The sequence below is a fragment of the Akebia trifoliata genome, chromosome 4 (assembly GCF_017979445.1).
Source record: "Akebia trifoliata isolate Shusen 1 chromosome 4, ASM1797944v1, whole genome shotgun sequence".
NCBI lineage: Eukaryota > Viridiplantae > Streptophyta > Magnoliopsida > Ranunculales > Lardizabalaceae > Akebia > Akebia trifoliata.
Genome location: NC_141378.1, coordinates 17,123,792 through 17,195,880, shown reverse-complemented (window position 1 = coordinate 17,195,880; position 72,089 = coordinate 17,123,792). Strand labels below are relative to the sequence as shown.

The 72,089-nt window shown below is 33.5% G+C and overlaps 5 protein-coding genes and 2 non-coding genes across 11 annotated transcripts in view; 2 read left to right on the top strand and 5 right to left on the bottom strand.

Moving 5' to 3' along the window:
• Positions 1–2,819: 2,819 nt before the first annotated feature.
• Positions 2,820–18,167, bottom strand: RUG1 (Regulator of chromosome condensation (RCC1) family protein). 3 transcript variants are annotated; one of them, XM_086440068.1, is made up of 15 exons: positions 17,633–18,167; positions 15,365–15,441; positions 13,507–13,585; positions 10,377–10,439; positions 7,830–7,931; positions 7,636–7,729; positions 6,632–6,674; positions 6,486–6,531; positions 6,338–6,384; positions 6,121–6,223; positions 5,105–5,159; positions 4,907–4,973; positions 4,739–4,775; positions 4,080–4,159; positions 2,820–3,264 (listed from the first exon to the last, which is right to left on the bottom strand). In XM_086440068.1, the coding sequence occupies exons 1-15, from the start codon at positions 17,862–17,864 to the stop codon at positions 3,145–3,147; spliced, it is 1,245 nt and encodes a 414-aa protein (XP_086296194.1). In that variant the 5' UTR covers positions 17,865–18,167; the 3' UTR covers positions 2,820–3,144. The 3 variants fall into 3 exon arrangements, with proteins under 3 accessions (XP_086296194.1, XP_086296195.1, XP_086296196.1); XM_086440069.1 differs by having other exon boundaries at positions 10,380–10,439; positions 17,633–18,162; XM_086440070.1 differs by having other exon boundaries at positions 15,365–15,455; positions 17,633–17,856.
• Positions 18,168–31,208: 13,041 nt separating this feature from the next.
• Positions 31,209–33,260, top strand: ATL43 (RING/U-box superfamily protein). The gene has a single exon (XM_086440067.1). The coding sequence runs from the start codon at positions 31,536–31,538 to the stop codon at positions 32,877–32,879; it is 1,344 nt and encodes a 447-aa protein (XP_086296193.1). The 5' UTR covers positions 31,209–31,535; the 3' UTR covers positions 32,880–33,260.
• An 8,004-nt stretch (positions 33,261–41,264) lies between these two features.
• TRNAQ-UUG (transfer RNA glutamine (anticodon UUG)) lies at positions 41,265–41,336 on the bottom strand. The gene has a single exon. It is a non-coding gene; the product is annotated as a tRNA-Gln (tRNA).
• Positions 41,337–41,413: 77 nt separating this feature from the next.
• TRNAE-UUC (transfer RNA glutamic acid (anticodon UUC)) lies at positions 41,414–41,487 on the bottom strand. The gene has a single exon. It is a non-coding gene; the product is annotated as a tRNA-Glu (tRNA).
• A 1,586-nt stretch (positions 41,488–43,073) lies between these two features.
• Positions 43,074–47,937, bottom strand: RBL10 (RHOMBOID-like protein 10). The gene is made up of 9 exons (XM_086440066.1): positions 47,723–47,937; positions 46,520–46,779; positions 46,257–46,311; positions 46,093–46,173; positions 45,918–46,014; positions 45,745–45,812; positions 45,080–45,178; positions 44,206–44,247; positions 43,074–43,622 (listed from the first exon to the last, which is right to left on the bottom strand). Exons 1-9 carry the CDS (start codon positions 47,882–47,884, stop codon positions 43,476–43,478), a joined length of 1,011 nt encoding a protein of 336 aa, XP_086296192.1. The 5' UTR covers positions 47,885–47,937; the 3' UTR covers positions 43,074–43,475.
• Positions 47,938–49,567: 1,630 nt separating this feature from the next.
• On the bottom strand, positions 49,568–57,246 carry STIPL1 (GC-rich sequence DNA-binding factor-like protein with Tuftelin interacting domain-containing protein). Of its 3 annotated transcripts, XR_015177717.1 has the most exons (3): positions 54,527–57,246; positions 50,062–50,323; positions 49,568–49,876 (listed from the first exon to the last, which is right to left on the bottom strand). XR_015177717.1 is itself a non-coding variant. In XM_086440064.1 (2 exons), exon 1 carries the CDS (start codon positions 57,231–57,233, stop codon positions 54,552–54,554), a length of 2,682 nt encoding a protein of 893 aa, XP_086296190.1. In that variant the 5' UTR covers positions 57,234–57,246; the 3' UTR covers positions 49,568–49,876; positions 54,527–54,551. The 3 variants fall into 3 exon arrangements, 2 of the variants coding, with proteins under 2 accessions (XP_086296190.1, XP_086296191.1); XM_086440064.1 differs by lacking the exon at positions 50,062–50,323; XM_086440065.1 differs by lacking the exons at positions 49,568–49,876; positions 50,062–50,323 and adding an exon at positions 51,537–51,787.
• Positions 57,247–65,368: 8,122 nt separating this feature from the next.
• Positions 65,369–72,089, top strand: part of LOC147404205 (TOM1-like protein 3) — a 14,905-nt gene continuing 8,184 nt past the window's right edge. The window contains exons 1-5 of the mRNA XM_086440061.1: positions 65,369–65,522; positions 65,904–66,039; positions 69,354–69,432; positions 69,910–70,008; positions 70,113–70,226. Of these exons, the coding sequence (XP_086296187.1) occupies positions 65,930–66,039; positions 69,354–69,432; positions 69,910–70,008; positions 70,113–70,226 (402 nt within the window). The 5' untranslated portion in view covers positions 65,369–65,522; positions 65,904–65,929. The remainder of the gene's footprint in view (positions 65,523–65,903; positions 66,040–69,353; positions 69,433–69,909; positions 70,009–70,112; positions 70,227–72,089) is intronic.

Below are 72,089 nucleotides of genomic sequence, written 5' to 3'. Positions count from 1 at the left end.
ATAACAACAAAACAGCTACTAATAAAATCATTGAGGGGGTATATTAAATATTCTTCATTATTCAGGGTGAAGTAAAAAAAAAAAAACAATGAGTTTTATAATTATTTATGGTTATGAAATCTGCGAGAGTTAATGTGTTTGTTTGGTTTCTGAAAATGTCAAAAGAAACGTAAGAGGTGAATTTAATTAGTTTTGTTTGGTAGTGGGGATGGGTGCATTTAAGGCAGTGCAAGTTGTTGAGTGATTGAATAGATGCCATTGAGCATTAAATGAAAGTGAGATTTAGACGTACCCCTTCAATATTTGAAATACCCGTGTTTTCAAATTACTAATTACATCCAACTTTACCTCTCTCTCTCTCTCTCTCTCCTTTGAAAATAATTAAAATGCCTCATCTCCAACCTCTAACGAGGATTTTTTTTTAAGTTTTCTCTCTAAAACTAATCATCTACGATCCTTTAGATTTCGGGACGGAATCAGAATTTTGCCTATGTGAAGACAATTAAAAATAGATAATTTATCATAAAAACAATTAAAAGTTTAAAAAAAAGAAAAAAATTATGAGGACAATAATGATAATAGACTTTTTTATCTGACGTTAAAGTCTATCGTAATAGTCTATTAATCCATAAACTTTGAAAATTCTTGTGGGGGCAAGTGCCCCCATTATAAATTTGCTACTACTAACTGAATTGAAAGGGCTAACTCACTAATTTCATTAAAGTATGTGAGTGTTGATATTGTGACCTAAACAAATCACTAATCTATCTCGTTTGTCTAGCCAAAAAAATGGCACAATCTCTAAGTCCTAGATTTATTTTTTTATCATCTAAAATCTTTTAAGAAAAATAAATATGATTTTGGAAGATAAATTTTTGAATTTAAAAATAATATTCTATAGAAGTTGAAGAACTTGAAGATGAGTTATTTGAAAAGAAATATATAAGATTTTAACTAAACTAAACAAAGATGAGGGCATTTAAGTTATTTTTCTGTTAATCTCAAAGAAAAGATGAAGGTCATGGGAGGTATGTCATCTGTTTGAGTGTCTCAAATAATCACCAAAACTTAGCCTAAAATCTATATGACCTTTTTAGAGAGAGAGATATATGGGTGTCGGGATCCAGACTTCACAAATATAGGTTTTTAGTGAAAGAAAAAAAAAAACAAATTAAAGTGACGAAGATTTAAAGTTTCTTGGAAAATGAGAGAGCGACAACGAGTCGGAATCGTTTTAATGACAACTTTCTCATGTTCGAGAAGAAGAAACATGGAGGACTGACTACTACTCGTACATCTCTATTTATTATTATTATTATTATTATTATTAATTGTAAAAAAATAAAATGGTAGTGTTGGGAAAAGACGTAGCCGTACGATAAATATCCACCATTGGATTTCATGTTTAAACGAGAAATTTCATGTTTTATCAGTAGTCAACGTGTGCCAGCCTCTATGTATAAATGGATGTCCACAAGTACATGTTGACGTGTTGTCAGTAAAAAAATACGTTTTTTTTTTATTTTGTTTTATGTTTTAGAACAAAAATAAATATTATGTTAGCATTATGAAATAATAATCAGCAACCTTCGTAAACGCACAAAAAGGGATCAAAAGTAAAGATTATTTAAAATAATTAACATTGTCAAATACATAAATTAAAAAAAATATATATTTAAAAGTATGTAACATTGTCAAATTAAAAATGGATATTTATAAATAAATAAATAAAGTTTATATTAATTCAAGAAAGAAATGGTTATCAGCTTGAGTATATAATTCAAACAAATTGTTATGTATGGTAACATAATCTATTCAATAGAAGAAATTAATAAAAGTGTAAACACACTTTACATCGTGGGGGGATATTTCTGATGCGGATGTGTATAAGAATCATAGACGTTTTTCATTGAGATACAAGATTTGATGAAAGCATCTATGATACACATCCTAGTCAGAAAAGACTCCCCACGAGGTACGTTTGGATGTTACTCCAGCATTATCCTAAATATATACACCAAGAAATATAATTAAGATTATTTTACATATCAAACGAGAAATCCATATCCGTTATCCTTAAAACCCACAGCACCAAAATTGTTTATAGGGAAAATTACTAGAAGAGACTTAAATATTTTAATATCTACAAATCTTTTTTACCAAAAACAAATTAAGTTGATAACCCACAGCACCAAAATTGTTTATAGGGAAAATTACTAGAAGAGACTTAAATATTTTAATATCTACAAATCTTTTTTACCAAAAACAAATTAAGTTGTTGGACAGTCTAGCATTTTAGTAACTTGTTGGACTGTCCAACATTTTAAATAGGGATTAAATTGCTGGAATGTTAAAAATGTTGGATAGTATTTTGATCATTAGAAGGGCATTTTTGATAAAGTAATGTATAAAACACATTAAAATGTGACTGTCCAGCGACTTAATTCATTTTTGATAATTTTTGAAAAAACATATTAATTTTTTATAAATATTAAATCATTTAACCCTCTTTTAGTAATTTTCCCTTGTTTTAAAGTTTGGTTTCTTTAGACTCGCTCAGAGCTTAACCAATGCACAAAAACAATGGTGCCAAAATTAAAAGCCCTTACAACATCAAATAAAATTATGAACCAAAAAGGAAATACCAATGAGTTGCGAAACGTATAAGAGGCGACAGACCGTGTTCAGTCACTGAGTTCACAAGAATTTACTGATTTTCAGGGCTGATGGACAATTTATTAACTAAGTAAATAATCGACTGCGACAAACTCAATGCGTCAAGATAGAATTGAAGATATTCTCACAATAAACAGCCCTCATAAAACAAGTCCAATATATTATGCAGTTTGTACTTTTAAAAATGGATCTATGTTCATAGATGAATATACAGGAAATCTTTTTAAGTTAATTCTCCCTCATTAAGTACAGTACGTTTCATCCTAAAAGCTCAAGCCACAAGAAATGGTAAATCTTTATTTATTTGATGACACTTGATATATATATATATATATATATCTAAATGGGACTATCAAAGAATGAATATCAGAAACCGGATTGAAGAAAGAAGATAGATTGATCGAAACATTTCCTCATCATCAGAAACTACACTCAATGATTTGTTGCAGAATTTCTTCCCAATGCTTATTATGTGTACTCGAATATGGCACCTGTGTGATTGAACCCACATGACACTTGTAATGCTTTCACATTCTTGCCGAAGTTCACCATTATTGGCTCAGAGTAGTCTATATCGTCTCCATGTCCCTGTAAAACAAAAGGCATAAATGGTAATTACAATTGAAATACTTGATATATTCCACAGTGTACGTTGAAGGAAAATGAGAAAACAAAGAGAGAGAAGATGTGCCAACTATCTAAGATAGAAATAATGCAAAACAAAAGAAAAGGATTAGATCATATTTTTTACCAAATAGAGTTGCCGAAGCATCAAACCTCATATGAGCATAAAATCACACCCAAATATAAAGAAAAACCATACTGAATGTTTAACTCTCTCAAGGAAAAAATTCTCTCCCTCACCACTCTCACATATATATTAAGATCTCAAGGGAGTTCCGGGGTTGATTACAAACATTAAAATTACAAGAATGAAGCATCCGAACATATAGCAATCCAGGTAGTACAAATGAAAATGGTCCAAAGTTTTATACCGTTTCAGAATGTTTTAGTGGACATTCGGGTTTTATCTGAGATGAATGAAACACACGGATAATTTACATATGAAGTAATATAGGATGAGATAAAAATAACTGGAGGGGGAAAAAAATCCCAAAAAACAATTAAAAAATCCAAATCTTAGTACAGAAACATACAAAATTTACAGGCACCTCATAGCTACAAACTAGAACTTGATTCATTTCAGAAATGTATAGCCATCCAAGTATGATAGAGAAATAAAATTTGATATAGAACTGTGGAACACATGAATGCAATCCCCTTTGGTGTATCCAACTTAGTCTTAAAAATATTCATGATAGTCTACATGGTCATGGTTCTTTTGATCATAAGGAGCAAGTTATCTAACTTTAATAAAAGCTTAAAAAGAGGTTGAAGCAAACCAATTGTCCTCCTGAAGAATGGCCATCTACAGAAAATGTTCCATGTGATCCACCCCAGCCCCATGTGAAAACTTTTGCACCTATCATCCACATAGGTTTAAAAATGGAGGTCATACAGTCAAAGACTAATAGAAAAATAGTTCATATTAGTTCCAATAATAACTTCAATACACAATTTATTTCATTAACAAATCCTTGAGCTAGTTCATTTGAACAAAATAGTGGCTAAGTATCTAATTCAATAGAAAATGCAACCACTAAACTATGCTCCATTGATATGGGCAGGTGTCAGTCAGACATGGGTACGGAATGATGTGTACCCACTTCAGTTACACTCAATGCCCATAAGGAAATGATGAAGAAACATACATGTTTTTTTTTTTTTTTGGACACAAGCACATTTCAATAGGTGGCATTCATGTGAAAAACCACGAATACTTCAAGAAATTTCCCGAGAGGACTTGACACAAATAAAATTGCTCAAGAATTTTATTTTTTAGTTAAATAAAAGGGAAATTTAAATAAAACTACTAATTACTCTGCAAAAAAAAAAAAAATCCATGAGATAGGAAAAGAAGATATATCAATTAATGGAAACAGTATTGACGGAATCCAAAATTTATAATTAAGGTTTATAAATTCCATAAAAACATCTTTACCACAAATTGCAGCTGTATGCTTCCAACCACAAGATATCTGCACAACAAACATTTTTGAAACATATTAGAAGCACTAGAAGAAAGAGAAAAAAATATAGTTTGTGTAGATTTTCTATGGTGGCATCTAATATTCACATCCAGAAGTCAAGTGTAAGCTAAACGAATTACCTTACATACAGGAAATTTCAGGAATGGACCTTCAATTCTTTCTGGTAAATGGATGGCATCTGTGCAACTGAGATTAAAGAATATCTCAACTACTGAAAGAAAAAAAAAAATTCAAAGATTTGAAATTGGGGAATATTGGACGTCACAATAAGTCCCCGTGCTGTTGTTCTTGCTATAAACTTTACAGATTGCAAATACCCGATTCCGAGGCAGCCATTCTCATTTGAGCCCCAAGCATATAGTTCGCCCCCACCTGTACAGTAGATAACCATAAACATTAGAACAAAAGTTCTGATTCACAAGTCAATCATCAAGGGAATGCAAAGTTGAGGATATAAATTGGAATCACAATATAAAAATTGAAGGATGACATAAATAGTAGGCGAAAGAAATAAAAATTGTTACTTTTACACTTATTGCCAGTCCCAAGCCTAGGATAAAGGAGGGTTGTGTCAAAGTGGAAGTCGGTTTAAAAGTCAGTTACTTCTTAACATGAATCCTTAATTAAACATTTCATTCAGTTCATGCTAGGGCATTCCCCAGAAGTGACACGCTGTGTGGAGCAAAAAAATCAGGAGGTAACCAAAGTACTGAGGATGGATGTCAAAAATAGAGGACATAAATCTTCAAATTTTATAGTGATAAATAGAATCTATTAAATGAGTCAGAAAGGTGATTCCAAGATCTTTTTGTTTGCATAATGTTTAGTCACTACTCATTACTAGAGTTAGATTTAAGGTACTTCTGATGGTTGGTATTTGGCACTTAAGTGGTAGTGTATTTGTTATAACTCATGAAAATTATAAGGAAGACGAAGTTCACATTGCGTAACAAAATTTTCAATTAGGATTTTGGTTCTTTTAAGAAATTGTAGCTATTACAGTGAAATCCTTGTGGAATATTCTACTTTGTAACACCCCACCCCCCACCACAAAAAAGAAAAAAGAAAAAAGAAAAAAAAAGACTTCAGCTTTGACACTTAACAAACATTTGGCTGAATACGAGATGTAGACACTTAACAAACATTTGGCTGAATACGAGATGTAATTTTCACCTGTATCATCGGAGTGCAACTAATGCAATGGATGCACTTTTTATATAGAGGTATACCATATTCAAGCTCTTCGTACATTTGTAATTTATATTTTACCAATAAAATTTATTGTTAATTATAAAGAATTATATAAAGAAAAGGATGTCAGTTAAGGAGGTACTTGTTATGATACATGTGTGATAACCTCCACATGCAACTTCATGACAAAATGGAAGTTTGCTCATAATGGCTGGTGATGTAGCATTGTTTGCGTCTCCAAATCCCTGAAAATTTTCATTTAGAAAAGTTTCAATTATCACATCTACCAGAAAATCCAAGAAATACCTAACTTAAGCAAGAAACATTGGCCCGTCCAACATAGGTTTACCGCGACTTACCAATTTACCTAATGTCCTTTCGCCAAATATAAAAATGGATCCATTTTCTGCCAATATTAGGAAAGTAAAAAAGACAACATAAATTATTATAAAAAGAACAAGTAACCATTGCAGAAAGTGATATGAGCCACAAGACATCATCAATTACCATTGATGCAAGCTGAATGCAAGAATCCAGCAGAGACAGCTTTAATCTACATTAGAGTGACCAGATGGAGCAATTAGACTGTATGCCCTTTAGTGATACTAATATTATAAAGGAGAAAGGGAGTGTAATTTTTCAAAAGAAGATACCTTAACACCCTCAAGTTTTTTTATTAGTCTTGGCGTAAATTCACTGCATAAACAAATTGATCTTAATATACAGTAAGTCACAGACAAACAAAATAAAGTTCTAATGAATATTACCAAATAAACTGTATTAATAAGAATATGAAATGTTGATAATGATGACATAAACTATGACTGTTTCATGGCTAGTGTCTGAAAGTTCACTTCATAATGGGCATGGGATTATTACACACTGAATAGCTTATCACTTCATACATGGGTAGTGTATGAAAAGTTTATTCCATGCCCATTATGAAGTGAACTTTCAGTTTACATAAGATGGAAACTGAATAATCATTGAAAATTTTATAGTTAGCTTCCACACTACTAGAATCCTCATTTACATGCTTGCTGTTTCAAGGAATTTCCCTCTGAACCCTCTTATATGCTTTAAGGTGTCTTTATTAAAACTATTTTTTTTCAGTAATATTTGTGGTCAAAGGTTCAACAAAGTTCATGATCTTATGATGAAGCCAAAAGACATCCACTCAAAAACCCCAAGATAGACTATTCAATTAAGAATAGCCTTAGAAGGACAGATATTTTTCACCTCTTAATGATTATGAAAAAACATAAACATTAGATATTTCCATAAAATCCTAGTCAGAGAGGAAAGAACCCATACGTCGATTTCTCTCCTTTTATTCTATCATTTAATCACATTGCCAATCAATTTCATTTTTGTTTTTTTGTTTTTTTTTTTTTATAAGTAAAATTTCATTTTAGTTTGTACGCAAAATGTTGAATGAAATCTCTGATGGGAAAGATGAGCACTGAATTGCTCATAGTGGCTCCAAGGAGAAGAAAAGAAAAGCAGTTCATTCCATTTCCATGTAAAGCAGTATATCATGCAATAGGTTCAAAGAGAATTTGCTAAAACCTATACTGTGTGAATTAATTCTATATTTGCATTTAAGATTTATAGAACATTTAGATTGGTCGTGAAAGATTGTAAGACCTTGTCCAACCTGGTACTTCTTAGAAATCCTAGAAAGCTTGATTGATGGCCATGACCAAGTCTCCCAGACCCTCCTGCACCCCAGCTCAAGACCTCACCTTCATCTACAAAATACAACAAGGAAACAACTGTCAATCCTAACAAATGTTATTCCTTTAGTACCCTATAATTATATATTAAGCATTAAATGTAGAAACTTCATACCTGTGACAGCAATTGAGTGCTCGGCACCCAAAGCTATCATTTTAATTTGGATATCATTCAAGCAGTCAACTCTGCTTGGTGTAGGAACTATCTTTGCTGCCCCTGCAAAGTATTACAAAGCGACATTTACTGTTAGTTCCAATAGAATTTTTTTAATAACTTTAGTATTTAAAAACTTGAAAAAGTACAAACTGATCATGCAAACATTATCATACTACTTCCTAGAATTTGGATCATAAATAAAAGAGCTTGCAGGTTGAAAGTTGGCTATTTGTACATCCAAGGAATAGTTCAAAGTAGATAACAGAACATTATTTTAAAAACATCAGTGGAAGAATCACTCTTTTTACACATATGAACAAAAAATCCAACGTGAAAAATCAAATGCTAATCTTACCTATGGAAAAACTTGCTTTTTTTTTAATAAGCAATGGAAAAATTTGCATTGCTTCTAGTTCTTCATAGGTCTAACATTAGAGTCTTAAGGAATCTCAGGAAACCATATCAACACACCAATGAAAAAAGAAAATAAAAAATTCTTCAACATCACCAATAGAAATATGATCCGAATGAAGCAAAGAAAAGGAATTGGATAGTGTGACCTGCATCCCTGAAATTTAGGACGTAGGATTGATCGAAAAATGGCTGTTTTTAATCTGAATAAGGATTAAGTTTCAAATGGAAAAAGGTAAACAAGTGTCTGTTGGAGATTCATATTAGAAGTATATAAAATAAAAAATAAAAAAGAGTAGTGATAATCTGACTACCCCACGTGGCACACTCAATCAACTCTCCTAACGTGACAAGTTTGGAAGCCGCAGATCTGTATGCCTCGGAATAACACTTTTTTATGGGAAGTGTAGTTTTGTATCCTAAGGCATACAAATCTACGGCTCCAGAACTTGTCAAGTCAAGAGAGTCGATTGAGTGTGCCACATGGGGTAGTCAGATTATCATGATTCAATAAAAAATTATGTTTCCTTCTAGCCATAAGAGGTCATTTGTACTCCTTATATTGTTGTTAGAATGGACTCAAATCGTAAAAATGAAAGGAGAGGGGGTGGATCCAAATTGAGACTCAAATTTTTGGATTGTGATATTAAAAAAGATTCTCCTCATAAATTGAGAAATTAATGTGAATAATATCCAAAAATTCGGAATATGGCTAAATTTCTCAGGGAAGCTGAAGAACCCCCTAAGAATACACTTAGATATTCCCATTTCATCATAAAGAGACATTTTTTGTGTTTATTTAGTCAATATAGTATGTAGTGCACCATTAAACATTGACAAGTATACCAAAGACCTTTTTTTTTTTGTGGAGAGAGAGAAAGCATCACGAAAACGGAAAAAAGAAAAACAATAAATGCAAGTACAACAGGGTCAAAAGAACCTACCAAGAAGAGAACAAGGAATAAAGAAAACCAAAACAAAACAAATATAAGTCCGAACTGACAACCAAGCACCATTTGAAAACAATATCTTTCAAGAATATTATCCCACACTCCTTGAAGATCTATGGAACAATAAATCTTTGATATGGAGCATGATATTTTGGAGATCATTTTTATTCCCTTAAAGAATCATATGGTTTCTTCCCTTCCAAATGCCCCAACAAATGGTAAAAGGAAGCATCCTCCAAAATATATACCCTCTTAGATCGATCTTTTTTTTTTCTTTTTGTTTTTACTGGTCACTCAATTTTTGTTAGTGCTGTCTATAATGGGTAATGATTTAAACATATGTACAAAAAGAATGCATCTCACTTAGCTCTATACACATTGGTGACATCTAAAACTAAAATCTAAAACATCTAAAACAAAAATTGTATTTTTCCAAGAGTTCTACTTTTTTAACAATGTAAAAACGGAATATGGGAAAAGGAAGATAAGAAGAAAATGAAGAGGAGAAAGAAATACAGGTCCAACAACATCAGGTCATTTTTTTTTCTCTACAACGTAGAAATAGAAACAAGAGGAACAAGAAGATGTACACCAGCATCTATTTCTGTTAAGAATTCTCAGAATTAATAAAAGGAAAAAAAAGGTGTTTTATTGAAAAATGAAATGAAAGGTTGGTGATTAAGTAAGTTGAGAGAGTTATATACATAGTAAGAGTGCGTCTACGCATGGCGTCACCTATTCTCCCGCATAAAGCATAGCAATTTTGAGTCTTATAATTCATTTCAGATCCAATGTTGATTGTGTAACATGATTCCAATATGAATTGTATGATTCATACCTAAATGTGATCCATAAATGTGATCCATGCATGGGATTCACCTTGTTTTTTGGTATGATTCAAATCCAGAATCCTATGATTTTAACAATATTTCTTATTATCAGCCATTGTATGTGTAAAGCAAACGCGACGCTTGAGCGATGTGCATCACACATACCTTCTACTAGAAATGGTCACAAAAAATCTATGAAGGTAAAAACAACAGGAACTATTATTATAAAAAAAAACATCAAAATATTCAAAATATTCTATTAAGAAAATAGTTATTTGTACCACATTTCTAATGGGAGGTAAGAGATGCATTACTACTTTTTCCAAGGCCAAGCTGCCCACTTGAATTATTTCCCCACATGTAGAGTTCCCCATCCACTACCAAACAAGCCACAATCTCTCGTCAGCAATGAATGAAAAAAGAAAAGAAAACAAGACTTCCTTAAAGGATTATAAATACAAAATGAGAGATCAGAATATTATTAAGCAACTTTGGATTCATATAAGTAATAGTATGCACTTAAAAAAATGTAGTTGACCAAAATATAGCAGCAACAAATGCATTTGTTCTAATTAATAAGTGCAAAACAAAATATAATACAAAGGCATTGGATGAATACATCATAAAATGACTAGAACCTTAACAGCAGTTTGAACTTTCTCTACCCAATAGCCTTATTAATATGCCAAATAAACTGTAACAGAAAAAATTGAATACTTGCAAAATTCTATAAGAATTTATTACTAATATAAGTGACGAACACATGGACCTGAACATTACTAATGTGCAGTGCCAAACAAACTATGCCCCCCAAACCCAGTATATGTAACGCACCTAAATTTAATTAAATGTCAAAATGATCGATGATTTATGACAAGATCAATCATTTCGTAAGTATTCCAACCAACACAAAATATCACTCAGAGTTTCTCTTTTATATATATATATATATATATATCATAAAACCATCGATCATTTTAACAGAAATTTCAGTGAGTATTGATTTTTGACCATGGCATCCTCTCAGTTGAAATATTTCGGTTGGAATATTCCAACTCTGAGCTTAGAATCCTCTCAGAAAAAAGCATCTTGACCAAAATTCAATGTTCTATAATTGGAAAACAAAACAGGATAATCAATCTGCTTTGATTGATTGTTGGTAAAAACTCATTACATTGATTGGCAGAGCAAAACAAAACAAATTTTGGGATTTTCTATCATGTCAAAGTATTCATGAAATATCCAAAAAGAAAATTAGTTTTTCTTTCAATTTCTAGATAAAAATGGACCATCAAGCTGTAAATGCAACATATTTTTTTAATCTACAATGCACTTAAATTGGATTGTTGCACACTCGAGGATTTTTTGCATGAAATCTCAGAAATATGGGGAAACTCCAATTTTTTTCACCCTAAACATCTATGATTGTGCATAAATAGGTTATACGTAGAATAATTTTGCTCAACCTTCAACTTGATCAAAAAAAATTTCTAAAAAAATCTATTTTTTGAATAAAATATATTTTATAATATTGAGGAATGTTAGCAAGCAATGCCATAAAAGTGTGCCACTCCCTGCTAGGCTGCCAACCAGCTAAAAGACAAAAAATAAACTAACTCTTCATCTTCTTCTTATCTCCTAGATCTACCTTTACTCAACGTGCACACTTGGCCTGCACCGCCACTCAACACCCATCTCACACACTGCTATCTTCACCACCATATATATTTTTTATGTATTCTGAAAATTTTATCAGGGTCTTACGAATTTCGGTCTTCTAGATATTGGGTATATGTTGTGGCTTGTGGCCTGAGATGGTATGGCAAAGCTCATAAACCACAATCATGGAAGTAATGGGTCCATTTTCCACTTGCAAAAGCAAGTTCAAGATCTCAAGTTGCAATTAGAGCTGATGAGAACCCCAAGTTCTTGAGTCACAAGAACACAAAGATCAACTTGAGGGATCAAATGGATGATAGGGTGTGACTCTGTCGGGTGCTTATTTTAGGATGATTGTGTTCTCATAAACCACGTTTATGGAAGTAATGAGTCCATTTCCCACTTGCAAAAGAAAGTTCAAGATCTTAAGGTGCAATTGGAGCTTATGAGAACCCAAGTTCTTAAGTCACCATAACAAAAAGATCAACTTGAGGGATTAAATGAACGATTGGGTGTGCCTCTGTCAGGTGCTTAGTGTAGGATGATTGGGTCCTTCCTGGTTGAAGCATTGTAGGCACAATTATGGAGTGTGTGGATGCTTCCAATAAATAATACTTGGTACAATATCTCTTGTGCATTATGAGATGTTGGTTGCATAGAAATAACAAGCCCATTTTGTTCTTCAAGTTGCAGCCTGTAGCGTGCAAATAGTGTTTAGATACCAACATAATTGGCATCAGTTGGTTGACTGCTTGAGGATCAATATGGACATTGATGAAGGTGGGAAACTTGGGACAAGTGTCCAGCACAACACTATAAAGGAGTTTGTGGGAATACTAAGCAGAGTTCGGCATTCGGGACTCAATAATGAGTTGTATCTCTTGTAGGACAGTGAGTGCACGAGAAGCGATTGCTCATAAAAAGTTCAATGGTGTAATGTTAGCTTTGAACAAATGAGTTCCAGATACCACGTGGTCGTACCATATGCTAGGATGAAAATTTTGGTACAGCTGTGATAAGATACAAATCTAGGATGAAATTTTCACAGAGGATCCTCCCTTTTCCATATGCTAGAGTATTTGCTACATTCTCTCTTCACTCCCTTATTTATTTCCTACTTTTTATAGGAAGCCTTGATCTTCTTCTTTGGTCCATTCAACCATTTTCTCCCAATTTCTCTCTTTTATATAACCTTGTCTCTTATTGGTGAATATGAATAAATAATGTCACCGTTAACAAAAATAAAATGAAAAAAAAATTAAATCAGGCTCAATAAGGCACAAGCCTTAGTATTTGCAGATAGTACAAAGTCTTACACCCTTACCTTTTTTTTTAAACTAAAAAAGGTGATACACCCCTTGAGTTGTGTGCTTTGATTGCCGTTTGAATGGAATGTTCCTTGATTATATTGATAGGTTAACTAACTCGATTAGTACACTACTACATGTGAACGATGCCCTGACATGCAGACTTGGGTTTTGCATTGAACGCGTGCAAGGACATGCCACACTCTAGTGTATCAAGGTGAGAGACCCTAGTGATGCAAAAACATAGTGATCCTAGTCTTTTGTATTAGGTCTAAAATTGTAACATAATCGTTATAACCGGATTAGAAAACTTTCCACTACTTGGGGAATAGACCGAACTACCAAGTCTAACATTTTTTTGGACGTTAACATCTTTTTTTCCTCATTCATGAATAAAAAACACAATTCAAATGCATCTTGTTTAGAAAAAAACAAAACATCGAAGTAATTGATGGTATCATAAATCACAACTCCACACCTGTTACAGCCGAGGAATGATGATAACCAGCTGAAATTTGGAGAATTCCCTCGGGAAGTCCTGAAACTTCAAGAGGCTCCTACAATCATCCAAGAAGGTTTAATGAAAAAATCTAAAAAATGCACAAAGTGCAAGTTAGAAAACAGTCACTTCAAAAATTTACGAAGAAAAAAAGCCATCTCCAGTGCTTTGATTAACAATCAATACCCACTCAAATGAGACAAATAGAATAAATACATGCAGAACGAATATTGGACTACTAGTAACTGATTATAAAGTTCCTTTTTCTAAGAGAATACGTTTCAAATATTGGCATTTCCCTAAATGATGATTTCCGTTGATCCTAAATCGATGGCCAGTTCGATTAGAACATTCGTTCAGATGACTTTAATGAATGAATGCTGCTTAGGTTACTTCATTGAGAATAAACAAAAAGATAAAACTTGTTTGTTTCATGTCTCTCCCACAGATGTTCTCGATTTACTGTTGGGCTGGCATTGTTGTGATAAGTATCTCGTATTCTGCAGATTAATGCAGGGAACCTTTCTTCAGTTGCGCTTATAGATTTAGGGGGAAGGGGATCACCCCCCGACCCAGAAATTGTACACAATCCGATCTGATCGAAAAAGGGTATTTTGGATATTTCTTGTTGGGGTTCTCTTGGGTGAAGGGATTAGGGTTTTAAATAGAGAAAATGCTTTCATCTCCTTTAATGTGAGTGGCGATTAGTTATATCTAAGGCTACAATCTTTGTCAAGAATATAGTGATGTGATCCGACTCTCATCCGTGGATCTAGGCTTCAAAGCTGAACCAACTAAATATCTGTGTTTTGTACGGTTTGTTTTCTCTGTTGGATCGCTATTTGTTTCATTTCTTCTCACATGCATAGTACTCCGAATTCTAGCACTGAAATCCTTAAAAAAATCCATCTTTTTACTACTTGTTGGGGGTGAGGAAGGACCAGACAAGAATTTTTGAAGAAATACTTCTTTGGAGCTTGGTAATGCTTTATGGAGGGTTTTGTTGGAATTGTGCCTTGTACTAAAGAAAGCCCCAATATTTGGGACCAGGCGCAAATGATGATAGAATTGCAATTTTGGATCTTATTGCAAATTGGAAACCAACTTCTTAGTGGTGGGAACAAAATGTGACAAGACCACTTACAAGAAGCCAAATATGAGCTGGATGTAGCTCAATTTTGCTAGAACTGCCAAGGTTTGTCCAACGTCTTCCATACTGCTTACTCACTAAGAAGAGGTCATCAAGTCCTAGATAGGTCCTACTAACACGACCAACCAAGTGAACAAGGAATTCAAAGTCATCCTATAAGAATTTAAAAAAAAAAATCAAGGAAAATAAGGGTCTGTTGGTGGCAGAAAGTGACTCAAGAAATGCAGCTAAGTCATAGAGAGAAATGCAGCTGTGCATTGGCAGCAAAGGATCTTATCCTTGAAGACTAGCAAATGTGATAGATCACATCCTTTGTTAAATATGATTAAGAGCAAACATGATGATGTGGACTCATTGGTAGAATGTTCTTAACAGAAATACAATTAACACTAGGAATACTCTTCCCTAATCCCTTGCATATTTTATGTCAGCGAGACCTATTGACAAAGCAGTGATGTCAGACGAAAAGTTCTATTTTTCCAAACTAAGTAAATTACATTCCAAGATTCAGTGCACATTGCCCATTCTTAACATACAACTTTAGAAGTAAATATAACGACATGAAAATAATAGACTACAACATCAATATTTAAGCCAACAAAAATAACCTAGCATTTAGCACAGTATGAAAGCTTCCAAAGAAAAGAGAGAACCAAATGGATAAATAAAAGGTCAAGTTCAACATACAAGTGTATAGCTTTTCTCATCCTGTATCCCTAGCTGTCCAAAGTCATTGAGACCAGTGGCATAAACACGTCCATTTTCTGTCCAGGAAAAGCTACAATAGTCCTTAAACTTATACCAAGAAAACAAGAGATATCCTAAATCAAACCCATTGTCATCTTATACAGAAAGCGAGCAATAAGCTTCACAAATGTATACCATTTCACGAAAAAATGGTTCTTCACTAAATCAACATACAACCCAGCATGCTTGTTAGGAATAATGACCACCAACTTTTAATGGGTTGCTCTATTTGCACCTATCATTTGGCGTAAGTGCACCACCCTAACCTTCTCGTTCTTGCCTCACGTATAGAAAACGAAGTGAGCAACTCACATTTTCATTTTATCGATCAATTCTTCATCTCTAAAACTTCAAAGATTAAGATTTTGGAAGATTACATCAATGGAGGTAATTTCTTACTGTTTGCTTTATTTTGATATTTGTAAAAAATAAATAAATAAAGTAATATAATTGGGTTTTTTCTATGTTCGCTTGAGCTATGTCAACATGTGTCTATGGACACAGACAAAACCATGTCAACAGGTGCCTGTCGACAAAAACAATTTTTTTTTTTTTGGGTTTTGTTTGTGTCAATAGGCCATGGACTATTCAAAAAAAAAATTTAATCACATTTAAAATGGATTGGGTTGCTCATATTCTATGAGTATTGATTCTTGTATCATGAAATTCTCATTCAAATCTTTATAGATGCAAAGAAGAAGAATGAATGAATGAATATGTGTGTGTGTGTGTGTGTGTGTGTGCGTGTGTGTGTGTGAGAAAGAGAGAGAGAGAGAGAGAGAAGAAGAAGAAGAAAGAGAAGATGATGATGAATGGGTTGGGTAGGTAGGTGCACTTAATAGGGATGTGTATATATAACTTATTAAGGTTCCCCTTATAATAGAGGTGCACTTACCTCAAATGGTGAGTGCAAATACAGTGACCCTTCTTCAATTGATCAGAGAAGGAAAGATATATCATGAAATTTGGACCAATCCACAGCCAAAAGCACATTGCCCAAGAATAAGTGAAGTGTTCAAAAGGGTATAAAAGAGGCTTCTCTACAATCCCAATTCCATTTATTAATATACATTAAATGGTAGGTATATAAAAACTTTCTATTTTTCCTTTTTTTCATAAGCAAGTGGGTTGGTGCTTAGTAATTAGTAGGTGAGGAAGGGTTTTGAACCCAGATAGTGGTATCAACACTCAACGACGTTAACCGAATTGGCAAGCTGGCACCTTCATATAAAAACTTTCTAATGTGAAGTTAAAAAACCATAAGAAAGCATACAGTCAGAACTTTCCAATATCTTATACAATTGTTGTCTTAGTTTCTCACTGCTTATAAAATTAAGCATCAAATAGGCACAAATGATTACAAGGGATCATGTGGACCCCATTCCAAGTGTCATCATCCCGTCTATTTCTATACCTCACACTCCTAAGGAATTTGAAAGCTTTTCTGCAAAGACACTCAAGCCCCATGACAAGCTTGACCCAAGAAATTGCCTCCAATGAAGTGCCCATAGAAAAAGCTTATACAATCAACACATAAAATGGCATTACATTCATTGAACATGCAGCAAAACACCATAAAATAAAAATGGGATTGGGAAAACAAATCTCCATAGTTCTACCTCCATACATTTCATTCTCATTTTGGGCTTTTATCTTCAAATGTCGGCTTAGGACCTCCATACATTTCATTTATGGCCTGACTTTTTCCCTTTTAGATCTCCCGACTTGGAACCAAAGAGCCCCTCACCATTGTATGACTTTTTCATACAGACCCAAACCATCTCAAATGATTTTATTTTATTTTTCTCTCATTGGGACTATTCCTAAATTCTATGTCATTGTTTGGTTGTTTGATGCGTAGTTTCACTTCTTCTTTTTTCTCTCAATTTAGTGCCCATTTACCATAAATAAATAAAAAATACCATGGCAACGCATCCAACCCTCATCAAAATATCATTTACAGCAATTCCTTCAAAAAGTGATTTCTTCCAAAAACTTAATTTTCAAAAATTCAGCTAACATCTAACAGAAACTAATGCAATTTTCTTCACAATTTAACGGTAGTTGAGGCCAAAAGGAGAAATTCAAAGCAATGCGTTCATGACGTTGTTAATTCCAATCAGGATTTCAAACTACTTTGCTGCAACAGCTTGAGATTTGAGAATCAGCTTTAAATAACAAAATAAAAAGATAATTATAGGTGAAAACCTGTCAAGAAAAGAGTGTGAGCTCCACCACAAGAGATGGCGCGAAGGCTCTGGTTGTCCAAGGCCGTACAAACAGAGGGAGACCATTGAGACTCCAACGTACCTAACCCTAATCTCCCATAATCACCATTTCCCCATAGAGCTGCGAATCTCTTTCGTGGTTCGCTCGAAATCCATCTCCGAGAAAACCCTAACCCTAATCGTGAAACCTGTATGCATCTCCTCCTCCACATCCCTAATTCCAAAGAAATTCGATCATGAAAATAGAGGAATAAAGACCGATTTTATGCAGATTTTTTTTATTGGTTTTTTGGGTTTTAATTAATTTAATTTATTAAAATGTGTGTGTAAGAGAGAGTCGTAGAAGCAATCCGGTGGCTTGTGATGGTGCAACGTCTCTGGAAGTTACTTGAACTGTTGAAGAGGGTTTTAAGACAAAATTGATATAAATACATTTTACACGGCTTCAACACACGGATTTTTTACACGGAGACGTGGAGTCGATTCATGGAGCCAACGTGTCTCACACATGGCTTTAAAATCTTTCTCATCTCGTCCATGCCGGACATCGTCTCGGACAAGTTTTTCAATATTTTTGAGACGTCTTGTTCAACAATGAGAAAAATGAACGTGAAATTTTAAATCTCATCCAATGCATTGACTTGTCTGTCTCGTTTATGCCTGATATCAAGACGACTCTGACGATACGTCTCGATCTTAGACAAATTTTATAAAAATCATCAGGCTTTGATGGATTAAAACGTTGATATTTTTTTTCAACGGCCCAAATTTATCAAATTAATGGAGAATGGAAGAAATTTGACGACTTTAAACTGTCGAATATGAGGAGCATATCAAAATTTAATAGCACTTGATTGTCAAAATTTGATTTTTACAATTCGTGGGTTTTGATTCGTCGAATTTTCTTGTAGAATTTTTCAATTTCACATAGTGATATTTCCTCTTAACGACTCAAGCATGTTCTTTATAACACCAACAGCCTTAGACCCATCGTTAATGAAGACTCTTTTTTTTTATTTTTTATATTAAACTGATTTTTTATTTATTTATTATTTTTATTGAGGTTGATGTCCTTGGTTTTAGTACGATTGGGATATTGTAATTTGTGGAGCCAACCAGGAGACTAATTTTAAGGCCGCCTTTATGGGGAACTGATTCAATTCATCATATTAGGCCATCCACATAAAAACTCGGGTAATTTTAGAACTTCTAACCCTATCCTAAGTGCAATATAAACAAAAATATTCATAACTTTGGCTCTACTCTTATATAATAGTGTTTGGAGTTTAAGAATTACTTAGTTTTTCTTTCTTGGTTTGTGATGATGTTTCCCATGATGGAGACATTTGCTTCCTCCATCGTTACCGAAAATCCCTTTTTAGGAACAAGAACTCATGTAAGAAATTTAGGTTGGATATTCTTATTCTTACAGTTTAATTTATTCCAAAAATTACCTTAGGTTGGATATTCTTATTCACAGTTTAATTTATTCCAAAAATTACCTGGTGTAGTGAGGGTGAGAGGATTACACGTGTCCCAAAGATTAATCATGCCCTCTTAGAAGATCTGGTATTTTGATTTTAAAAATTCTCTCGTTAAATTTAAAAAAAAATGATTGTTACACGAATCAACCGTCATCCCCTCTCAGTTGTGTCGGCTCTCCATTGGGCAAATCGTCATCATAATCAAAGTACAACAAGAGGATCTTATTCCAAAGAATTATCCCAAAAAATTGAGCTCAATGGATCCTAGTCTTCCATTCAATTTTGTTTAACAATTAGGCAGATCATGCTAGTCATAATTCCATTACATAGCAATTATTGTGAAGAAAGCAAAATTAGACAAGAGTGATGTCAACCCTCAATTTTCTTATATATATATGAAAAGGCCATGAGATTGGTACGCGTCACCTATTTAGGAAGAAAGCATCTCTTCATATTCAAATCACCATCGATGGGAAAGATGCTCCCAACGATGGTGGCCATGGTGATGGCCTTGGTCATGACGATTGGATAGAGAGGGATAAAAAGATGCTCAAATCAATTGGATCAATGACTTGTCGCCAATAATAATTGAGTTAAAGATGCTCTCCCACTGAGGTAATGGATGGGTTCGTCGTGATGACGGAGAGATGAATGAAAGTGAAAGAAGCTTGAGGAAAAGAAAGATAAGATAAGCTGATATTAAAGAGATAGAGAGATTACAAAAGAACGAAACACACACACACACACACACACACACAAATTCAAAAATTGACAAAGTCCATATCTTCTTTTTGTTTCATTGAAAAAGGTGAGATCACATGGCAATCCAAAGATTGTGGGATCAATTACAATGAAATACAACAAGGCAATCTCTTTGTCTCCAATAATATTGATTACTGAAGATGATGGCTATATTTGAGGTAGAACACCCCTCCTCACTCCTCAAAACAAGAAAAAACAAAGAAAATAAAAATAAAAAGATAAACTTGTATAATCTAATTAAAAAAAACATAATTAAATTAACAAAACTCATATCTAAGCTAAGACTCGAACTGTATGTTTGTGATGATAAAGATGACCATTCTCTGCCTCGATCTCCGATTGAACATGAAGGAAATCGTCGACAGAACAAGGCAGTTTTAATGGACCTTTCATATTGTATCCATAAACCTCTTGGGCCTTCTTCAAAAGTGGCTTGAAGAGATGGTGGTCGAGATATGATATTGGTATCAAAAATCGTTGAACTCTACTTCCTTGTTCCTCGGACCCAACTCTCACAGATAACCATCCCCTCCTCACCTTCATATTTTCCTTCTCGTCATCTACTTGTAGCTTGGGAGGAACAAACATCTTAGTGTTCAGGTTAGAAACTTAGAAATAAAATTTTCGAACAAAGAAAATTGATATATGATCTAGTAGGGAGATATATGAATGATGCTTAATTATTTTGGTGGTGGAAGCTCTTCTTCATACATTATTTTATAGAAGGGGCGGTTCTATTGGAAATTTTAATTTGGAAAAAAATTAAATTATAAGTTCCGTACTTGTTTGGTAATCTAATGTCATTTGGACTTTTGTAACTCAAAATGACATTTGATGCTGGTAGGTGGAGAAAAAAATGATGGAAAAATTACTTAATGCACCCTCTAGAAGAAGCTTCTTTCTAGAATCCTCCTTATTTTTGCCTGATAATTTAATGGTCTATTTCGTAGCCTTTTTTTTTTTCTTCTTCTTTTTATCTTTCAATTTGTTAGATCGATGATACAAATTTTGACATCTTCGTTCAAATAATTGAGATCAACCCTTGGTCAGTCTCAACATCTGAACAACAATCATCAAGATTGAACTTGTTACAATCATAGTCACCAAGCCAGGGTTCAAGTATAATTTGACAAAGGGAAAATTCAATCAAATAAAAAAATATCGAGAAAAAAAAAGGTCGAGAAAAAATCAAATTAGGTTAAGACTATGTAATCGTTCTTACTAACGGTTATTCTCATATTAAATCATCAAGTTTCATATTAAATTAGAATGATAAATCAAGAATTCTTATGTTGAAATCATTTATTCATCCATCCACAACAAGTAATCACAGATTCACAACGTATTCAAGGTTCATATTATTCAAAATATAGAAAAGATCACAATCATATGTTAAAATTAAGATTTATTAATACATTAAAAATACCAAATCAATGTCTTTTTCTCATTTGCATCCTCATTATTTTACGTGTTATTTGTGATTTAATCTTGAAGTTCTTGATTTAATTGCGAAGTTTATAAAAATCATGTATTATTAAAAAAATCGTGATTAAATCAATGAAGAAAAATATCACGATTTAATTACGACTTTTTTAATAAATTGGAGACTTTGGTGACTATGGTTACAATAGGTGATATTTCAACACGAATCATTGAAAATGACAATTTAAATTATTGATCTCTATGATTTGAGTCAGGCTGAGGACATTAGAAATAAAGATTGTATCAAGTAAGTTGTTAAGATATTACCCTTAAAACTCAGGTTGTATTTACAAACACATCCCTTATGTGGGTCCTTTAAGCATTTTCAAAATTGAATATCCCTTCCAATTGGGTATCTCTTGAAAATTTTGTACCATCACGGGCAGCTCGTTTGACTCACGTTGTTAAACAGTATTCTTCTTCTACCTTGTATTAGCTGTCCCATGCCTATCAGGTGGCCCACGTTGATCGTATGATTTGTTCTCTATTTTAAACTTTTGTTTGCGTTTCTGTTTTTTAATAATAATGTGACTAGTGAGAAAATGACGTGCTGACGCATACACACTGTGTACGCGGTTGGCATGGTAAGTGTACAAAACCGTAAATCTTTTGTGCAGGATACCCAAGGAAAAGATCAATGATTAAGTTCACTTGCCATATCAACCACATACAGATCGCGTACGTGATAGCGGATCATTTTATTATGACACTAGTAATGTAGGACATGTGACCAACATTGGTCAAAGGTGTATGAAATTCGGATCCCACAACCTGAGTTGGGGTCAAACTTGATGATTCGGTGGACACTTGGTCAAGTTAACCAATATTCCATGAATTCTAAGTTAGCCAAGGGGTTTTTTTTTTTTTACCCCTTTTAGACAAGTAAGGTGATTAGTAATCAACATCAAAGTGAATTCAATGAGATATGAATTTAAATCATGAGATCAATACTTTACATGCCTTTACCAACTTTGTTGACAGAGATTACAAATCTAGCGCGAGAGAGAGACGAGAGAGTTGCAGTTTCAAACAATACTCAGTTGAGAGAGAGATGAGAGAGATGCAGTGTCAATCGATGCTCAGTCGAGAGAGAGATGCGAGAGTTTCATAGTTGGGATTTGTTTCAGTCGAGAGAGATGAGATTTCTGTTGTTTGGGTTGAAATAAAAGACAAGACAAACGCGGTAATTCATATATTTGTGAAGGGTATTGAAAGTCCACGAAAAGTATAAACGGTGTTAAGTGCAAAAAACAATAAGCATTCAACATCTTTTTTGCGTTGAAATTTTCAGTACTTTGTGCTTAATTTTTTCTGTAAACAAACACGCTAATTTTAATAAAATACTTAAAATAATTTTTTTCAGCATTAAGCGCTGAAAAATAACGCAAACAAACACCACCTAAGTGTACAAGTCTAAAAAGGGATTGTGTACCTAGTCCACCCATAAAAGATATTATGGTCCATGTAGGGGGAGGAGAGGACGTTAGCATCATTCACAACTTTATTTTCTTGAAATATATTTATTATAATCTTTTAATATAAAAAATAAAGATTTTTGGATCATTGGTGACTTACATATAAATGAATTGGGGTGGCTTTAGAAAAAGTTATTGTGACAATAGAATTTATCTCTAATTGTAGTTTAATGGTATTTTCAAAATATCAAAATTATAAAGAATAGTAATAACATCTGTTTTTAAGGTTTAAAACGTTAATAGTCTCCCAAATTATAGTAAATAAATGCACGTTAAAACTTTTTAAATATAATTAGAATGTGGAATGTGCAAATACACATGATTCAAAAGTGTTTATATATAAGTTAGAATATTTATTAAAGATTTTTTAATATAATTTTCTAATTTTGAAAATTAACTGTCCTAATTCTAGGATGATGGATTGCAATTTTCTTAACTTTTGACCAAAATGACTCCAATTATATTAAGTGTAAATGTAAAGGCAGGAGGCATTTGTAGGATCCAAAATTTGATGTGGAACCACTTGAACTTCGCCTTCTCTTATTATAATGAACGAGGATCCAATACGGTGTGTCAGCACAGTCCAATGTGCTTATTCTCAATCGAAACGTGCCAAGTAGACACTGGAACCAGACACCATTAGGGATCTTGACTGGTATAATAGTAAAGAAATATTCCCTCAATTGACAGTGGGAAAAATAACCTGCTTCAAATTTTCGATAGATCCCTCTTCATTGGATTACATGTGACATTTCCAAAGAGGTATCTCAAATATTGATATAAAAAAATCCATGTGTCATGTTTTCAAGAGGGTCCTACTGAAATTTTGATGCAGACTGACCGCTTCAAAGTTGGACTTGTTGACAGTTCACTCGACTCTCACAAGTCAAAAGAGTTTTTGAATTTTACAACATTGGACCTCATGCAATGAAAATGATCCTTCATTCATCGATCTTCTGTAATTGAGTAATGATTTTGTGACTCTCCACGTGGCATACTCAAATACTCTTCTGATATGGCATGTGCTAAAACCATAGATCTTTACTTGTCGGGATATGCAATTGCACATTTTATAAAGATGTAAATGTGTATCCCGAGGTATAAAATATGTGATTATAACACATGCGACATCAGAAGAATATTTTGAGAATGCCACATGGGAGAGTCAGCTTATCACGACACTTTGTAATTTTGTTCAAGTGAGAACTTACTTGCTCCAAGAAGTATGTTTTGGGCCCACATCCAAGCAGAGGATCACGACCTTGAACTCATCTTTGTAAATGTGTACTTTCTTTGTGCACTGTGACTGTACTTTTGTCTTTTGCCAACTTTGTTTTTCCTACTCTCTTATTTTATTTGATTTATTATTTATTAGTACATAAAAATTAGTAATTGATTGGATTTAGACAAGATTGATAATAAATTAATATAAAAAATATTTATTAGATCCAGACACGATGGAATTTGTTGCTACACATCGTTCCGAATTAATCCAATATGATCAGAAAATCATTATTTTCAAATCAGTCCCAAATGATCCTAATTCAATTTGATATGAGAAAAGTACATATAATATTAATAAGCATAGTTATATATTTTTAAGAGTTGTGATAAAATCTGGCGTGGTAGTGCATAGAATCATAGAATCTTTTCTTCGGGATACACAATTAAAAATATCTATGACTATGCTTATGCCACGTCAAAGAGCTTCACTTTATCAGTAATCTATTTTTAAACATGGTATCGAATCAAGATGTGGATATGGTTCGTCCAAAATAAATATCAGGTCAACCTTGACCCGAAACTGAAGTTATCAAACCAAAATGGATTTAGGGGAATGCAAATGGCTGATTCTTCTTATCCAATCTTATCTTGTTGAGAAAAAAGTAAGTGGTATTTTGGTCATTTGAATATTAAATATTTGTCTTTATTTAAAAATATTTAAATAGGTAAAAGAGTCGTGATAATCAGACTCCCTCATGTGGCATATTCAAAATCATATATTTGTTGCATTGTGATACACATCCCCATATATGTAGTCATGTATTCTGAGGCCAAAAAGATCTATGGTTGTAGCACATATCACATCAGAAGAGTATTTTGAGTATGCCAAGTGAGGGAATTAAAAAATCATTAGTCAAGATTAAATGCCCTTCCCTGCATTTAACATTTTTTTAAGACTAAAAATACACTTTACTTCTTCTATGACAAAATAAATATCTAAGGTATTATTGGAAAAGATAAGTATTAGGACAAGTTATACTCTTATCTTTGAGTTCAAATTGGGAGGGTATCCAGATAATCACAAAGAATCTTTGAAGTGATTGATAGTATTAATCAAAATAAGTTCCTATTATATAAGATTTTCTATTAACAAACCAAAGGATTTAGAAAGATGATATGTTCGAATTCCCTTGAATGAGGAAAGGGGGTGATGTAGCTAAATGGGTAATTAAGGAAATGGATGAACCTATAAATAGGAAATGAGACCTTGGGAGAAAGGAGTTTTGGAAGGTGATAAAAGTTATTAGTTCCTACTTTTTGCATCTTGAATTCCAACTTTAGTGTTGGAGAGTATTTTGCTCGTACCGCACATATACCCTAACATATTTGTAAAGAAAGAAAGCCATGCATTAAAGAGTTTGAATTGTTCGAGGTAAGCGAAGAAAATATCCCTACAAGTTTCCTGACGATTTTGTGGCAGGACAACCTTTTTGTTTCACAATAAGACCTGGGACAATTATTTCTACCCTTGATAGCTTACGAGTTTATGTGCATCTTGTTGTGTAAATGTCTTGTATTCTGTTGGTACTATGTAGAGTTGAAAGGGTAGAACCTCCAAACCAAAACATTTAGGGTTACGACAATGGCAATTGTGTAATATTTTCTTAACGATTATTTTATTTTATTTTTTGGAAGATAAATGCATTTTAGCAACTCTTAATTTTATAAATAGATATATCTAGGGTTGTAAAACTTAAGAGAAAATATTGATTGTGGAGGGGTAAATTCTCTGAATCCCTTGAAGAAAGGAGATATGGTTAGAATCATTTCTCTATAAATGAAATGAATCTTCATAAAAAAGGTACGCAATCTTTTTTTGAAAATCCCTACTTTTTTAAAGATTTACACTAAATCTAACTTATACATTTGAGACTCTGTGTAATAGGAAACAGAGGAGTTTTCTGAAAATATCAAGCATCGTACGAAAATGAACAATCTAAAGAAATCACAAAATCGACTTCTACAATTTGACGCCGTCTGTGGAATCAAAAGTAGCAAGTATGACATACACATAGCAACACCCAAGGAACCGTAACAGGAAAGGGATAATAAAGGACCAAGTGGAAGTAATGGGACCTACAATGATTGAAAAATCCTAACACAACGCAATCTCAACATATACAAGAAAATGAGATGGAGGTTGGAGCTCCATATGCAATCAACTTATGAGCCTACAAGGAACATAGAGACACCTATAAAAATAGATATTTATCCTCAATGCCACACGGCATTCTATCAAAAATCAAATATTTTACATAATTCTAATTCATGATTTGAACATCGTGATATCCTCTTTATATTATATTATTGATCTTTGTGTCGGGTTGAATATTGGTGTAAAAATTCATTACCCGCTAACATTAATCTTAATCAAACTTGAGCATCATAGTATCTTTGTACCTCTAAAATTTTATTAGTGGAAAATTAGAACTTTATCTATTTTAAGTGGGTAAATATGTAAAATAAAAACGAAAAGGCTTTTTTTACATCAACATATTTGATTTATAATAAAAGCCACCTCGAATAAGCATATGGGACCAAATGATTTTTGGAGCTACAGTCCAAAACTCTTCACTGTATACGTGGTATTCCAAGAGGCCAATCTAAATAGTTGACAGACAAGACAGAAATTGAACAACTGGATGTAAGTCGTTTTTCGCTCACAGTGCTCACAGAGTCCTTGCTTGACTGCTAGACATGTCAAGGACACAAGGTAGTTTTGTAACTAACAAGGGTACTTTTGTAAATTAAAATACCATTCAATACATGTGATCGGTGGATCCCATATTTCTGAGCAAAATTCTGTGAGAAAAAAATATTTTCAAATGGATATTATTGTCATTTTTAAAGTCAGGTTCATACTCTTTGATGTATTTTTCCACCAACTTGTAGGTATTAATTCATAAATGACTCTATACCTACCATGTGGAGCACTATTATTGAAAAGGGGTAGCATCGAGTGGTATATGATCTAGAGTGACGGTGCCCACTATAGCCCTGAGGGGTTGTTTCAATGACAATTTCAGACTGATAAGTGGTTAATGCCCGTAAGTCATGAGTTTGATATTCAATATGAGAATTAATTCCTCAAGGGCCACCAGTGAGGGCACCCTCAATTACTTGGTGCATGTGACGTGCAGGCATTGCCTATGCCCCGGGACTACTCATTAGACAAGACCATGGTTTATGGACTAGGTAAAGCCCAAATATGGTTATCTTTGCTGGAATGTAGAAAAGGAAAAAAATAAAAAGAACACACTTTCCTCGCTAACTAAGTTATAGCCTTACTAAGAGTCGTTTTGCGCAAATGGATTGTCACATTAACACACCAACACCACAGCCCTCTAGATTTCTTTGGAAAAAACAGATAAAAAATAGTTTTTCTTTTGCTTGATTCAATTTTTTTGAAAATTGATGACTAGCACTACCAACTCTCAAATTTAAATTTAAAATTAAATGATATATATTTTTTTTTGGAAAATACTGCAAAAATTTACTGCAATTCTCACAAATTTGACGTGGGAGAATCACGGTAAATTCTGTGTCACCCCACCACGGTTTCTTTTTTTTTTTTTTTTTGCCTTTCAAAGTTCATAGATTGTTATGTTCTACAACCCTGAAGCACTGGATCATGTTTTTGGTGCCACAAGGTGAGCCGTCAGACTTTGACAAAAAAAAAAAAAAAAGGTGATTGGGACAAAGCCCTCTACTTTTTGTTGAACATCTGAGATGCACCCCTAGTCTTCTACGAGAAATCAATTAAAATGACCTAAATATTATAACAAAAAAATCATTCAACTTTGAAAAAGAAAAATCAACGATTTCTATCCCAAGATTAAAGATGAGGATTTTTTTTTTAATTAGTCTTTTAATGTAGACTACGATTAAGGTGGTAGGTTATCAATTTGAAAATATAGGGGATGTCTTATTGAAAACATGGAAGGTAGGGCTGTCAATTTGTCTCGTTGGCCCACTAACCTAGTTCGGCCCTCCCAAACAACAAGGTTTTAGGGGCCTTGATTATGACCAAGGAAAGGTAGAGGTGGGCTCAAATTTTCCAATTCGTTAAATCCAAATTGACTAGAATGCTTCTGCAATCCACCACCACAGACCTCCAAGTAAGTTACTTTGAAAAACTATATATGAGAAAAACATTTTTTTTTACTTGATCCAAGATTTTGAATATAGACAATTACTGAACTTCCACATAATTCTCAAACTTAAAATTGAAATTCAATAATGAAAAATAAAAATTTTTTTGGGAATTTTTTTTTTTGAAGTTCCTAGAATTTTATCCTCTAAAACCTTGAAGTATTGGGTCATGTTTTTGGATGCTACAAGTTGAGCCCAGGGACCCTTAGTGAGGGTGAAATCCTTACTAACTTAGTAAGGCTAGTCAGACTCTCTTGTATACCAGTATGTTAAGTCTAATTAGATTTATTATTTTATAATAAAAATAGCTAAAACACACACGGAACGGATTTATAGTGGAGTCAATCAGAGTCTTTGCCCCCACAAAATTTCAAAGTCTCTAAGAGGTTATGATAAAAAAAAATCCACCGCTTTTGCCCCTGACACCACCCTCCCTCTCGAAAAAAAAAATCTATTATTTGCCCCTACAAAGTTTTTTCCACTCTTAAGTTGCCCCCACAAAAATTCCACTCTTAAATTGCCCCCACATAGGAAAAATCCTGGCTCTGTCCTGAAAACACATTATAAAATAATAAATTTACTCCAATCTCTAATCTTTTATTAAGTAGAATGGAAATTAGACTTTTTAAACTACTCCAGATAATTGCAACAAGTTTTCATAATTCATGAATTTAATATTTTTATAACATCCAAAAAATCAATCTGCATCTAACCCAAAATAATCAAGGTCAAGCTTGAACTTAGTCAACTTAAACCCGATAAAGATTTATGAGTGATATGAAGTAAAATACATCTCTTTAAAATTGGATTAACCTCATTCAACTTAATCGAAATTCGCCCATCCACAACTATAGAACGACTTCATTATCTAAAATGAAGAACATTTTCAACGAACGAAAATCAAGAACGTTTCAACTTTTCTCTCAAAAAAGCTCATATTCTTTCCCAAAATAAGCTGATTTTAACTTTGATCTCACTTTCCCACTATGTTCTATCTTCAATAATTTCCTTAGCTCTAATGGTGGGTTACATCCAAGGTTTTAGTGATTGTCTTTTTCCATCTATATTAAATAAGGAGTTATTTTTAAAGAAACATGTATAGCGTGCCATGTCCCAACTGTTTCTCTAATGGTGGGCCCCACAGTTGCTTCTTCAGGAACATCACATAAAAAAGCGCAATACAAACGGCAGATGACCTTGAAAGGTGCTCTACCAATTGCTTGCTTCACGCCAATATACGACAACACTTGAAGTTACTTGCTTACAGAAAAAAAATATATCTGACTAGATAGAGACTTTTCGTCAACAGAATTAACGGTTAAACAAGTCTGTTGTATTATAATATAGAGCTACTGAGTGTACTAAATCATTATTGACTTTATCGTGATTGGTTGATTATGAGGTTTGTATGTTATCTTGAAAGTTTAGACTATTGATTGACCTGAAGAATGTTCTCTGAATCCAACGGCTAATATGATTTGAAAATTTTCTTCCATGCTGGTCCCCCATTCTCCATTTAATAATGCGGATCTCAAGGTAACATTCTTCGACTTCATGAAATTATTGAAGATCCCATTGCTTTCTTTATTAGGGGAGTCCGGCTTTGAAGACATGTGGCATTACGAATTTTATTTGCATCCCTACTTTCTCACCAATATTTGGGAAACCTCCTTTAAAAGCTATGTAAAAAAATAAAAATATAAATATAAATGCCAATAAACAAATATTGGGTATAAATCTTCACCTTTGAAGTCATAAACGGAATTGAGATCTTGGGGATTGAGTCTACTATTACAAGAAGATCTCCTTTGAGATCTCTGGACTTGACACGATTGTGCAACTTCTCAGACTTGCCCTATTTTACCAGGCAGATTAGACCTACGTTAATGCTATCATACTACCTTAATTTGTCCAGCTATTAGATAGTGTTGGGAATGCTGACTTATACATGGTATCATTTACCTAGCATGGACATGTGTATGATCTGGATAATCATGCAATTATTATCTTTTATAGTAATCAGTTTGGTTCAAATGGAACAAAGATTCTCCAAAAAATTAGTGGTCCAACCATTGAACCAAGTCAATGACTATTTGGTGAATCAGTCGATTTAAAGATAACTTTTTTCTTCAATTCGAAATCATTTAAAGATTTTATTTATTTATTTATTTATTTATTTATAACAACTCTAATTATGGCTACATCAATTTGAGAATCGAAAATTGATAGAAACTAGAATCAAGAAAATTAAACGATTCTGATACTTGTTCCTTTAGAAATCGAACCAAAACAGGCCCATTAACACCCCTAGTTGAAACACAACTTCAATTGTCAGTAATCAATATCACTTGTTAAAAAATGCATAAAAATAAATTGAATTTTTAACTTAAGTACACGTAATGTTCTTTTAAATGTAGAACGATTCAACGAACTGATCCAAGGTTACAACTTCGATCAAACTAATTTGAAAAATTATTAATTGATTCATGGAGATGATTCAATTATGAAAATATTGATTCCATTGACGTGAGGACCCTTCTTTTGAACCTTATTAAACAATGAAACAAGGGGGAGGGAAAAGATTTGCTCTTAAGAAATGAAGGTGCAAATCTATTAAATCGATCACGAGCTGCAACATTTTTATTAAAACCTAAAATCTGACACAAAACGTACCATGTTCTCCCACGTTTTTCTTTTTTTATAAAAATTTATGATTGATTTAACAGCTTAGCATCTTCGTTTGGTTCACAGCAAATCTCTTCTCATAAAGAGTAGCAATCAGGAAATCAATAAAATCATCTGTGGCATTTTCGTCACTTCACTTAAATTCAAGATAATTTCAAGGGTATTTCAGTAAATTTACATGACAAATAAATTTCACCAAAATTGTATTTTATTATATCATTTGGGTCTAGCGATTCGAGCGGTGAACCGGTGGTGGTGGTGGAGGAGAAGCTCTCGACCGAAATCACGGAAACAAAGCTTCATTTACAGTTCTGATGACGAAAGCTTTATAAAAAACCGTTAAATCAGACGACCCATCTATCTCTCTCTCTCTCTCTTCACAGTTAGGTTTCTTAAAAAAAAAACAATAAAAATCTTAGTCATCAAATCGGTTGGATGCCTTTGTCTTCTTTCTTTTGTATCTTTCTCATAAACCCATCTAATCGAATCCCTCTCTCAATCCTTCCTAAGCCTCTTATTTGTTCTGATTCTTCAGAAATTCGAATTTCAAGAACCAAATATGAGGCTTTGTGGGTGTTTCAGATTCTGGGTATCTCTGTTTTTCTTCTTTATTCTCTGTTTCAGTGGTTTAATGGCTGAAAATCGACGAAAAATTCAACATTTAAAGAACTCCATTGATGGTGGGGTTATTGGTGATATCGCTGCATCAAATCTATCTTCTCCTCCGTCTCTGCAATCTCCACCACCACCTCCCCCTCCATTAACGGCCGTTAGACCTAACATAGCTCCGTTCCGTCCAAGCATCGCCGTTATTGTTGGGGTTCTTACAACCATGTTCTCCATCACGTTTCTTCTCCTTCTGTACGCGAAACACTGTAAACGCGGTAACGCCGTTAATGGGTATAACGGAAACCCAAATTCTAGTAACGGAACCGGTTCAGCTTGTGCGAGGAGGAACTCGGGAATCGATCGTTCAGTGATTGAATCGTTACCGATTTTCAGATTTGGGTCTCTTAGAGGTCAAAAAGAGGGACTCGAATGTGCCGTTTGTTTGACCAGATTTGAACAAACAGAGGTTTTGAGATTGTTGCCCAAATGCAAGCACGCGTTCCATGTCGAGTGTGTCGATACTTGGCTCGATGCCCACTCAACCTGTCCACTCTGTCGATTCCGAGTTGACCCGGAAGATGTTCTCTTAGTCGAAGAAACGAAACTCGGAGACCAAGAAAAGGAAGATCTTCAGCGTAGAAGTGCTGAACAAAACAGGGGAGGAGGAAGGAAAAGTGAAGATATTGCAGTTGAGTTGGAAACGCGAAACTCGGGCGAGTTGCGTGAGACTGAGTTTCGTAGAGTATCGGGTCGACACTCATCAGCTGGGGAGAGAACGAGTCAGTTTCTGCAAATTCTGGTTCAACGACCCGGTGAGTCAGAATCTCGTGACTCGTCATCCTCGTCTTCTTTAGCATTTAGAAGATCTCTAGATAGCGCGAACTTGAGAAGGAAGAAGAACGAATTGGTTACCGTTGGATGTTTTGATCGAGGTCGTAAAGATGGACTTCTGTTATCCGACGAAGCAAAGGCGGCTGATAGAGAGAACTTTTTACGGAGGTTTGAGCACCGGATCATTTTGTCCAGCGGAGGTGGGCTCCCACATAGATGGAGTGATTTACGACCGTCAGATCTTCTATTTCTTCAATCAGAGATGATTATCACTGACAGTGGACGGTACTCTTTGTCTGCACCAAGAGTAAAGCAGAAGAGAGAGAATAAAGAGGAGGTTAGGGTAAGAGCAGCAGAGCAGGGAGAAGACACCATTGATGGGAATGGCAGAAGTGTAATAAATTCGAGATGTATGTCCGAAATCACGGGCTTGAGCAGGTTTTCTAACAGAACAGATTTGTAAAATCATGGGCTTGGGATTTGGGCTTGGGTCGGCCCAATAAAACGTATAGACAGTCAAACTAACGGATCTAGCGTAGTTGTGTAGGCGCAGAGGACGAAATGTAGAGAGAGAAAAGAAAAGATACTTATTAAGGAGAGAGATCCTACAGCGGGTGTTGGGTAACAAATTTACATACACCAGGTGTTGGGTAAATAAACGAACGAAGCATGTACGGGGTATCTCTTTTTGTTACAGAAGGAACGCAGCGACCTTGCTGTTGCGCATTAAAAAGTACTGTTGTACCACGGAAAGTATCGAAGCTTGAGAAGCTTCAGATCTTTTCTCTTTTTTGTCCTTTTTTAGAAAATATTTTTTAATTTTATTTTGTCGGTTGATGGAGTCTTTTTTGGTAAATTTACATCACAAGATGCCAAGTGTTTCAGGATCTTTGATTCGATATGGTGTCATGGTGTGGTGTATCAAGAATGGGATTTGGAGTTGGACGGTGAAGTTCGTTTTGAACCGGCCGGGTCAATCCCTGCCAAATCGGTCGCTACTAGTTTTTTAAAAATCAGCCGAGTTAAACTTGTTGGATCACCGAGTTTAGGGAATCTTACAAATAACTTGCTAAGGTCCTACATACGGTTGAGATGGGACGAGAAATAATTACTTTCTAGGGATTCGTTAGTAATCTCTGACAAGAGCATCAAACAATACTGCCAATATGGGAGAGGAACAACAAAATTGCAGATTTCCTCGTGACAATCCCTAAGAATATGTATACATAATCCCCGTCCCCATGGGAATGGATTAGAATCCTAGAACCATCTCATTTAAACCTATTTTTTAAAACAACCAAACTTTTTTTTTTTTTTTCATATTTTAGAGGAGTCCCTTTGTTTCCCTTGGTTTTATTCTTCATAATATCCTTCCCAAGACTCAATCTTGGGTGTGGACCTGACTCTAATACTAAATGTTAAGGACCTAAACTAATATTCCAAAATACTTAGACTTGTTTGAATACGTCAAATTTAAGCCTTAACTACTTCGACAAGTAACAAATCACCATGCTTTGCCGTCGATGTCCACGACGACTTTAACTCTGGGTGGGGCATTTCTCAAGGTTTTTCCCATACTTATCCCTAGGTACTTCTTGGGACTTTTCACAGGGTATTTTTTTTTTCATATTACAGAGGAGTCCTTTTTTTTTTTTTTTTTAAATTCTCCATGATATCCTCCCCATGACTCGAATCCTGGATGTGGGCCTGCCTTTAATACCAAATGTTAAGAACCTAAATCAATACTCCAAAAAGGCTAGATTTGTTTGAATTCGTTAAATTTAAGCCTTTAACTACTTACACGTAATAAACCACCATGCTCCACATTCAACGAACACGACAACTTTCATTCTAGGTGGGGCACTTCTCAAGGGTTTTCCCCAAGCTTAGTCTTAAGCACTTCTCGTGGCTTTTCTCAAGGTATTTTTCGCATACTATATATGAGAACCTCCCCCCCCTAAAAAAAACAAAAAACTACTCACCCACCCAGTTACTCGAATCCTAGACATGGGATTAACTCTAATACCAAATGTTAAGAAACTAAACCTATACTACAAAAGGGCTAGACATATTTGAATGCAGCAAATTTAATCCCCTAATTACTTAGGCACTTAACAAACTTATATATGTTGATCGATTTTGTTAGAGGAGGGAGAATTGGGCTTTCAGATGGAGGATAGATGCTGGAGTAAAAAATTTGATAATAGAACCCTAACTTGATTAAGATTTTTATAGATTCAGATTATAATTAAAGATATTATTCTATAAATTTCAATTCAAATCCGATCCAAAAATTTAAATTTTACAATCAAATCTCATTTTTCAGGTACGACCCATTGAAACACTACTTGTTAAAAAATCTGTCAAAATTATTAAGAATACCACGTGGCATTTTTGTTTAATTAAAAGGCGTTTTTTGTGATAAGGACCTTTTGATGGAATCGGAAGCTTTTTTGTGAGCTGGAGGATTCTTCAGTGAATCTTCACTTTCTCTGAAGTCTGCACGAAAGAGAAAAGAGATAAAGAGAGAGAGAGAGAGAAAAGATGGACAAAAGTTGTTGAACCCTTAAATGCTCGATGCCTTAATATTACCAACTTCTTTTAAAGTTTAAACCAAATTAGTGGTGCTTTGGAGGATCTGAGCTGGATAAAAATAGGTCCAGCTGCAGTTTCTATTAATCTATCTGATTACTTTAATCTATCCGTATGTACCCTGGCCAGATCAAGTTGGTTGTGTGTGGTTGGTATTTGGGTACTCTGATTTAGATGTTGAATTAAATGTATACATAATATAGAGGGCCCACAAATTTATGTTAGGATATATTGTTATAGGATGATATAGAAATATGACAAATTATATATTAATGAAGATTTTGATTTGATTTGATTCATTTTGATGAGATTATATTAGATTGGGATTTCTTTTATTAATTAGAACTAAATGGTGGCATGTGCAAATATACATTTCTGACAAAGACTTATTCGTAATTTAAAATATTGATTAAAGGGTTTTTGAAGTTTACATGGTAAAAATGATACTTTTGTAATTTTGAAAATTAAACTACGTATGATTGCTATTTTCTTGATTTTTGATCAAAATGACTTCGATTATATTAAATTTGAATATAAAAGTAAAGGCATTTATCATCATTCAAATTTTGATGTCGAATCACCTAAACTCTCATAATAATAATAATAATAATTTAAAATATATGGATAAAGTGGTTTTGTAGTTTACATGGTAAAAATGATATTTTTTTTAATTTTGAAAACTAAGAAATGTGTGGTAACAATTTTCTTTATTTTTATCAAAATGGCCCTCTTAGATTATGTTTAAATATTAAAAAAAATGAGGGTATTTGTGACCACTGAAATTTTGGTGTTGAATTGGTTCAACTCTACCTTCTCTCATTATAATGGTAAACATTTATTTCTTTTACAATTATTATTATTTAATATAAGTGTAATGATTTTGTAATTCAACCTAACAACATGACTCAAAAACTCAATTGACGTACCCTATAAGAGCAGTAGATTTTTCTCTCGGGAGACACAATTGCACATCCTCATAAAACATATGCAATTGTGTATCCAGAGAGAAAAAACCTATGGATCTCGCACCAGCCACATCAGTGAGTTTTTGAGTTATCATGTGAGGTTGAGTTACAAAATCAACACTCTTTATATAAACTTTATTTGGATTCATGTAATTATTCTCATCCAAGAATCAATTGATTTTATTGGTAGTGTTGTCTTTAAATTTTTTAGGAAGTTAAAAGTCGTTATCATAATTGGCAGGGTGGTGCCTTGGATGTTCGACCGATCAACCAATCTCCTATCATCAAACCCTGTCTCATCTTTATGTATATTTGATTTGATGTGCCAACATATATTTTACTATAATGCATCCTATCTAATGATATAGTAGGGCACACTTGTCACCTCAAGATAAGTATGTTATGAGTCTGAGATCTTCAATAGGTGACCCAAAAATAGACTACAAAACAATAATATTGATTTTTTTCTCTTACCGTTAATATTACTTGAAATTAAAATTCTCTTAACCTTTAGACTAATTCTTATTTTAGATTTGATTCTCATATCCATACTACCATAACGAGCAAAGGATGAGTATTCTTGAGTGGAATCTACACTTTTATTCTTATATCTATATTGTCTTTTGGATAGAATCATTAATATATTTAAAATATATATAAGGTGGCGTTCGAAGGCCCTAAGAAAAGTCAAACATTGTTCCAAACTTTTTTTTCAATATATGGGTTAGAAGTTTCAAAATGGGCTGATTTTTTGTAAGGATGATCTCTATGACGGGGAGATCCTCCTCACCAAAAATCAGCTCATTCTGAAACTTCTAACCCCATTAAAAGTGATTTACAAAAATTGGACAGTTCATGATTCTTCAATTTGTAAACTAGGGTTAGAAGTTTTAGAATGCGCTGATTTTTTGTGAAGATAACCTATATTTTGAAAAATGTTTGGCACAATATTTGACTTTCTTTTGAGCCTTTGAACTCTTCCCATATAAATATATGGTCGGGTTATTTTGACAAAATCCTAAATAAAGTTTTGTCTTATATGGCAAAAATATTTCAGAATTGGCTGATTTTTTGCGAGGATGATCTCTATAGTCAGTAGATAAGCCTCACAAAAAATCAGCCAATTATGAAACTTCTAACCCCATGAAAAGTGATTACAAACTAATGATAAAAAAATTGATAATTCACGATTCTTCAACTTATAAATTAGGACTAGAAATTTCAGACTTAACTGATTTTTTATGAGGATGATTTTCTCACCATAGAAATCATTCTCACATAAAATCAACTAATTCCAAAACTTTTAGCCCATATAAGACAAAATGCTTTTGTCTATAATGTTGTTTAGTATTTTGTCAAAAGAAAGCTACTCATATATATAGGGTGACATTCAGAGGCCCTAAATGTAGGCATGTCAATGGATAGCCGAAATCCGAATCTGAATTCGAAATTTTCGGATATCGGATTCGAATTCGGATGTATTTTTAATATTCGAATAGATTTCGGATACGAATTCGGATATCGCTACATCCGATTCGTTAATATCCGATTCGAATGCTTTTCTTTTTCTTTATATATATATATACATTAATTAAGACAAGACATATTTGTTTTTTTTTTTTTTTTTTTATATATAAAAAGACAATTTCTCTCTCTTTATAATAAAGATTAGACAACTCTCTCTGTTTTAAATAAAGACAAGACAATTCATTTGCACACTCTCTCTTTAATAAAGACAAACAAGACAATTCATTTGCACTCAAACTTCTCTCTCTCTCTCTCTCTGTAAGACGAGACTTATCGCTCTTCTTACTCTATCTCTTCTTTATTACTCTCTCTCTTTCAAAGTTAGAAGTTCTAACTTAGAACTTAGAAGACGAGACATATCTCTCTTCTTACTCTCTCTCTTCTTTATTACTCTCTCTCTTTCAAAGTTAAAAGTTCTAACTTATAACTTAGAGAAGTTCTGTCGAAGTCGAAAACCCTCGCCCCATCGTTCTTCTTCAACAATCTCAAGCAACGGCTCAACTCTTCCTCTTCATTGCGGCATCGCCTCACGATCTCAACCCCTTTACACAAAGGATTAGTCTATTATAAATAAGATTTGGTGTACAAACAAAGGGTGGTGGAAGTAAAAAGGATATCGAAAGAGAGGGTTTAAGCCCAGGTTTTTAGTAACGCTTTTATTTAAATTTATATCAAGGTTTAATTAGAAAGGTAAGTAAGCCCATTGTTTTCCTAATTTTAGATTTTTAGTAAAATTATTTATATATATATTTTTTGGTTTAATTGAAGCTGGGTTCTTTTAACAGCATAGTAATCTTGACGGAAATTAGGGTTTTAAAAGGTTTGAATGGTGATTTTGGTTTATTGTTTGAGTGTATCTAAACTTTACTCTGCAAGTGTTTGTGAAAATACTTCAAAGAGAAAAATAAATGAAAAGATCATAAATTTTCTTTCTAATGAAGTTTGAATCAATGTTTTTAAATGTGGTAGAAATGCTAAACCTAAAAGTGATTGTTAAGTGGTTTAAGTTGCTGGTAAAAGTAGTCTCACTTCATATATATTCATGATCAAATGCATAATCCTTAGAGATTAAAGATCTCCCAAAATTTATGAATGATTTTTGAAAACCTTATATGTGGTTCTTCCAGTACTCTCTCTTGAGTTTACTTTCTGTTGATAATTTTCAGATAGTAAATAATTTTCGAATAAGTTTCGGATAATTTTTTAATAATAAAAAAGTTTCGGATAGTTTTCAAGTTTCAAGTTTCGAATAATTTTCAAATCGGATAATATCGGATATCCGATAAGTTATTCGGATACGAATTCGAATATTAGTTAGTGATATCCGATCAGATTCGGATTCGAATTCGGATATCATTAAAAAAAAAATCGAATTCAGTCCGGATATACCACTATCTGATTGGATACCTATTCGTTGATAGCCCTACCTAAATGGAGTCGAACATTGTGCCAAACATTTTTTCAATGTATGGGGTTAGGAGTTTTGGTACAAGCTGATTTTTTTGTGAGGATTATCTCTATGATGAGTAGATCATCCTCACCAAAAATCAGTCGATTTTGAAAATTTTAACCATATCAAAAGTGGTTTACAAAAATCAAACGGTCAACAATTTTTCAACTTGTAAACTAGTGTTAGAAGTTTTGAAATGAACTAATTTTTAGTGAGGATGATCTCTTCACTATAGATATCATCCTCACAAAAAATCAACCAATCTTAAAACTTGTAACCTCTATTTTGAAAAATGTTTGGCTCTCTTTAGGGTCTCCGAACGCTTCTAATATATATATATATATATATGGAAAATGTTCGGCACCATTTCTATTTAACCTACGTGTTTTGTCATACATGAGTTAGAAGTTTTGGAATGGGCTGATTTTTGGTGAGGATGATCTCTATAGTGAGGAGATATCCTCACTAGAAATCAGCCCATTCCAAAACTTCTAGCCCCATATTTACAAGTTGAAGAATCGTGAACCACCCATTTTTTGTAAATCATTTTTGATAGGATTAGAAATTTTAGAATAGATAGAGATCATCATCACCAAAAATCAGCTCATTTCAAAACTTCTAACCCATATAAGACAAAATACATAGGACAAATAGTAGAGTGCGAACATGCCCCCTTTAAAATTATCTGCACAAGTACTAAAACATATAGGACAGCGTTATTACGACCCCTATTACGACTCACATTGCAACACACCGTTTTGTCTTATATGGGCAAAAATGTTTGGAATAGACTGATTTTTTGTGAGGATGATCTCTATGATGAGGGGATCATCCTGGCAAAAAAATCATCCCATTCCAAAACTTCTAACCCCATCAAAATTGATTTACAAAAATTGGACGGTCTATAATTTTTCAACAAAAATTGGACGGTCTAGAAATTTTATAATGAGCTGATTTTTGGCAAGGATGATCTCCTCACCATAGAGATCATCCTCACAAAAAATCAGCCCATTCCAAACATTTTTTCCCATATAAGATAAAACGGTGTGTCGCAATGTGAGTCGTAATAAGGGTATACGGAACGTGACCCAAACATATATTAACAAAAGTTCATAATTTTGAGGAGTGCATGAGCCACTTCTCTACTTATTATATAAGGAGAGAAACATAGCATTATTTATTGAAATCCACGTTACACATATTAAAAAAATTAAATTACCAAAGCACCCTCAGACTAGATCAAGAATGCATTCAAAATAACCTACCCGTATAATATTAAATAAATTATATTTTTTTATCTTTAAATTTATCTTGACAAATGACAAAAAATGTGCTACAATTTAGAGGAACCTTTACCCTAGAAGTAGTGCATGGCATGTGTTCCTTGCCCAATTTCATATAAAATTTTATAATAAAAAAAAAAAAATAGTTTGTTCAATATTAACCATAATCAGATTTTTATTTAAGTAATTATATCTTTTGGGCCATAGATTTGTTTTGCAGTTTGGATATTTCATTGACGTAAAATAGTTGTATTGTATCATTACAATTATAATAAAAGAAAGTTGAGGATTCTAATTGTTCATCAACATTCACATTAATCTAAAACATTAAATATTTTAGGATCAATGTTTGTTTTCTTATGATCTCAAGCCAAATTACAATATCCTATCAAAACATTGTAAAACATCGTGACTAAGTAAATTATTGAAAATATAAATTAGAAAGGTCTTTATTGAACTAAGATTATAATCATTTCAGGCAAATGTTTTGTAAAATCCTTTCGAACCATTCAATATTTTAGAATCAATGTTTTGTTAGGGTCTTGAGCCAAATTAAAATATGCTGTCGAAACATTTTGAAATGGCATAAAATTTTGAACATTCCTCTAACGATCATGTTTTGACTCAACCAAGTCAGTATAGGATTAAAGGACTATAGAAACCCCATGGCTTGACCAATCATGATACCATTCGACCATTTTTATGTAAAACTTGGCAAATGTTTGCGTAACTGGACAGCATTAGTCGTTTTAAATTGGATCGTTTTGTGCTTTTTAGGATATATATATATATATATATTAAGAATTTGAATGTTTGTTATTTGATATAAAAATGAGATTTTACACTTAATTATTTTACTTGGCTTTTTTATAGAAAAACTAATAGTTTTCGAAACTTATTTCGATAATACCAGTCGGGTCGAATCGATTTGAACCAATTTGGGAGGGATTGACATTAAGTCAATCAATTGAAAAGAAAAGAAAAATGTTTCTCTATTTTTCCAGAGGCAAGGGTAAAAGGGGAAAATTCTCAGGTCCTACCGGGATTCGAACCCAGGTCGCTGGATTCAAAGTCCAGAGTGCTAACCACTACACCATAGAACCAGATGCTAACTTTGTCTAACTATATTTTATTTGTTAAATACTTTTAGAGCTGATTTCGTGAAATAGATAATAAAAAATTCCATTGCCGGGATTTGAACCCGGGTCGTCTGGGTGAAAGCCAGATATCCTAACCGGACTAGACGACAATGGATTGTTGTTCACTAACTCGGTTAAATATTATTCAATAGAAATAAACCAAGGCTCCAAAGATTTTCAATATGTAGTTTCGGGCCGGGTCAAACTAAGTCCTATCCTTGCCTTCATGATTCGTATGGTTTTAAAGTCTCTATCAGGCTTGACCCACCAAGCCCAAAACGGCTCGGGCAGAGTTCTGGTGGATTTTAAGCTAGATAAAATTGATTATATATATGAGTCCTGATAAGATGACTCGCCAAGTGACATACTCAAATGACTCCATGATGTGGACAAGTTCAGGTATCATAGATTTGCACGCCTCCCGAATGTTACATTGGGTCACTGTTAATATTATGATCACTGAAAAAAAAAAAAAAATACTCTTCTAATACAATTATCTATGGGAATAAAGTTGAATGATGAAATAGGATTCGTATCTCCCATTATTGGTACTCCCTTCTCCTTTGAGTAAGAGAAGCGTAACATTTTTTTCTTTTTACGATGTCGAACAAAAAATTGTTGGAATTCATTCTATAAGCCAAATGGGTATCTTGAAAATTAAGTTATATTTTTTTTAATCATAACCAATAAATTTATCTTAAGTCATTATAAAATTATAAAATTATCAAATTAATATAATAGAGAGTTTATCCTGTTAAATTCCACTCCAGTTGGTCACACTTTTTCAATCTTTTTAAAATTCCATGGGTTGCCCTTTTCGGTTCTGTCCCTCTTCCAAAGTTGGGATTCATCTCTGTTTTTGGGGAGAATGAAAATTCTATGGAGACTCCTCCATTTTGCTACCACTAGGGTTGCTAGTTGCTTTTGTTTCTTTTTGGTTGGTCATCTCGACTGTTGTTTGTATCTCTTTTTTTCTTAGTAAATTTATACTTTATAAAAAAATATATCCTTTAAAATAATTAAAACCACAAATTGAATACAAATTATAAGTTTCAGCTTTTGAAAAAAAAAAAAAACATGAAGAATTGCTATTCTGTTTTGAAAAGAATAAACTATTAGAACAAACATTGGTTTTCCCTCATTGAGGGACTTCTTTGGAACGATAATAGACTATTTTGTGCCTCTAGACCTTTAATAGATAGTTTAAATAGAACAAATGGATAAAAATGATATTTGATCTTATAAATCTGTTCATGGCTCTAAGCATTTGAAAAACCAAAATGCCCCAAACCCAATTACAAATCGATATATGTTTACTATTTTTTTTTAATAAGCAAGCAAATTAGTTGTTAATAATTTGTAGATAAGGACAGATTTGAAATTCTCAATAGATCAAGTCAATGCTGAGTGTAGGAATTTGGTTTCACATAAAATGACAATCTCAGTCCTATGAGATAAATCTAAATAAAATACCAAATTGAATCAGAGAAATCTAAAATGTTTACAGCAAGTATTTTGTAATTACAGAACTTCGAAACAAGCCCCACCGGACAAAATTCAGATAAGAAACAAATCTGAAATATTCAAAATAATTTGCCACCTGAACCCACCCCACATTTTGCTCATTCTCCAACAATTGAGAACAAATATAATGCCTTCCAACAAAAATTAGAGAGAATATTAGAAAACTCCCTAAAAGCATGTGAAAACATATCTAAGATCATTAAAATTGAAATAAGATTGAAGTACTACATATGCTGAATCAGACTCAAATCACTGCATTATGATCACAACAAATATAAACTGTTATAGAATTCATCGTCATCAGATTCATGATATAGGTGGCGAAGTTTTCACAACAGCTGCCAACCTGACTTACATAACCCTCCTTTGAACTGAGGCCGGGATAAGAAAAAATCGCAAATAGTTTCTTGGCATCTATTTCAAATCCAAGGTCCTCATTCATCCAGTCTCGATCGACAAAGAGGGGGGCAACATTTGCTATATATATATTGTATCCCATATTCAGTATAGATTTTTAACATTTCAAGCGTATTAGCCCATGAAGAATAAGTTCGAGTTGAGAGCGAAGTCTTAGTTGAATTACCCAGGTGTTCTTTTCCTGTTCATCAGATAGAAAATTGGAGCTCTGTCAGCAAATTTAGATCGCCCATCATTCGACTTGGATTCATACTTCCATGCGGGGCCTACAAGCCAGGAGATGGCAGCTCCACCAAGCAAGCCTCCCAACTAAAAAATTTAAGCACTTGTCAGGAGATATAGAAAATAAATGTAAATGCCTTTTAAAAGAGTTTCTATTGCCACGCCAACTTTTACTAATGCCACACCATGATGTGTGCTAATTCTTTGGTGATTTACATATGAATTGGTGTAGCGTCAGAAAAATTCGGTGTGGCAATAGAATCTTTCTTCAAAAATAAGGATAGTTACTCTGGGATGTCACAACAATCTCCATTTCCTGCTCAAGCAGGCATTTTATATGTGGTAGCTAAGTGTTGGTCCACCTTTACGACCTCTCCATTACTTACTCCATATTGGGAACCCTCATTTCTGTAGCGAAAAATAGATGAGTTTTTCCCTTTAGGTGAGAAATATTTTTGGCCAGATGACATTCATTCCGGAAAATGGATCAATAAGGGGATACGTAGGGATACATTCGACAAGGTGAACATCTACGGGCCAATTTGAAGGATTCTTTATCAGATTTTCCAGGTCCAGCCTTCTTATGATATAGAAACCATCTTAATGAGGAAACAGAGTCCGATGCGACAAACCCAGACAAACTTTTTCCCTTATGTTGTGGTAGACTTACATGCCCCCAGTTATCAATGCCTTTAGATAAAAGCCCAATAACCTGCAATATTTGATATCATGGTCGTCATTTATCTGAAGTTTCAAATAGAATAGAGATTTGTTGTTTGAAAATTTATGAGCTAAGCTGATGAACCAATGGCATGATGCCACATGTATTGAAAAAGCAACAAAATCAAGCACTTAAACTGCTCCCAAAATTTCTTTCAAAATTTAATCTCCACTAACCAATCACTTGTGTTTTTTAAATACACATGGCATCATGCCATTAGTTCATCAGCTTAGCACATAAATTTCTAAACAACAGATCTTTGTTCTTTCAAATAAAGATTGGAAATGGAAGAAGAAAAGACTGGTGCCCATGGGCTAAAAAAAATGGGGAGGCAGACAAATCACAAGATGATTTGCCAACTTTCCAACAAAGGATCCATAAAATGTAAGGACATCTCCAGTAGCGTGCTATATAACGTGCCAAACATAGCATATGTTATATTCTATGCAAAAAATAGTACTAGATTTGGAATATCTCAAAATATAGCATAAAACATCGTTTGGGATTTTTGACCAGTTTTCCCCATCCAAAAACTCTCCCAATGACTATAAACATTAATATTGGGGTTTTTGATCATTTTGCCCCATATCAAAGAAAAAGAAAATGCCTAACATAAATATTTCTTCCCAAGAAAAAGTAAACAAAAAAAAAAGAGCATTTTTGAGGATAAATGATATTTTTTTTAAACGAACCGTTGGAGCATTCTACGCCAAATATAGCATTTTCCCACTTTATCGATCTCAAAAATGAGATGGAGATAGCATTACCACTGGAGATGCTCTAAGCTATTCAGATTCTAGAAGATAAAGTGAGAGTATTGCACCATGTTTAGGCCAATCACACGTGCTACATGCTGTAAATCTTGTTTCCCACCACCGACGAGTCTTCTATGCCGCAATACAAACACTGCGAAGGATCCAACCTGGTCACACAATGAAAGCTAAAGAATAAGAGGAGAGAAAAATATTATGGAAGTATGGCACTAAAATTTGGGGTTGAATAAACTTTCTAGAGTTAGCAAGAACCACGTTATCTGATTTTGTTTTTTTTATAATAATTATAAAAGATGATTTATTAATAAAAAAGAAAGGTGGATATGATGATCAAGATGACCATCACAACACAAATATAGAGAGTTCCCCCATGGCCTTACATAGTACTCCCACAAGGACTAAAAGTCTTCAAAAGGAAAAAAAAAACTCTTGAACTCAACAAAGCAGTTACAAGATATCACATCATCTTCACCTCAAAAAGGTTGTATGTGCTTTGCAAGTCTTTCAATTAATTTTCTAAACAATTCTATGTATGATTTTATTATGGACTTCTCCATCTCTTTACAACAGATTTGGTTTTCAGCATTTTTAATTCTTGAACATTCAATAACCTACTCCTATTCAGGTTTGGTGCCACCTCGTGTTTGAACCAAATATGAATTTAATAACTAGAATAGATTTACAACTAAAACAAAATAAATTCAATAGTACTTACTAGTCCAAAAATGGCCCCTGAAGCACCAACTGCAGGTGCTTTACAGAACCAATAACTCGTTGCAGCACCTGATTTCCTCAAAACCATTGAATCAGAATACTACTGAACTGGAAGTCACTGATATGGACATAAACAAAATCATCTTCAATTATAGCAGGTCTATGAACTGTTACTTGCAACTGCAGAAGTGAAATAAATTGCAAGAAATCTCCTAGGGCCACTGAGATTCTCCATCGTGGGACCGACGGAGTTCAAAGAATAACAATTGACCTGAAAAAAGAAAAAATAATTTCAAGAGTACCACAATATAAATCAGCAATTCTAGGGGGGGTAAGTTTAAAACCAGACCATGAGATGCCCAATATTTGCGTGGAGCAAGGATGAAGTAGCCAACCTCCATAACTGCCCTTCGTCAATGAGGCTGTTAATCTGTATACATAACAAATTTAAGTGACTTAGAGGAACCAACAAATGGAATTTTGTACATGAAATCCTAAGTTTTTTGTTCGGACCTTGGCTCCCCATAGCATCAGCTTCCCCTGGGTTGCAACTTGTGCAACAAAAACTCTGGGCACGAAATATCGTAACAAGGAACATATCACAATTTAATCCCAACATTCCATGTGATACCCAAATACAACATGTACTTTTAAATCATTAAAAGAAAAGCATAAAAATCCATTTTTTTAAGAGCGTGTAAGTTCCGAAAGAGAACATATCACGTTCGAAAAGCATGCTCTTAAGTTGCATTTTATCCTGATAAGATGATACTCACAAGACATTAGTTGCAAGGAGGACATTAGTCCATAGCCTTCCATTGAAGGAATTTCTGTTAGGTGTCTCCAAATATGATTTTTTCCCCTCATCTTCGAAGTCCTTGATAGTATCTTTCTTGCTAAAAAAACATAAGCAAGATGAACATGTGGCAGATAAATCATCATGTGATGATTCAAGAAAATTAAAGCCTTTGAATAGAAGTGCCCTTTCACACCATGGGCCCTTGAATCGAGTTACATGATCAAAACGAGAGAATTCCTGTTGATTATAAGAAATGAATAAGGATCAATGAAGTAGGAAAGCAAGGAATATATATATGCAAGATCAACTGAAGAATTATATAATTTTCATAAAAATTGTATTTTTGAGACTCATGAAGAATGACTGATGTGGATTTAAGTTCATAAATTTTGTTGTTGATCATTGTAGTCTTGGGAAAAAAAAAAAAAAAGATGGCTTCTACAAGAAGCTATGATTCTTCAAGAAAAATTATATGAAAGCTTGAGTTTTGACAATAAGAAAAGTGGGTTTTCACCATGCACTCTAGTTCTTTGGTTAAATAAAAAAGTAAAGAGGAATTTATTTTGGGGTTTGTAGTTCAAACTTTATTCATTCAAACCTGATTTAATTTGAAAAAGAAGCGGATTTTCAATGGAAGCTTAAGGAGAAAAAGAATTTGGTGTTGTGGTTCAGAGTTCAGACCATCTAAACTCCACCCATAATACAAATTGCTAGAACACTTCAAAGTTCAAAGATCATTAGCAGAGATACTGTGGAGTGATTTTAAGAATGTATCTTCTAATACAATTATTTGGAGCTAAAATTTTATATAAATTCGGATTCGAATTGGCAAACAGTATAGAAGCTAATCTAATTAAGGGTTTCCACCAAATGATCAAGAAAAATCAAATTCAGGGTATATAAAACAATTTTTATTGCGGCTAAAAAGAACCTATATTTGATCAAACAGACAAACACAGAAGCGATATCTAAATCATATCGGATGGATTCCTTAATTTAGATCACAGTTCACAGAACCTTGAACATACCCTAATTTATCAATTTATCAATTCAAATTGAATTTTCAACCGATCCATTAACATCCCTAATTTGCACCCATTTTTGTAAATTTTAGCTTACTCAGGAATCTAAATACATATGTTGGATTTAACAATAGATTTGAGAGTTGAGAATCGAGTACCTTGAAGGAGGAGCGAAGTAGAAACCCTAAATGATGGCGGGTGCGAAGGTGGACAATGTCACCCAGGCGCAGAGCAGCGGTCGTGGTGATAAGATGCGCCGGTGTGATACTGAGACCCTCTCTGGATATAGGAAATGGAGAGTTGGAAGGAACGGTCCCCATATTTTCCTTCTGTTAGAGGGACGTTATCTATCCTGCGCTGTCTCTATATACTGCGCAAAGTTACCCAATTCCGCACTTCACTTTCCCGCCCTTACGAGATGACTCGTCATATAAATTCGTCCGAGTAGACTGGGTTAAAAAAATAATTCTAAGCTGGCTAATGTAGTAGAGTAAATTCTCTTTCCCAGTATAAGCGGGACATGGTTTCAAAACTTAGTTTGAGGACTCCTCTCATTCATGGACGAGATCGAGTTGTCTCGGACGAGTCATTTGTCTTAAATAAGAGAAAATATAGAACTTCGTTTACAAATATTTATTTTCAAATAATTATAATTATCTTATAAAATAAAATGGATCAGAAGATGCTTAGTCCCATGATCATTTTTTTATTTAGATAATAAATATTTAAATTCTAAAAAGTAAAAATATTTTTTTTAATCAATAAATACAAAATCCTGGTTGACTCCATAGAGTTTTATTGACTTGACTGAGATTTTCAAAATATCACTTTCGTATGTTAAACGATATATTGTACTAGCTGAAACACATTGAGGATTCGTATTATTAATGAATAATATAATATATGTGGTGTTAAATTATAAAAGATAAACAAAAAAGAAGGTGAAATGAAATAACAAAAATAAATTACAATTATCAATAAGAGGCAATTACAATTTTGAACATGGCAAGACTTGTATTGGACACAATAGATTTAAGACAAATTTCGCTCTTATAATATGCTAACAATCTCCGGACATTTATATCTTAGGATACAATGCTTTACAAGTGTGCAAAACAACACTCCAAGTGTATATGTACAATCAAACTTGTACTGTGATTGTACTCTTAATGACTCACGATAAATCTCAACGAAAATTAGAAGACACAATGCAAGAAAATTTGAAAATTTAATAATACAAATGAGATAATAGAAGAGAATTTATAGAGTTAGAAGTGTCTCTTTAGACAGACACCATAACTGATGAAAATGTCTCTTTGAAGTGGTTATTCGAACGTACATCTATGTTTGTAGAAAATATCTTTTGGTTGTGGCTCTTTGAAGAAACACTTTGTGAGAATGTTCCTGTTAGAACAACCACCACTTAAGTCTCTTAAGATAGTAACGAATGGTAACTCGTTGAGTTCAACTTGATGGATAAATTAATTGAAGTAAAAAAAAATTGTTGATTATACTTTTGGCGTGGAGATTATGCAAAGATGGTTTCTTTTCAAATAGGATTTTTTTCCTCCTTGCTTTCCTGCCCCTAAGTTCCCTGGGTCCATCTTTTGGGGCTTCAAACTCCAAATCATATAAATTTGAGGTGTTAATTATAAGTTTTTTATATCATTGAGAGCATGATCAATATTTTGAAAGATTACATGAAGGGACCCATCATTTCCGATCAACAAAAACATCTCTTTTATATTGACATTATCAAATGACTTTCATCATAGGAATGACTGACCAACATTGATCGATGTTTTCAATTGGTAAGACCCATTGAATGCCTTCGGATCAAAACATGGAGACCCTACATCACATCACCAGCAATTCAGATCCTCGATAGAAACCTTCCAAGGACCCTTCAAGGAAATAAGAGGGGGAACAATATTTATCCCACAACCATGCAAATAACTTTAAGAACATTGACAAGTTTGACATAGACTGAGAACACAAGGAAGAAACAATAATAGCAGAGGTATCACTTGAGATCAGAAAATAGTTCAAAGAGGGAAACCATTAACCCTGCCTTGCAATTCTGATAAAGAGAAAAATGCTGAAAGCACAAATAATCACCTACTGAGCCAATTCAAAGTTAAGTGGACCCCAAGATTCCTAATACTCAAATTTTGGATCATACAAAACAAGTTCAGATTTATCCTTCTCTAGTAGAATTTCACCATTCTTGGCTAAGCAAAGTGGCCTCAAGTAATATACTGGGTATAACAACAGTGCCAAGCACAGATCCATCTGCATAGATGAACAAACACCTATAGACAACAAAAAGCTAATGAGTAGAAAATAATAATTATGATTCTATTATCTTTAAAAGCTTGTGCTTTTAAGAAAAACTATGTAGAAATCTTGTAGAACCAAGAAAAATACGAAAGACTCAATTTTTTTTTTTTATAGATAAATTGCTAACTGATTACATATCAGAGTTCACATGTCATACCTAAAAAATGTAGTACAAACAGGGCAGTTGTTGGATAACAATTATTAACTGAATTGATGAAAAGAACTCCAACTTATTAGTAATTACAAGAAAAGAAAATCTCGTTGAGTGTAATTTACAGTAAAAAAAACTACAGATTCCTTCTGCACAGTGGAGACAGTGGACGCGACATCTCCCCTGAAGCATCCACATTATTCTTAGTTGTGATTTTGATCTTTGGGATATTCTGAATTGAATCTACTGACATTTCCTTGGCATCTATCTAATAACAAACATTCAAATTTAACTAAATTGTGATATTCGATCTGTGATGTCTTAATATTATTTTAACAAAGAATTTAAAAGATTAATTGGAAATATTTCTAATATAAACTTTATATGTATTTTAATCAGTACATCAGCCTGAATAAGTTTACAAGGACATATCAGAGCATCAGGCATCTTGAATATGTGAAGCCCTACATACCTTGCAAGCTAGTGTCCGCTGCTGATGAAGGGTGACAGATAAACAATGACATCTTTGAAACTGATTTGAGAAAGCATGATAGGCTTATTTTGATAAATAAAACATGAAGGCTTTTTAAAAGAATCAGATTATGAGATTGTACTAAAATCCCATTCAATGCATCTTTCAAATACACACATTCCTGCACAATCTATGTTTATGAACTCCATGCAACCATAACTAAGACAGAAAAGAGTCTAGGATTTTCTTTCGAAGACTTGAGGGAAAGATGATGAATGTGTTTGTCGTACAATATTTAGGTATCCTACCATTATTGGTGTGTCACATTGAAGTTCACTAATTGGTATGTTATAAATAAAAGTTGGTGTGACAGTAAAAGTTCTCAAAAATCACTAATATGCATCTATGTTTGGTTATGGTTGGTTTTTCCCCCAACCATATCAAGACAGCCACAAAAACTCCTCAATCCACACCCACATGATAGATTTCAACATTAAAATATAGAATTTCCCCGCACCGAAATGAATATATAGTAGCTTCCTAGTGAGCTCCGTGAAGCTAGAAAGGATGAGCGCAACACGCCATGACACATAGGTTACTGTGACCTTACTTTAGTTTGGCAGCAACCCAAGGGAGCATGAATTCTGGTGTGCACATGCAATATGTGAGGATGGTAATTGGGGATATGTACAGAAAATTGGTAGTATTGAACAGAAAAAACAGATAAAGTGTAAAATAATGCAAGGAATGGTTCAAGAATGCTTACATGAGAAGCTTTCAGAATGGGTACTTTATATCAGAATGACACAGGAGTTAGATGAGAAGGAAAATAAGAAATACATGAAAACAAGAAATGTTGAGTCCATATGGCTCATCACCAACCATGGTACAAGACCAGTTGGAACAAATTCTTTTCTTTTCTTTTCCTCTTCTTTTTCTACTAATTTAGAGGTAAGGAATTGTTTTTTTCATTTTTACTTTAATTGGTATTTCAGATGTAAGAGCTTCAAAAGAGAAAATTATAAGCATAAATCTATCATTCAAACATAACAAATATAAGCATACTGTCAGTTTATTGGTAGGAACATGATATAAACTTGGGGACAGTTCCAAGAAATTGAGAAGTCTAGCATAAGGCGGATTACTACAATTGAAAATCAAGACCATCAATTTGAAGGAGGTTCTTCACAATGAAAACCAAGTTCATCAACCAAAAATGCAGACTCCAATTGCTTGACCAAAACATGTTTCCTGATGTAACTGGAAAAAAACAACAGAGATATGAGGCATTATTTGAGGATTGCTTCTGTAGGCTGCAATGGATCTTAGAAATTTTACTAAGATCTAAATAGAAGGAAGAGATTACTCAAGCAAGATGGTAGAAATCTCCAAATTACTAAACTTATGCATGTTAAAATTAAGAAAACAGTAGACTGTAAAAGGGTGATTAACAAAACCTAGAACATCTTGATTTTTTTCTTTTTCGAAAAATAAAAATAAAGTATTACACATAATATCGTGTAACGAATGAAAAAAAAGTTGAAATGATTTCAAAAAGAAAACCATGCACTGGAAAAATACAATGTATCAATCACAAAGCAAGCAAATTTCAGGTTTTAGTTCTCCATTAAAAACATCACAAACTCCAATCTCTAATGCATCAAAACTGTAAATCATACTAAAACAAACAACGACACTATTGTCAAATGTCAATCATTTGTTGATGATACTTTGGTGTGGGGATTGTGCAAGGATGGTTTCTTTTCAAATAGGATTTGTTTTTTCTCCTTGCTTTCCTGCTCCTAAGTTCCCTGGGCCCATCATTTGGGGATCCAAACTCCAAATTTCCATCCATAGTAGCATTCTTAGTTTGTTTCTGAAAAAATATTAATGGTTGGTCATCTTATCACTCAAGAAATCATTATAGTAGACTTCTATGTGCTATGTGTAAGCAAAGTGGGGAATTGGTTGGTTAGCCATACTCATACATCATAAAGTTAGCCTAATCTATTTTTTATCTTCTTTAACATATATTGGACTCTTCCTTTTTTAGTCTTGGAATTGTTTAGTGATGGGTCGCCTTGCGTCCTTGGACCTAAAGGTTATATTCTTTGAAGGATGCTCCCTTTTGCCATTTGCCAGAGCATATTGAAAGAAAATAACAGAAGAGAGTCTACCCAATATCATTTTGGGTGTAAAGGTTATATTTCTACTTTTGGTCCAAGTTATTCCAGGAATTCAAGGATATTTTTCTTTGAGGATTCTGTAATATAAAGTGGGAATTAATGTTGTCGAAGGAGGGTTGGCCCTCATTCAGGTTGTTTTTTGTGTATTATTGTAATGCTCTTCTCTTGTCTTGGTCTTTTCCATGCTAGGTCTCCTAGACCATTGGGGAGGGTCTTATTTTTCTTTTCTTTATATTTCTAGTTTTTTGAATGAAATTTCTGCTTATAAAGAAAATATTAATAATTTTTTATGTTTCCAAGATGACATTAAAAGTTAGATTCAATTTTCTGTCAGAAGTTGGGGTGAAAAAAGTATATTGTTTAAGGAAGGATCAAGAATCAAAAAGAGGCAACTAATTATGTTTTGGGGCAGATTCATTTTCCAATATTCTTCAGATAGAATATTCCCAAATGCAAAGACAAGAAAAGAGTGACTAGTATGAGACCAACTGATATTGAGATGATAGTTTTCCGTTCCAATGAGTTTGTGTCAAGAATCAACCCTAATTCTATGCTTTCCGCAAAAAGTATGGATGGATTAGCTACCCCTCTTCAAGGCAAGATTCCTTGGTGTATGTTATTTGCAACAAAGTGTTGGTCAACCATACTAAAAAGGGAGAAAATGCAAAAATAGATGTATAGAGAAATATCTTAAAAACTAAGGGTTTTAAGGTAAGTAGGACAAAGACAACAAATGGCATTGCAACTTTTGTAAAAACTCTTAGAGATATAAGGTACTAGTTAAGATGGATGAGAAAAAGTTAACCCACAGCGAAGTGACGACTTAGCTAAGTGGAAAAAAGTGTGGAGTGTTGGTCTCACATCCTAGGTTCAAACCCCCTTGAACCCAACTTCATTTGCTAACCACTAACCCTATATCTATCCAAAAAAAAAAAATATTAACCCATAGCAACAACTTTCAATATTCAGGTTACACCCTCTATGAAAATGGAGAACAATACAAACAGGGGCACTAGAATTGGATTGTAAAATATCGATCCCAGAATAAAGAGGGTTTGAGTCATGTCAACAACTAACAAAGAACATATATATATGGGGACGGTTCAGCAGCCCTAAAGTTTGCCAAGTTTTGTGCCAAACATTTTTCAAAATATGGGTTAGAAGCTTTGGAATGAGCTGAGTTTTGGTGAGGATGATCTCTATGATGAGGAGATCATTCTCACCAAAAATCAGCCTATTCCAAAACTTCTAACCCCATCAAAAGTGATTTACAAAAATTGGACGGTCCACGATTCTTCAACTTGTAAACTAGGGTTAGAAGTTTCAAAATGAGCTGATTTTTTGTGAGGATGATCTCTTCACCGTAGAGATCATCCTCACAAAAAATCAGCCTATTCCAAAACTTCTAACCCCATCAAAAGTGATTTACAAAAAATGTTTGGCACCAAACTTGGCAAACTTTAGGGCTGCCGAACCACTCCCTATATATATATATATATTTGATAATACTAACAAAGAATATTGTCAACCCAACCCATAAAGAGATTGATGATAATGTGAACATAGAATTAGCATCGGTTGGCTAAGATGGAAACGTTTTCTAAAGTATTTAAAAAAAAAAAAAATTGAATGTGATACCATACCAATCAAATTGGAAGTAAAGTTAACAAAACAACCATTAGACCAGCTATACATAAATCTGGCACTAATCTAAACAATTCATTCCTATGATCCTTTCAGGATCTAACAGAATACAACTTGAGAAGCATAAGTAACAACCAAATACAAATAGGAACTTAGGGACTGGACAAACCTTGGGTTCTCATATATTATGGAAGTCATCGCCGTTTTGGAGCAGAATTACGGTGCATCTCCAACAATTGCTCAAGGGATACCAAAGACCACCCACCCTCAATTTGTGCAAAAACTTTTTGATTCAAAGAGTCCATATATATGCTTATATTACCAAATCCATATATTTGAAGACCATTGTGCGTTCTCCCGGGTTTAGGCTTAAACAACAACTCATTCTGTTGTGCATAAGCCTCGAGAACTTCTTTCAAACTCATATCAGGCATACCACCCATACCATCCATGTGGACTCCACTAGCCATGCCCACAGAAGCTTGTTGTTGAGCATAGGCCGCTGCCTTCTGTTGAGCCTCGAATTGTCTCTGCTCCGTCACCCTAAGATAGCTGATGTTCTCCCTCGCACCAGGTTGTACCACTTTCATACCTTCGACAGCTTGGTTCATCATGTCGAGCCCAACATCTAACTGATACCGGATACGCTCATTGGCGAGCAGTTCAGGTGGAATAAGTCCTTTCCAGCCCAAATACCACTTAGTGACTTCTTCAAAGTTCGGATCCGAGCACAACCAATGATACAAAACCTCTTGCCACTTAGTGAAAAACCCAACCTCCAACATTGTGACCATGTGATGAATTGGAATCGCGGATGCCCAAGACATCACCCAATAAAACTGGTCAAGCTTTTGATTTGCTGGGTTCACTTGGAACTCTTGCAATACATTCACCAATTTCGGAACTATAAATCGAACAATGAGATGCTCCCAACTGGCCGAATCAAAGACGGATTTCCAAGGAGACAATATAGCATAAGCAGACCCATCACTTGGATGCCAAGCATGAAGAACATTCCCTAATTTGAACCGTATCGTGTGATATAAACTCTCCAATCTTTGACCCAATAATGGTAACCATGGATGCACCCATACATGAATCGAGACAGTTTCCCGACGTGGGTCCCATGTCTCTACAGCATACGATAGCTTCGGCATAACCACGCCATCTAAAATGGTTTGAAGAACCGAGGGAGGCAACAACTTCTCCCACGATTCCAAAAACTTGAGCATCGGTTCTGGGTCCCTCGGATTCCACGTGTTTGTCCCGGATATCCTCACGGCGGGGAAAGCGGTCTCCATTACCAATTGAGTATAAGTTGAACCCGAATCTGAGAAATCAAAAGGATCGTCTCCTTGTAACAGATTCTTCCATTTCGACATCACCTTTAACCCGTGCAACGGATTCTGTAATGGGTCCCAACCTTGAAACACTCTAATGAGCAAAGGCAACGCAAAAGAACACGCAATGCAAGCCAAGTTGCAAAGCTTGTAATCATCACGATATCTCCTTTGCAAGTCATGAAACACCTCCGCGAGCGATTCTATGGTCAATGTCCCCAAAGAATTCTCCTCGCCAATTCGTTCCAGCACTCCAGCTATCTCTTCCATGTTGTCAAGTTGTTTCTTATGCTGGAATGCCTCCTTTTGAAACTTCTCCTTTTCTCTCTGTAAACTCGCCACGGTCTCTCTCTCCTGCCTCAATTCCCGATCAAGTTTTTGGATATCAAGTTCGGCCAAGTCTACAATTAACCTCACATTGTGTTGCAACTCGGGCATCGGCATATCATTCTCCTTCAACTTCTCTTCCGCGTTCAAGTTCTCCAAATTCGTCAAAACCCGAACTTGAGGTCCCCTCATATCAATCACTTTCTGAACTTCAAAACTCTGTTCTTGCTTACTCGCTAATAACTCTTCAGCCGTGATATAAGAATCCCTTTTCTTTGCCCGATTTTGCTTCGACCATGCCTTCTCTTTCGATCGACCGGATGGCTGAGAAGAAACAGCAGGCAACGATTTCCTCTCCTCCGATTCTTGTAAAATGGGTAAAGTTTTTACCTCTTTATAATCATTATAACCCATTCCCATGTTCTTCGGCCTCAATTTTGCTTCAACTGGCGCCACTATACCTTGTTCGTTCTTCCCCAATCCACCTCCTTTGTACCCCATTTTTTCGAGTAATTTCATCCCAATCCCTTTCGTATGTTTCTCGAACTCACCCACATCACCAAATTCAGATTCTTTCCTTCCCGTATTTGATTTCTTGACCAATTTCGACTTCTCTCGTTCTCTCTCCCGTCGTTGCGCCCCCTCCTTAATCTTCCTCCCGAACGCCGTTGGAAGAAAATCTCCATCATCATCCTCATCATCACCATCTTCATTGACTTCTCCAACTCCATTGGACTTAAACCCTAACCCTAATCCAGGATTTGACCCAATACCACCTAACCCAGATTTCTCTTCGATCTGGTCATCGATTTCTTCGTCTTTTTTGGTGGAATTTCGATCGATTTCTTGGTTCGGCATGACGATACCTGTGGAGACGAAGTTAACCGGTTTGCTAAAATCCGCTTTCATGGAAAGATTCTTCCTTCGCTTCCTGCTTGAAGAAGAATCTTCGTCGGCATCAGAATCGCTTTCTGCAAAGACGCCGTAGAGGACATCTTCCTTATTCTGGAATCGCTTCTTCTCCTTCCGCTTCTTGTAATAGAACTCTCCATCGATCCATTGCCCGTCTTCGTAATCGTTCTCCATTCCGAACCTCTCCATGTTCTGGTATTCTTCCATGGGATCTCTCTCTCTCTCTCTCGGAAACAAGAAAACCAAATCGAACTCTCGTGTGCTACTCTCTCTCTCTCTCTCTCTGTCTCTGATCATCTAATTTGGGGAATTTTGACTCACCGTTCAATGTTTTGGTAAATATTTGAAAAGAGAGTAAGGGTATGTTTGATTGCACATGAAAATATGGTGAAAAATGAATTTTCATATAAAATGATATTTTTCAAGTGTTTGATTATACATGAAAATGAAAATTCATTTTTCATTCCATTTAAAAAATCCAATAAATCATAGATTTCACTTTCCCACCTATATGGGTGAGAAAATGAAATTCACCCATATTTTTCATCCTCAATTCTTCCCTATCACCACTACTACCACTATCACCATTATATTAACCTCGCCGTCCTTATCGACTCCGTCTCCGACCACCTTCTCTCTCTCTCTTCTTCTTCTTCTTCTTTTTCTTCTTCTCCTTCTCCATCCCTCACCTCCTCCACCACCACCATCACCACGTTCTCCCCCCTATTTTCCTCACTTACCTCCATCGTTACCATCGTCGCCGCCTCCATCGTTGCCGCTGCCACCACCTTCTTTGCCACCGTCACCACATCCTGCCCTCTCCCTCTTTCTCGTCATTTTCTTCTTCCTCTCCCACTCCTCCCATCTTTATCATTCTCCTCTTCTTCTTTTTTCTCATATTTTTCCCATGATTTTATCCAAGTGAAATCAAACAATGGAATTTGATTTTCCAACCCTACCTATTTTCCACAACTAATTTTCCATAGATTTCAAATTCTATGGAAAGTGACTTTTCATGCAATCAAACATACCCTTAGAAAATAACCAAAATATCATCATATTCAGTCTCTTTAATTTAAATAATAATAATTATTATACAGATAGGGACAAACTAGTTACACTAACTGTTGGTTGCACACCAACCTTAAAAAATCCTTTATTTCTTTTGTATTTTTATGACTTCTATTTTAACTTACTTCTTGCACTCCAATACGTAATCTTTTACTGTTTAAGTTTTATTTCAACTTATAATTTTGTATTATTTGCCCGTGTCTTACTTTGATCGTGTTTTGTGACTGATTTTGTTTGTATTCTCTTTGGTTCCAACTTAAATTAAGGCATTGATTTTTTAATCTTTGTTTATAATTTTATTTAACTCTATGTATTTCAAGAAAACGTAACTTTGTAAATAAAAAATATATATATTTCTTGCAAAAATTACTGAACTAGCAATAGTTTCTTTGGGTATAATTGAGAAAGAAGAATTTTTTTTATTTTTTATTATTTTAAATGAGTGAAACATTTTTTAATTATCTTTTGGAGTGTAATCCAAATGGATTGGAAAGGGGGATTTTTAAGTGATAGAGTGCAATTGATCGTGTGTGATGTGCAATGAGTCGTCGCTACTAATAACTGCTGGTTTTTTAATCTAAAAAGTGAAAACCCCATCTTATTTAATCTTTAGGCAGACAACCCTATAAAATTTTCATGTATAGTCATCAATACTTCATATCTTTTTGAAGGAAATTTAAGTTACTAATTAAAAAAAAAATGCCATTGTAAAATCTCAAAATTCTACTAAATTTAGTTAAGGTTCAACATCTCTAAACTCAAATGACAACCATTTTATACGAAAAATGTATAAATTAACAATTAACAAATCTTACTTAGGGTTGTTGGGCTCACATTGAAAATCGACCACAACATCCTTCTAAATTTTATTGAAAAACTCATATTCACAAAAATAAAAATAAAAATAAAATTGAATTTGATCCCAAGTGTTGAAATGGCGGTTACCAAACTCCTAAAACTTAAAATTATAAATCAATGATGAAAAATAACGTTTATAAAAATGATGAATGCATGTTTTGGGAATTAAAATCAACAACATACCCAACTCGAAATTTTGTCATATTCAACATGAGATTAAAGTAGGGGTGCCAATAACAGGTCCTTTAATTTAATGTAGAAGTTTTCAATTATTGAATTATAAAAAATTTCCTTTTCCTTAGACTATAAGATAACAACATTTTATTATTATGGATATAATGATTTAAAACTTAAAATAAAATTATGCGGGTTTGAAACTTAAAATTTGGAAAGCTAGAAATTTGATCAGAATGAAGGGAAATTCTAGTTCTTAAATATCTTTGAATACATTGTAGTTCTTAAATTTCCATTAGTTTTACTTATATTTCAATTGAGTTTCCTACTTCAGGAACAATTACAAGCTTCTATTCCAAATTCAATTGAATTTCCTAGTTCAGCCAAACTGCAGAGCTCTCAACGAATTCCATCTTGCACAGGAAATCACCACCACTATCATGTTTAGGAAAAATTATTTAAAGGATCCTCGTGGAGGTTTCTAAATAATTCCTAAGTTTTGGACAGTCTCTTAATGGCCCATTTAGTAAACTTTTCTTTTCTTAACAGTCCCAATACCTCATCCCCCACACTTCTCATGATTGAATGTCCTAACCGTTCGAACTCATCATTTTCGTCCATAAATTTTTAGATTTTTGACATCCCAATTGAGTATAGATGACTCCAGTCCATCGGAAATGATTTAAGAAGGAAGAATAAGTCATTTCCAAGGGATTTTCCAAACATTTTGAAGATGTATGTAAAAAATTAGGATTTTATTTATTTATTTTTTATTCATTAGTTTTTAGATGAAAATCAATCAAAAATGATTCTTTTGGATTAAAATCATTTAAACAAGTCCTTGTTTAAAGTTTTTAGTCGATCTTTCCATCTATTTTGATTGAAAAACTTGAAAATTGAAAATGGGTGGATTTTACCAATGTCAAGTTTGACAATATAAAAAATCGTGAACTCAATAGTAAATAGTGGTGAGTTCAACAGTAAAAATTGTGAACTCGACATTAAATAAAGAGCAATGAGTTTACCAATAATGAGGGACCATTAAGAAATAAAAAGTTCAATGTCCTGTCAAATTACAATGCAAAACTAAACGACTATTTAAAAATAAATCCCTATGCCACTGCCCTTTAAGTAATTTTCCTCATTTTTAATGGTGTCGATTGGGCGCCCCCAAGCAAGCCTAAGACATTTTTATTGAAAAGAGGATTCTTTCCTTCTTGTACCAAAATAACACTACAATAGTTCTATTGAATTTCCTTTTACAACACATAAACTAGAAATTTGAGTGAGTTCAGTTGATGATTGAATTTGATTGAGTACCCATCAGAATCAATAGAAGGGGAAAAACCAAACCCTTACCTGGTTTGGGCTGCAATTAGGCGGGCTAGGGATCAACCCACGCCCAACCAGACCTCGGGCATGAAATGATCAATCCTAGCCCAATCAAGTTGGGTTGGCTTATTTCTCAGTAATATAGACATTGTTTAGTAGTGATAATGATTAATTACTTATATAAGATAAGTGGTATTTAAGAAAATATTAAACTTATAATTAGAAGTCCTAAAAATTTATTTCTAAATTTACATACAAGAAATTAATTGTGAATGAGAGAAATAAAGATATTTTTAAATATTTTTAAATTATAATCATATTAAGTTTAGGTTTTGGCAACTGATGTCTATACTTGAATCGGGTTTCAGTAAAAAAATAAATAAAATTTCTGCCTTAACTTGGGCCTGAATCCTAGTTAACTGTGACCAAATCTGACCTGAGGTCAGGTTGAGCCCTTCGGGTTTGGGTTCGTCCCACCCAAGTTGTAGTCCTAACATAATATGTTAGATTATTTTTTTATTTTTTATTTTAAAGGGAGGGGGGTTTGGTATTGGAGAGATATGATACTCTAAGAGACCAATTGCCTTGCCCTTGCTAAGTAGGTCTATGGGTTCAAAACCCATGATACAAAGTGAAATGATAGGTTTACCCCTTACTAAAGGTCAACATCTTTTTTTTACAACGAATTAATGGAAAAAAAATGGGTAATTATAAAAGCACTGTAGTCAAATTGTTTTGGGTTAAAAGTTTCTGAATGACCTGATTTTTTGTGAGGATGATCCCTATGATGAGGAGATCATCATCACCAAAAATCAGCCCATTCCAAAACTTCTAACCCCATCAAAACAAGTTAAAGAATCATAAATTGTCCATTTTATTGTAAATCAGTTTTGATGAGATTAGAAATTTCAAAATGGACTGATTTTTGGTGAGGGTGATTTACTCATCATAGAGATCATCCTCACCATAAGCTTATTCCGAAACTTTTAACTCATATAAGACAATAATTCAATTATGGTGTGGGTTGCCCTTATTAATTCGTGGGGTGTTTTTATAATTACCCAAAAACATTGGTTCTAAATCTTAGTTTTAGAATGATATTTTGAACAAAATCAAAATTTCACGAGTAAAAGGGCCAGGATCTGGTGACCCGTGAAGAATGACTCCAGGAAACTCAAAATCTAATTTTTGGTATTTAATCTCCAAAATTTGTGTTTTTGAGATATGTAAAAATCCCAACCATTGGATTTCTTGTTCACATGGTCAGGATCATATGCTCTCTCATGAGTCATAGGAAACCAACCATACTAAAATACCCTTTAAATTGTAGGCATGACCTAATCATTTTCTCATTCATCGAAAAAATGCATAGTTGATTGAACTGAATTTACAAAGCAACACTTGCAAACATTTGAATTTATGTGATCATCCGATGAGTTGATCTAGTCAACCTTATATTTGTAAAAAATTTGAAAGCTTTATGGTTACTTGAGTAAATTGATTTGATTGTTCTATGTTTGACAATCCATGGTTATTTATTTAGTAGACTCGGTAACTCACTATTTCCAAAATATTTGTGATAATAAAATGCCCCTCTTTGACACATGCTTTCATCACAGAATCATAGATCATTTGTCTTGGGATACACAAGAAAAATATTTATGATTTTATGTATCCCGATGCAAAATATCTATAGTTCTGTGATGGGGGCATGTGTCGAAGGGTGTTAGAAAATCATTACACTTTCCAAAACCTTGAATTTTTTTAGTTGTCATGTCAACTCGATGAAAGCATGCTTTGGCCATATTAAAATGAAATAAATTGTGACTCTGTGCATACTAAGTTACGAATAGACCATATGTTATCCTTCTGACTTTAATCCAAAAGTTGACTCCTAAGATTAGTCAATGGATCCTCATAGAAACTATTGGTTTATTGTTTTTTGTTTTTTTGTTAACCCAAGAAGTAACTCCATCTTTTGGATTAAGACTAATCTACCCTGACATGTGTTACGATAGGTAAGTAGTCACATTTTTCTGAAGGGACGTATAAAGATTTGAAGACACGACTTGAGGAGCACACTCAATTGTTTCTTACCATCTCAGCTAATCTCACGGTGGGTTAATAGAGAAATAGAAAAACCAATTTTTATCTTGTAGATTTGGTATCTAACATCTTATTATATTTATAATTTGATCTCTTGTCCATGATCTTTATCATAGATGAATTCAAATTCAATTTAGAGTCAATTCGATTCTTAACAGGTCTGGCCCCAAGGTTAGTTGTGTTTTCAATTTTATAATAGAAAGGTTGGTTTATTATAAATTTCATCAAAAGTGAGTTATATAAATCTTAGGTAAAACTTCGAGTTTTATTAATAAAGAATATTAGGTTAGGTACTATTAATAAAAATATATTATAATTTAATTTAATTGAAAAATGGTTTGATTCAAGATAGACTCATCGAGGGTTGAAACTTGCCGACCTCCTCACGCGTCTGCGTATCGCACTCGCACATCATCATCAACAAAGAAAAGTCCGAACGGTTTTACAAAAGCGTTGATTTTGACATGCCCCTGTATTTGATAAATATTTTATATATCCCCACTGTTTTAAAATCTATTATATATCCCTTAACCATAGTCTTCTTTGAGAGACTAATAAAAATGACTTAAATGTCTTTTATATCAAAATCTATAGCTAAAAATCATTAATATCTCTCTCACGAGCCCATTGTCTTCAAACTCCTTACTTATGGACTCACCTTCATCTTCAATTCATTGCCAAAAATCCTTTATTTTTCTCCCCAAATCCATTGTCTTTAAAGTCTTAGCATGTATTCTTGGGTTTGAAGATGATTATGAATTGATATACTTAGAGTTTAATATTGTGGGCTTTGACGATAAAAATCAAGGATTTTTTGCAAAAGATTGAAGATAAGGGCATTTTTATCATTTTACTCTAATTTCTCAAAAAAGACCAAGGTCAAGGTGTTTTATAAGTTTAAAAAATGTAGAGGGCATCTCAAATATTAATCAAAACCTTATAGTATGTTTAAATTATCCATTTAGTGCTTTGACGTGTCTTAATATTCCATCCCCACTGAACTTTTGGCTTATGACCAAGTCATTTAATCCATATACACAATACTCTACCGTCGTGTTGCACACTTTTGGGGTGGTTTTAGCTTTTTACCCTCAAGTATACTTGAAAACGGGATATTTAAATTTATTATCAAAATACATCTAAAAATATTTCCAAGATCTTAAGTTATTTGATCAAAATGCCTATCAAAATTGCTGGAAAAATTATTTAATATATCTTAATTTAGGATTTTCTTTCAAAATACCCTCAAATTGGGGGGGGGGGGGGGGGGGATAGCATTCACTCATCTCTCATTTTACTTGACATTTTCATTAATAAATGACGATAAAACTTGAAGATCTGATAACAACAAATAATTTGTTGTTTTTGAAAGATTTAATTATATATATAAAAGAAGTAGTGAAATTGTTGCTTCTTTTTTCATCAACAAAAGATGAATTTGACATTTTTGATAGATTTAAAAGCAAGGAATTTGCAATTTTTTAAATTTAAAAGTGGCATTTTCAATATTTTTATTCAAAAATGATGATTTGGTTTTTTTTTTTTTTTTTTTTTTGTGTGTGTTCAAAGCAACATGTTAGTTCTTTTATTTATTTATATATATTTAAAAGTTGATTTAATTACTTTGTTTGATCGATGATTTATTGTTTTGTTTCAAGTATATTTGACGTATTTTAAATATTTCCTTGAAGGTAAATAGGCACTCACCAAATATTTACTAAGTATATGTATTAAGATTAGGGGGCATTTAAAAGGAAAATCATACATTCGGATCTATTAAGTAATTTTGTCTAAATTATTAGTCACCAAACCTTCCCAAAGAAGGGCATCTCTTACGATGTAATTGATGTAGCAATATATATATATATATATTTTTTATACAAAAAAGTGATTCCATAAGAAGTACTTCTTCTGACAAAAAAGCTGCTTCATCTGAAAACGTAGAACTTTCATTTGTTTGATGCGAGGTGCACCTATCATGCCGGCCAAACATTCAAAAGTTAATGGCGTTTGGAAAACGTATTGATGAAGACATTTTTTTGGGTAATTTACCAACACCCCTGTAAATTTGGTAATCTAAGGTATACTCTATACAAAATTGAAGATTAGGTTTATCCCTTGATCAAAAAGTCAACAACATTTTTTCAAATTAATGGTATATTTTTTTTTTCTTTCAAAATATCTATTAAAACTTAAATTATTTAATTAAAATTTAAATAAATCAAAATTTGGATGGATGATACATGTTAACTCCAGTTACTACTTTTGTTGCAGTAGACATCGAGAGACACATGTACTTGATAGGACAACTCTTTTAAAGTAGATGATTCATGTACTGATTCTAGCGATGTCAAGTTAGTTTGAGCTCATGATTTAAAATCTTGTTTGAGGTTGAGATGATTCATTCAAGTCATCTTCATATCGTCCATGATCGAGATTGATAGACAATACATATAACATGTGCAAATTCTCACAAGACAAATGAGATGACTCAAACGATATTTTGAAAATCTTGTTTGAATTAGTAAAACTTGTTTGAATATGTTGAGATTTTATATATTTTAATTAAAAAAATTAAATATTATAATCTAAATAAAATGTAATTCTATAATTAAATATATTCTAATCTATCTTCTTTGATAAAAAAATTATTTTTATATAAATATATATGAATAAATAATTGTAAACTGAGTTAAATAAATTTTCTGATCGAAGACGAGTTGACTCATCAGTGAACGAGACGTTAAATCGAGTTTTTAAAGCATGATTGATCTTTATTATGTTTTCACATAGCTTAATCCTACATTTTAGGGGTTAAATATAATATCATCAATTTTGTAGGGTGGCTTTTTTAATTTTCTCTTTTTTCCTCTCTGAAAAAGAAGAAAGAGGTTGAGAAATTTCCAAACGTCAATCCAAATTTGCAAAAAGTCCAATCTACATCTCTCCCTCTCTCTCTATCTCCCAAGCAGACACGGAGACCCGCAGAAAGAAAAAGAACACAACTGACCAACCAACCTCCACAAAAGCAAAACCTTCGGTGAGGTTCGCTCCAATTCTCTTATCCTCCATACCCGATCTTGTCTTCAGGATTTTTAATTCTGATTCTCTCTCTGTTCTTTTCTAAAATCTTGGTGTTTTATAGTATTTTTCTCCCCAAAATCAAAGTCAGTCCAGGTCGAAACAATTTTTTTTTTCTTCTAAATTTATAATTAGATGGGTTCTGATGTTTTTCCCCCTTTTTTTAGTTCAATTTCTTGTCAGAATGATGCTTTTGAATTGTGAATTTATCGAATTTAACCCCCTTATTCTTAATTCACACTTTTTTTTTTATGGGTTATTTATTTATTTATTTAAAATTTGGTGGATTAATATCCAATATATTTTTCTGAGAGACAATTTTGTGGGTATTTGATGTGGTTTTAGAGGACTAAGAAGAGTACGGGATAAGCATGGCTAATAGGGCTGCGGCATGCGCGGATAGGGCCACCAGTGATATGTTGATCGGTCCAGATTGGGCAATAAACATCGAATTATGTGACATTATTAATGTTGATCCAGGGTATCGTTCTTACACATTTACTCTTTTATTATTATTTTTAATTTTTTTAATCTTTTGATTGATTGGTATTATTGAATTATGAAATTATTTTTCTTTCGAATTTTTGGTTTTCGTAGTTCTATGCAGTATGGAGTTTTGTTAATTTAGATGCTTGTGGTATTACTTTTGAAATTTATGACTTTAACTTCTTATTGATAGATGAGATATGTTATCTTCCAATTAGGTCCAAGTCATTTGTATTTTTAGTTGTTTGTTTCTCTTTGCTTTTTGCCCTTTTATGTTCTTTTCTGTATTATTAGGGGGTTATCTCGTTGTCCTATTTTATTTATTTATTTTTTAAATAGAATTTATAATTATATATAAAAAACAGAAAATCCCATTGATAGATAGAATTTATCTAGTCAGTGTGAAGGAAAAAAAGTTAGGTTAGGGGTTGGAATATATCAACCAATGCTGAGGAGTTGAGATCATTCACATGATGCTCATTCTTGAATGCAATTCATGTTAACTTATATGTCTGGGGAATTATTCCAAAGAGGCCATCACCATCACATTTTAATCGTCCCCTTTGGTATTTTGATTGAAAAGTGTCTTTATCTTTCGTTTTTGGAGGGAAAGATTGTAGAATTTGATCTGGGTGTCTGCATTTTATCAAGTAAATCTGACATTCATATTTGAGTTTGTAAGTTGAGTGAGATGGCAAGACATACATTTCACAAGAGAAGAAAAAATATCAGAGAGGAAAGAAAGAAGAAAAATTATTCTCTCATGTGATATACACACATACATGATGGTATCACACTTATAAATAAATATGCTAGCACATACGTGAAATACCTAAATGCCCTTGAGGCTTATTGCAAATTGTCATTTACCACTATTTATTCATAATTTTCAACAGTGGTTTCCATACTAAAAGTTCACATATATATTAGCTAAAGGTATATATAGGTAAAATCTTTACATATGGAATTGTCTTACCGATTTTGAAAGTCAATATAGTATGTTATCTACCAATTGATATTTTTTGTTTTTGGTTTTTTGAAACACATCTCAGGGATTTTTGATTCACTAGTGTGGACTTGTGGACCATTTTGATTTTTAAGGCCTTAGTAATAGTTCCACAAAAAGTCAGTTCCCTCCAACAAAACCCTAGCTTTCATTTCATTGTAATTGTTAAACCAGCTAGATCAGACAAAGACTTTTAGAACACTACCTTGCACATCTACACACTTTACTGATGAACTCAAATCATGCTTGAGGTTCCATCTTGGTCTTCTTTTGTTCATGGTTTTACGACTCAGACTTGGATTATAGATTGTCCGGCATTGAGATGGAGTCTTCTTTAAAGCAGCACACGTGTACTCAATTAATTTTTAGAACTAAAGTGCCTTAGGTAGCCCTCGAGGAGTCCGTTTATTCTCTCTATCTGAGCTTTTAAGTACTCCGTTAGTTTTAACCGGAGAAATGCCTCCTTTGATCTCTCCTCTTTAATAGATCATGTTTATAATGACCTAAATGCCCACATTGAAAACTATAACTAAAATACCTTTGATTTATAAATTGTCATTTTCAACATCTTAGCAAATTTTGTTTGCTACCCTACCTTTCAACTAGATTTTAAATATTAATTTCGTTTTAAAAATAAAGTAACACAAAATTTACACGATTTTTCACCCAAAGAAGGAAAATGGATTCCCATCCTAACCACTAGGAAAATATTTTTCCCACCTTGACAATGTGCCCCCCCCTCCCTAAAATAACAAAGTAAATAAATAAAATTATAATTTTCAAAATCGACTTCAAAGTCCATTGACTTAAATTTTAAATAAAAATATATTAGATTTTAAAAATAATTTTCATATTATAAAATAGAATGGATTAAATTTTGACTTAGACTCGCTCCATTTTTGAATTTTGATTTAACCAAGTTGATGAGTTGACTCAATAATTACTTGAAAAATTCTGAATAAATCAATCGATTTTTCTAAATTCAATCAATACAATGAAAATGTCTAAAATATATCTTGATCGAGTCAACGTAAAAATGGAGTGAGTCTAAATCAAAATTTAATATGTTTTAATTTATAATATAAAATTAATTTTAAAATATTTGAAAATAATATATTCTATTAAAATTTAAGTCGATGGACATCCAAGTCGATTTTGGAAATTATGATTTTATTTATTTAATTATTTTAGGGGGTACATGGTTAAGGAGTGAAAAGCATTTTCCTAGTGAATAGGATGAAAATCCATTTTCCTTTTTTGGGTGGAAATCGTGTATATTTTATTTTTAAAATAAAATTAGCATATAGAATCGGATCGAAAAGTAAGGTAGCAAACATAATTTGCTAAGGTGTTGAAAATGCCAATTTGTAAATCAAGGGTATTTTAGCTACAGTTTTTAGTATGGGGTCATTTTATACATTTTTTTATTAAAGAAGAGAGGATCAAGGGGGTATTTCACTGGTTAAATTAAAGGAGTACTTAAAATATTCAACAAAAAGATGGAGGGGTATAGATATAAATCTAAAAGTTAATGGAGAACACGTTTGCAGCTTTAAAAGAGGTTCCTTCAAAACTTATCCCGCTTCAAAGTTTTCTCCATTGAGATGAGAGTTGAGTTGGGATCTTGACTATTTGGATCCAATTTATTCGAGCCAAAAAGGAGAAAACACTGTAGCCAATGTATCAAGGGTGAGTCAAAGCCTAGACGATCTGAACATCGAGTCATAACTGACTCAGGTTATGTTGGACTAAGTCACGAGTCAGGAGTCACATAAGTTTTTTGATTCAGCAACTGGTATTTTGGTTTGACTCAGGTGAGCCAAAGTGAGTCAAAGAAGTTTTCAAATCATTTTTCTGCTCTTCTAGAAGGTTCACTTTCCAATTTATGCTTTTAATGCCTAACCATTTAGTCTCTAACCAGATCTTGAGTGTGTGAAATTTGTTTATGGCAACTGTTTCCTGACATGAAGTTCCTAATCCATATATAATCTATTAAGGTAACAACTTTTTCATGCCGAAGATGGTGGTGTTCACCCTTTGAATTATTTGATGCGGTGAAATTCTGGCCTGCCAGGTTTTGTTGAATGTTATAATTTGTTCGTTTGGGTGTTTAGATGTGTTCATGGAGTTCACTGATGTTTTCTCTTTTCCAATTTGAGGTTTATTATATCTGTTGTTTACATTTGATTTAAAATTCCCTAATTCTTCTGTTACCTTTTTGAACTATTTTACTATTTGAAATAGAATTGCACTGGAGTTGGCATTGTAATTTTTTTAAAAATTGAATTGGTTCTATAATACAGGCAAGCAAAAGATGCACTGAAGATACTTAAGAAGCGCCTTGGAAGTAAAAATCCTAAGATTCAACTTCTTGCTCTTTTTGTGAGTATTTTATATTTCTGTACACTTATAAAGATGGGATGTTTCCTTGCTTATTTACGTTAAAGATGGGATAGTCTGGGTATTTTATATTATCATTAATTTTTCTGATCAGTGGTCATTATCATTATTGTTATTATCCTATTTCTTTTTTTTTAAAACCTTTTTATAATAGAATATTGTGTTTGTGATGATTATAGACTGCTCTATTTGAGTGCCTTGTTGACTTGCTTAATTTTTGAGAGACTTTCAAATCACCCACTTTGTTAAAATGTATCAAAATCTATTTGATTCTTTCACCCAACTGGTGTTCAAAGTCAATTCATTTCGGTTTTAAAACCTTTCAAATTAAGGGTGTTATTGTTGTCACACATCTTATTTTTCTACTATACATATGTGCCAAGTCATAATTTGTGTTCTTTCCACAGTTTACATTCTTTCAAGAGTTCTTTATTTATATATTTGTTTTGGAAATATCAGGTGCTAGAGACGCTCAGTAAAAATTGTGGGGAAAATGTTTATCAACAAATTGTTGAGCGTGACATCTTACATGAAATGGTCAAAATTGTGAAGAAAAAGGTCACCAAATTTCTGTGTGCCTTTGATTTATACTTTTTTTATGTACTTCCCCTTTGTATTAAAAAATTTGTTCTTCCAATTTCTTTGACATTTCAACTCTGCAGCCCGATTTAAATGTAAGGGAAAAGGTTTTAATTCTCATAGATACATGGCAAGAAGCTTTTGGGGGACCTGGTGGAAGGTATCCTCAGTATTATGCTGCATATCATGAGCTGAAGGTACTCACTTTTATCTTCTCTTTCCTTTGTCTGTGTTTGATTTGGATTTCTCTTACCCCCAGGAACCATTTATGTTGTAGAGGGCAGTTATTGCTGTAATTTCTTATTTTTTGAATGAAACTTGTATTTGTTTTTTTCTCCTTAACTAGGAATTTGATACTTGGTGATGATTCTTACACAAAATTTATCTATGTAAGATTGAGATGGAATGTATTTTATAGCTTCCACAAATGAATCTAATTTTTTTACTTTTCCATTTTTAATTTTAATTGGTGAGTGGTGATTAATAAGAAAATGAAGGCACATAGAGAGTGAAAAAGTAGCTCTAGGAGACTTACCTACAAAAGATAAAGCTATGAATACCTTAACTACTTCCCCCTTCACAATAAAATCCCATTTAAAAACAAAATTCTCAAAGAAAATCCCACTACAATCCTTGAATAATATAAATTAAAACATAATGAGAACCTTGATATCTAAAAGCATGGATATTCGCCTCCTTTTACATGCGGAGGTGTCCACAACAAGGAAAGCAAAGCACTTTTTCACTCTTTCGTATCCTAAGGGATTTCATTTGAGAAAGTAATGATGAATTCAGGTTTGGAACCATGGGCTTCAATGCATGAAATCTTTTGGCACTTACCAATGAGGCCCTATCAATTAGTTCTGCACAAAAACAAGTCCATTATAGACACTAAAACAATTAGAACCACTCTTCATTTACAAACGTTGGATTATACTCATTCCATTTCTTCTATAGTTGTCATATGCGATCACATATTCCAATTCAGATTTTATTATTAGATAAGTATTACTAGTACATTATTTAGTTCTTGGAATCTTCACTGTTATCTCATATAAAGATGAATATGAAACTTGCTTGCTTATTTGGCAAATATGCACGGCCCCAATGTAACATGTGAATACTCATCTGAAGATATGTGTTGTGGGTTCTACAGATGTTAGTAACTACCTATAATACCTTTCTCAATAGAAGATGGTAATAGTTGTTATTAAAAGCTTAGTTAAACAAGCATACAAATTAACAGTGTGAAAATAAGTAAGGCACAAATTGCACTGTTTTGCATTCTAGAAAAGCCAAGAACTCATCATTCCTGGCTACAAAGCAAATGATGGACCAAGGTACCAAGCAGCTAGCAACCCTTAACTAGCCCGTGCTCATTACTTTTCCCTGCTACATATACAGACATGAATCCATAAAGGGCACACATCTAGCAGTATACTTTCCTTAATATGGTCAAGAACACGTTCAACTTATGACCTCTTGATGCACTAGAAACCACATGCATCGGAGCTTTCTTTCATACCCTTTTTATGCTTTGATTTCCTAGAAAAAGTGACATGGGTCTTGGTTTATTGAGAGGAGGCTTCATTGATCTTGCCCTATCTGCAGTATAGAGAACTTTAGCCTCATCTGCCAACTTCTCTCTTTTAACTTCTTCTTCAGAATGACATTTGTCTGGGGCCAGGTCTTAACATCAACTGACATGACTAGCCCGACTGATTATTATCCCTGGAGAAAGTTATTTTAAGATTGCCTCACCCAACAGTTTGTCAGAGAGTATTATGTCCTTTGACCAATATTTTAATGATTCGCTCTGACTTTTAGTTTTTCCTTCATCATAACTTTTCTAATGATAATTTCATGTCATCTGGAGGGCTTATTTCATACTCTTGCATATTTATTTTCCTTTTTAAAAAAATAAATAAATTATGGATACAAATTTTATTAAGATTATAAGAAAAGCAGGGGATTAATGAGCTCTACCTAAATACAACACAAATTAAACAAAGCACAAGATCAATTCCTATCATTACAGACCAAATCCCACCAAAACATTA

Coding starts and splice junctions, on each gene's coding strand:
- RUG1 (XM_086440068.1), bottom strand. CDS start 17,864: ATGTGGAGGAGGAGATGCATACAGGTTTCACGATTAGGGTTAGGGTTT. Junction 15,442..17,632: donor TCACACTCTTTTCTTGACAG/GTTTTCACCTAT, acceptor TTTCCTGGACAG/AAAATGGACGTGTTTATGCC. Junction 3,265..4,079: donor ATTCTTCAGGAGGACAATTG/GTTTGCTTCAAC, acceptor TTTGTTTTACAG/GGACATGGAGACGATATAGA.
- ATL43 (XM_086440067.1), top strand. CDS start 31,536: ATGAGGCTTTGTGGGTGTTTCAGATTCTGGGTATCTCTGTTTTTCTTC.
- RBL10 (XM_086440066.1), bottom strand. CDS start 47,884: ATGGGGACCGTTCCTTCCAACTCTCCATTTCCTATATCCAGAGAGGGT. Junction 46,312..46,519: donor CTCCTTGCAACTAATGTCTT/GTGAGTATCATC, acceptor TTTCGTGCCCAG/AGTTTTTGTTGCACAAGTTG. Junction 46,174..46,256: donor TGATGCTATGGGGAGCCAAG/GTCCGAACAAAA, acceptor TTATGTATACAG/ATTAACAGCCTCATTGACGA.
- STIPL1 (XM_086440064.1), bottom strand. CDS start 57,233: ATGATCAGAGACAGAGAGAGAGAGAGAGAGAGTAGCACACGAGAGTTC.